This window comes from Callorhinus ursinus, unplaced genomic scaffold (assembly GCF_003265705.2).
Source record: "Callorhinus ursinus isolate GAN/ISIS: 27379988/994484 unplaced genomic scaffold, GSC_fseal_2.0 scaffold9, whole genome shotgun sequence".
In the NCBI taxonomy this organism is placed as follows: Eukaryota; Metazoa; Chordata; class Mammalia; order Carnivora; family Otariidae; genus Callorhinus; species Callorhinus ursinus.
This window is the reverse complement of record NW_027397071.1, coordinates 9,126,729-9,196,079: the sequence shown is the minus strand read 5'-3', so window position 1 is coordinate 9,196,079 and position 69,351 is coordinate 9,126,729. Positions and strand designations below refer to the sequence as shown.

Below are 69,351 nucleotides of genomic sequence, written 5' to 3'. Positions count from 1 at the left end.
CCTGGGGAAAGACGGATAATTTCACTGCCCCTTTGGGCTGCCGCTCACTCTCCTTGTGCAAGCCCAGCCCTTGCGGTGTGCCCATTGTGTGCAAATAACCTCGGGAACCTTCCCCCAAGATGCCCAGCCCGTGGTGGGGAGGGCACACAGGCAGTGCTGTGGACGCTGGAGGCTCCCGAGAGGAAGGGCCGGGCTGGGCGCCCCCAGCACCCCCACCCACCCTGACCTGAGGCCTTCCCCGGAAGAGGGCTGCCCTCAGAGTGCAGGCTGGGAGGATCAGAGCCCGGCTGGAGAATCATGTCTGCAGAGCGATGGATGGATTGGTGCACGGATGGATGAATGGGTGCGCAGCCATGGATGGAGGGCCGGCAGGCAGGCAGGCAGGCTGGGCCAGCAGAACTCCATCTGTGAGACCTGTGGTGGGCAGAGCATCAGGCCACAGTGCTAGGTCTGGGCACCTTCGCGGAAGGTCATGAGTTCCTCTTGTGTTCTCAGCACGGGCAGGGACAGATGAGGTCCGGGGTTCTCTCCTTCGTCCCTTAGCCCCTTGGCCCCCCTCCCCCGCCACCTTGCCTGGGGGCCCATCCCCCCACCGTGCCATTTCCTTGACTCATCTCTCCCCCATATCCGCTCCCGTTTCCAGCCCTCCGGCCACACCTGTCCTTTCTGAGTGTGAGGGGAGAAGGAGACCCACATCTCCCCAAAGACATGAGCCTTTGGGGCACAACATCCCGCCTCAGGCACCCTCACCTAACACCTCCTACCTGGCCCCCTGCCTAATCCCAGCGGATTTAGCAACAGGAAAAGCAATGGCCCAGGAGAGACACTCTACTATATATACTCTTCTATATATTCTATTTCTATTGTACATTCAATCTGTACATGTGGGTGTAAATGCTGTTAACTGACAAACCCAATATTATACTGTGGCTGGTGGACTATTTTCATCCTCAGTGCTGTACAGATCTATTTTCATTGTATATTTGATATATTTTTAATTTTGTAGCGTGTGGCTGGGCCAGGCCCCAGCCTGCCAGCCTGCACCAGGGCGGCTGAGCTGGGCCGTCGGTTTGGTTCGTAGAGGCTGGGTAATGCTTGCAGCCTTTTGCCGTAGGCCAGGCCCTGTCCTTGCTGTGTCTCTGCTGTGTTAGACATAGGGCCTGGAGCTTGGTGTGTGCGCGTGCGCGTGTGTATGTGTGTGACGTGTGCAGGGTGATTTGTGATCCTCAGTGTTCACTGTGTTCCTGAAGACCACACTGCCCCCCCGCCCGCCCCCTCCCCCTCCCCGCCATCTCCTCCTCTCAGCTCTGTCAGGCAAGGCCTCGGGGCAGGGTGCTGTGGGGAAAGGCAGGTGTTTGTTGCTGGTGACTCATTGCCTTCACACCACTGGGCTTGCCAGAAACAGGGAAGGAGGAGCTTTGGCGGGGGGAAGCCCCTACATTTATTTTCTAGCCAACCTCTTGCTGTTCCCACTGGACTCATGAGCTCTTCATCCTAAGGAAAAGCACAGGGTTTCTTAAGATGGTGAGACCCCAGGAGAGCAGCTCACAGCGCCTCTGTCCCGCGTTTGTCCTTGAGACAGTTCTGAGGGTGTTCTGAAAGGAACAGCTGCTCTTGCCCTGTGCTTCTGACTCACACTCCTCTCCTCACTCCTCAGGGGAGTCGGGAGTGGGGCGAGGCCTGGGGGGAGTCAAGAACAGGTGGGGCATCTGATGAGGTACGATCCAGCCCCAGATTCCCCAGAGGAGCAGGAGGGGGCCGGAGAGGGGCAGGCCCCCACATCCCTGTACAGGGTCCCCATCCCTTACTGGCTTTGGTGCTGTCCATGCAGTGCCCACAGGGGACAGCGGACTCAGGGCAAGGCAGGGTGGGGCGTGCCCGAAAGAGTCCCCTGGTCCCCGTCCCTGCCTGTCCTCCAGCCCCAATCACCAGCTTCTTGCTCAGGGAGCCCTCTCCCCTGAGGCAGCATGAAGTCCGATATCCAGATGGGGATGGGCAGGGAGGGCACTTTAGTTGATACCAGCGAGGTTGGCTTTGGCCCTCCAGCAATAAATCTGAGGGAACTTGCACTTTCCTAGTGCCAGGAGAAGAATTCCTGAGTCACCTGCCATGGGCTGAGGCTGGGGGGCTGGAAGCCACGTGGCGCCAGGCCCTGAGCAGGCCTGCAGTATAATGGGCAGGGGGCTCCCCTTCTGCCCCTCCTCACAGCTGCATCCCCCTCCCATCCCCCCCAGAGTACTCCCATGGTGGAAAAGAGAAGAGGCAACAGGTTGGAACACACCTGACTCCCTGAGCGTCCACTAGGCCCTGAAATGGGGGGCCTGCTGCCCTCTCACTGGAGCCTAATGACTAGGGTTAGGGAAGAAGGGCACAGCGTCCCTCCTCGCCCTGAGCGCTGCTTTGTACAGACCCAGGCACACACAGCAGGTATCACCTTTGGTTCTGGTGCAGGTTTAGAACAGTTCAAATCCATGTGCCCCATGACTGGCCAGAGCCCTGGGTCAAGACCACTCAGCCCAGGGGAGGGGACGAGGCATTGTCACCCCCAGAACCCCTCCTTCCTCTCTTCACTCCCCGCCCACGGTGTACAATAAAGTGTCTGTTCTTACCTAACCCCTCTCGCCTTTCTGACTTGTCCCAGGCTCAGGGAGAGGGGATGGGGAAGCCAGAGATCCCAGGAGAAACTCCGGGGTCCACGCATGCATGGGATGGGCCAGAGAGGACCGTGGTGAGGTTGTGGGTGCTGGCTGGCTGGGGGGTTCGGGAACAATGAGGAGGGATGCATGTTCATGTTCCTAAGAATCATCCTGGGTGTTGAACATCATGCACGCTTGTAGCAGGCCTCCTTGGGGTCCAAGGCCTCCGCACACAAAATCTCATGTGAACAGCTTTGGAGGAAGGCGTTTTACGCTCCGGGTTTTCCCAAGTGTGGAGAATGAGGCTCTGTCTGACATGAGGATGGTGTTTGGTGTCCGCTTATGGGGAAACCCTACCTTAGTGCCCGGAAGAGCCATACCTGTCCTTCTGCAAGGTGGGGGCAGGTGGAAACTCACCTCAGGCGAGAGCTGGGGGCTGGGAGATAGGAGAGGGATGGCAGGGGCCTTGAGGGGTCACAGGGAGCAAGCCACACTCTAAGTTCTGATCTTTTGCAAACTTCAGTGGAAGGTAAGGCCCCCCCCTACCGCACCCCACTCCAGTCTGTAATTTTGCTTCCTCACCTCCTGCACACACAGCCAAGGTCCCCCAAGCAGCCCTCCATGTCCTTCTCCTGCCTTAGAAGAAAAGTGTCATTCCAGAAATAGCCACCAGATGGCAGGAGAACCTTTCCCTCCAGATCTTAGATCCCCCTACCCTCCTCCTCAACACCAGCACTTCCGCCTTTGTGGGTTAGTTTGTTCGTTGAAGGAACATTTATTAAGCATCCACGGTGACAGATCCTGTGCCAGCGATGGATGCACAAAGATAAGTAAATCAACCTCTGTTGTCCTGAGTTTTCTGAAGGGAACACCTCTCCCCACCATCCCCAGACTCCAAATCCCCCCATGTACCTCTCAATCGATAAAGTCCCCATGCTGAAAATGTCCCTCCTTGTAAATTCATTCGATCCTTTCGTTGAAGGGAGTGTTTTTGGTTGAAATGTCGGCCCCCCCCCCTCCAGGAGGCGCATATAGAGCCACTAAGAAGCAGTGGGTTTGAAGGAGCTATGGAGTCCGACTTTCCAAGTTCAAGTTCAAACACCAGATGGGCCTCCCGCCTTCCAGGAGACCTAGGGCACGTTATTTAATCCCTCTGAGCTTAAATGTCCTAGTCTGTAAAATAGGTATAATGAATGAATTGGATGAGCTTATGCATGTTGCCCCCATGGGGTATCAAGTTACCCCAAATCTTAGTGGCTTAAAGCAACCATTTTATTATATCTCATGGTTTTTGAGGTGAGGCGTTCAGGCAGGGCTTGTCTGAGTGACTCTTCTGGTGGCAACTGAGGTCACTCAGCGATGTTAAACTGCAGAGAAGCTGGTCTGGAGGGCCCAAGGCAGCCTCACTCACGTCCATCCCAATGGCTGACACCTCAGTAAGAACGGCGGGCAGGCTGGGCTCTGCTGGGACTGTCACCAGAAGGGTTTCTATACCCGGCTTCTCCAGCATAGTGCATCTCTGGGTGGCCAGACTTCTTAAGTGATGGCTCAGGGTGCCCAGAGAGGCCATTTTAAGAGACAGAGTAGGAACTGCCAATTTCTTAAGGTGAGGGCCTGGAAAATGACACAGTGTCACTTCTGTTGTGTGCTATGATCACAGCATCTGCCCAGAGTTAATGGGAGGGCATACAGACCCCACTTGCCGATGGGAAGGGGGCCAAAGAATTTGTGGCTCCCCATGTCACGGGCCCATCGCAGGGTGCTAGGGATCTGCAGCCATTGGCATCTGGGTGGGAGCGTCCTCCTTGGGGGAATGTCAAATTACAGACACAAAACGGGTAACAGAACAGTTCGTTCTGATGGGGAGGCGAGTGGCTGAGCTGTGGCTGTGGGTAGAGAGAGCAGACAGGGAGGAAGACATGTGGGAAGACATGAGAAGAGCCCCTTCTGCCTCGGGTTTGCCCGAGGCAGGTGGCATTCTTCGGTTTGAATCATGGCTTGGTCACCAACTGTATGACCTTGGGCAAGTCACGAGCCTCTGGACCGCCATTTCTAGTTTGTAAATGGAGGATGATAATGAAATTGCTGTGAGGGAAAAAAGCTCCTTCCGGAATACCTCCTAGAATACAGTGTGGAATGCTTTCCATACCGAAATTCAACAGGTACTCATTAAATAGTTGCTTCCTTCCTTTTTGCAACTGGAGTAAGTCCGTGGGGCCCGTCTCATTCTGGGGGTCCCATCACCCATGCCATGAGCCATTCTCACAGAGCCATTCAGAAAGGATGGTTTCAGCCCCAAACCCAAAGAAACCAAGAAAGGCGGGGAGAGAAGGCATTGTTTCCAAAGGAGGGAGTATCACCGATCCTGCACACTGTCCTGCTCCCCCCAGCAAACAGCCGCAACCAGCCACACAGCCTCAGTCCACCCATAAGGGCTTGGGCCAGGGTTGAAAGATTCTACACACTACAGGATGTGGTGGTTAAAAAAAAAAAAAAAAAAAAAAGGCCTCAGGGGGCGCCTGGGTGGCTCAGTTGGTTAAGCGTCTGCCTTTGGCTCAGGTCATGATCCCGGGGTCCTGGGATGGAGCCCCGCATCAAGCCCCACATCAGGCTCCCTGCTCAGTGGGGAACCTGCTTCTCCCTCTGCCTCTGCCTCTGCCTCCTCCCCACTGCTTGTGTGCTCTCTTGTGGACTCTTTCTCTCTGTCAAATAAATAAAATCTTTTTTGAAAAAATGGCCCCAATCCTTTAAGACTTCAAGTGGAGTCTATGCTCCTCCCCTTGAATCTGGATGAGTCAATGTCTCCTTTGACCCACAGAGTACAGCGGAAGTGATGCTGTATGGCTTCTGAGGCTCGCTTAAGAAGGCCATGCCACTTCTACCTGGCATTCTAGGGATAGTGGTTCTGGGGGAACCCAGCCGCCGCGTAGGAAATCCAACTGCCCCGAGACTGCAGGTGCTAGAGAAGCCGTGTGTTTGTAGGTGCCTCTGTTGACAGGTGCAGCTGAACTCCCAGCTGACAGCCACCATCACCTGCAGGCCACGGAACGCGGCACAGTGAACATGAGCTTGAGAGGTCTGCAGCCCCTGTGGACTGCAGCTGCATGAGGGACCCCAAGCGAGAACTGTCCAACTGAGCCCTTCTGACCTGCTGACCCTTAGTATCCTAAGCAAAATAAAATGCTCGTCATATTGACCCCACTAAATTTGGGGAGTAATTTGCTTCAAAGTGATAGTAACCAGAACAGGAAGCATACTGACGATCTGGCCCAACTTCCTTCTAGAACAATTGGAGAAACTGAGGCCCAGGGAGGGGAAGAGATCTACCCAGAATTCCGACAAGCAAACAGGGGGAAAACCAGGGCTGATGCCTGGGTTTCTTGACTCCCAGTCTAGGCAATGCAAGTTCTGACAGGGAGGGCTTCTACCCTCCCCCCACCTAATCCCACCTCACTAGTTCCACGCGTCGAGCATGAACTGAGTGTTCTGAGTCCTAAGGATTGTGCTAAGCATTGGGAATATACAAGTAAGGATCAGGCAGGGGCCTCTGCCTCGTACAGGTAGTCATAATCTGACTTGGAGCATCCCGCCATTGTCATTACCCACTGGTGCCAGGCACACAGGTGCGTTCTTCACTGACATTGTCCTATATGGGAGGAAACCCGGGAAATGGGGAGAAGACTATGTCTGTCACTCAACCACAAACCATTATTAAGATTACCCCATGCCAGCCACAAGTGCCAGATGCAGAGTGGAAAGACTCAGTGGAGATCCACCCTGCGGCTCCCTGGGTCAAAGCTGGCTGGCTTCTGGGTCTCTCTGTTCTTCCCAGGGCTGGCCCAAGCAGGGAAAGGATCCCTGGGCTTCCTGAGCATCCAAGAGGAGCCAGGGTTGGGTCTGCCTCTCCAGACAACGGCTTCCCCTTTCCCCAGCACACTGCTGGAGGGGGCTGGGACCGTCAGAACTAATTAAGCCCTCTAATGGAATGAACCAGTTTTGCTGGAATTTAGCCAGGTGGGAGGAATCTGTACTTTTCTAGATGGAGAAATGCCGAGTGCCAAGAAGTCTTGCCAGCTGGACCCTGAGCTAGTGCGTGCGTGTGTGTGCGCGTGTGCGCGTGCACACGCTCATGTTATCTCTAGATGCAGACTGGGTCTCTATCCCAGTAGCCTTGAGTAAAGAGGGCTCGGGGGGGGGGGTCCATTTAGCTGGTCCTGGTCCCGTGACTCTCATGAATACAGTTCTACGGGCAGAGGCCACGTGGGACCCCATGTCATTTTCTACCCTTGGTCCAACCATAGGCCCAGCTCAGTCTCCCAGAGCTCACTGCTGCTCCTTAGGCCTGAAGTCTCTCAAGGAGAATGTACCTGGGAGATGGCACTCCACTCCCTGCCAGCCCTCTGACTCCAAGTCCATGATTTATGAGGCTCTAAGTCTTGGCCAGGCCTGAGCTTGTGGCCTGCATCCTTCGGGTCCCTTCCCTTTAAGAGCTGGGACATCAGAGTCTGACTCCTGAGTTCCCCAGAGCCCCACATACCCTTCCCTAGGATTTTTTCAGAGCCACCCAACCCTGCCTTCTGCCCCCGTGCAGAACCATTAGAGTGGACCTCCACAAGGCCCCGAGGGCTGTCCTCCATGCTGGGCTCTCCCCAGGCCCCTCCTGGGAAGGCTCTTGGCATTTGATTTGGAGCCTGTTAGTCTCTGAAGGCTGCCTGCAGGTGGGGGTAGGAGGCAGGGTTCAATGGACTGATAAGCAAAACAGGAGCCTTCCAGCCTCCTCTGGCTCTCTTCTTTAGTGCCTCCATGAGAGGGAGGGAAAGGCTCTATCACCTTCCCCCCAGTGATGATGGTTGATAAAGCAATTCAGTTAATTGGGCTGGGGAGCAGGGCAGGCTGGGAAAGGATGCTGGCTCCTTGACCTGGGCCTCAGGGAGGAGGGGTCAATCCCTGGCCAGAGCTCCGAATGCCAAAAGGGCTCCGGAGATGTGAATATCAATGGGGAGGTCCTCGCTTGATAGCTGTGGGACCCGCTGCTAGGCCCGGAACCCCTCAAAACAAGTAGAGTCCAGAGCAGGAAGATGGAGAGGATACTGGATGGCTCCTGTCACTCCAAAGTGGCTGAGCCCCACTCCAAGCCCCAGTAGGGAAAGGGCAAGGGCAAATGGCTTTGATGTCAGGCTCTCCAGCTGTGGGCGGGCAGGGCCGGCCTCAGCTCTCAGGGACCAAGGAAGGGACTTATTTGAGGGGCTTGCCAGCCCATCCGTGTCACTCTGGGAGCAAACGTTGCCCTCTTTTCCTACGCTGGTGCCCCACCTTTATTCCTGGTGAGGGGAACCACTGTGGCTGCCACTTTAGTGTGGACTAGTGCCCAGACAGATGTTCTTTTCTGACTACAAGACAAAGCCCCGGGGGCCCCGGGAAGGAACGTGGAGAAAAGGTGACAATGGAGGGAAAGAAGCTTGTGGAATTAGGAGTTTCCAAATGTGGCTATTTCACAGCCTTGCTTAAGCCTGCCGGTTATCGGGGTTGGAGGAGTGGGAAAGGGCAAGAACAGACAGTAGGCTGGGAACTGACAGGAAGCCCAGAATCTGCTGTCATCCCAAGCCTATAACCCCCTTTTCTCCTTATCCCCACAGCCCAGAGTGGTGAAATCTGGAGCAGGGATTCCTAGCACCACCAGGGGGCAACACCCACCCACCCAGAGTAGGCTGTCCACAGGGCAGGCTGGGCAGGAGGCTCTCTACTTCCTCCTGGGCTCTGTACTTTGGGGAAATAGCGTGACCTCATACACGCAGAACTAATGGAGATGAGCCTTCTGATGCCAGCTGCAACTGAAGGCCCCAGAAAATTCCAGAAAGGCCAGGTGACAGGTTAGCTCAGAGCTCTAGGATAAAACCTTCAGCAAGTGGTGAGGACTTCTCTGGGGCTTCTGTCCTGAGGCTGAGCTCCCATCTTCAGGAGCCGGTCAGTGCACTGAATCACGGACCGTCCCATCTCCTGCACTTTGACTCACTGCCTCTCCCAGGCTGGGCCTTCTGTTTTCCCTGGTTCTTCCTGGGTTCCCCTACCCAAACCCAGCTTTTTGATCCCCCCACCCCTGCCCAAGCCTTCTATTTGCCTTGTAGCTTTCTCCCTCCACCCATCTCCCCACATGCTTATCACCATCCACAAACACTGCAGAAGGGAAGCACCAAGAGGGCAGAGATTTGCTGGGATCTGGGGGAGGCGGGGGGGAGGTGGAGAGGGGAGGGCTGTTTTATTCATTGATTTCCAGTGCCTGAACAGCTTATGGCACACAGTAGGTACTCAAGAAATATTTACTGGAGGAACAAATGACTTAGCTATGGGATGCTAGGATTTTTTTTTCCATTCCTCCCACCCCACTCCCATCAATTTCTCCCTCTTCTTAGAATGACTGAGTTCAGCCAGCCTGAAAAATGCAAAGTGGGGGAGACCCCAAGGGAGTCTGCCAGGACACACCCAGATAGCATGTTAAAGCCATTCATCACAGTCAAAATCCTTGCTATGGCTCTTCCTCTCTCACTCTAGCTTCTGAATCTTCTCTTCCCAGTCACACTTGGGATATTTCTTCTTTGCTGCAGCAAACTCAAAGCCAGCCAAACTCTGAAATGCAGACATTAGGGACTGGACACAAAAGAGGTGTCAACAAATGTGTGTTTCTGGCTGCAGTCCAAGATGGTACCCACCTTCTCTGCATATTAGTACGGATCATCAAAGACCACGGTCCCTTTGGTTTTCTGACCTCATTAATGAGACTTTTGCTGATAATCCTTCACATTTGCATTGAGCTTTTAACTTTTCCTCGGAGCACAACCGGGCCCTTGTCTTGTTTTCCCAGATTAGCCAGGTACTGCCTGATCTGGAAGTTGGATGGTGCACAGGTGTCCAGACCAGGTGTCCATCGCCTTGCATTTCTGCCTTAAAATCCTCCTTATGTCATCCGGATGGACATGGAGGCTGCCTCAAGCTGTAGACACAAAAAGAAAAAAAAAAAAAAGAGAGAGAGAGAGAGAGAGAGAGAGAGAGGTTTAACTTAAAGATGTAGAAGAGGCTCTGGACTCAAAAGCAAATAAAAAAAATGAATCTGGAAATTGCTCTTGGGATGAGGCCAGTTAAGATCGGGCTGGAGCCTAATGTTTTGGGTATGGCAGCTTCTCACTCACTTAGCAAACAGGTTCTCAGAGGCAGGCACTGTGGGAGCTATCAAGATGAAAGAGCAATGCGGTCTGGAAGCCCTCAGGGTCAGAGAGGGGAGAGGAGACAAACTGCAATGAGTAAAACAACACAGAACCAGAAGGGGGTCGCAAGGCAGGACGCAGGCACGTCCTACGTGCTTCCAGGGCAACGAGGAGCCACGGCTTTAACCTAATGATCTTTCAGGACCACGCACTCCATCCCCATAGATGCCAGAGCTCAGGTTTTCCTCCACCCAGACCAGGGACCAATTCCCTGCGCAAGGCCCCCAGGTCCCCCCATTCCACCGCGGGGGCTTCGGTGACGGTGACAAGAGACGGTACGGAGACCACAGGCATCTTGGGCCTAGTTGGGCCTCGGAGGCGCAAGATGGGGGCGGGGTGGTTAGGAAGTCCCAACACGGTGTCTGGGACAGGAGGGGGCAGCCTCCTCCTCGCGACACCGTCTCTCCACTCCCTTTCTTCCCCGTCCTCCAGTCCGCCGCAATGCAACCGCAACAACAGTGGGGAGGGGGCGACCAGAGCAGCCAGAAGGAGCGGGCGGGGGTTAGAGGTCAGGGGTCGCGAGCGCTTCGGTGTCACCGGGGCTGCAGTGGGAGGAGCTGCGGGCTCGGGGAAGGCGGGGAGCCGGGCCGAAGGGGGCGGCGGGGGGTGGGGGGGACGGTGGCGGAGGCGCGCAGCCGCGGCGCGCCAGGCTGGGCGCTGGCGGCGAGGGGGTTACGCGCCTCGGTTCGGCTCGGCTCGGCTCGGCTCAGCGGAGGAAGGCTGAGCTCTGCCGCCGGGGCCCTGCAGCGAGCCCGATCGGCCCCGCGCCGCGCCCCGCCCACCCCACCCCGCGGAGGGCGCGCCCGGGCGAGGCGGGGCCGAGAGGAAAAGGCGCCACCAGAGAGTGGCATCCGCTACCATCGCCGGAGGGAGATCGAGAGCCCCCTGAGGCCCAGCCCACCGGCGCCAAGGCTCCCCTTTTCTTAGGCCACCTTTCGCCCGCCTCCTGCCGCGAGCCAAGGCCGGCTCCCCGCCCGGAGATGGGCAGAAGCGCGGATGGCGTGGCTCCCAGCGCCGCCAGATCACAGGAGCCCGGCGCCGGGGCGCTGCGCTGAAGCTCCCGATCGGCGCAGCCTGGGAAGCCTGCAGGTGTCCTTGGCCGCGCGGCCGCCGGAGCCTAGAACCCCGCGCCCCGGAGCGGCTCCGCCCCCCAGGCTCGGCGCTGCGCAGGACGCCCCGTCTGAGCCCCCCCCCACCCCGCCCCAGCACGGCCCCCGCTGCGCAGCGCCAGCCCAGCGCCGCTCCCAGCCGCTGCCGAGCGGCGGACGCAGGACCGGAGGCTCGCTCCTGCGGGCGCGCTTGTTTTCCTGCGGCCGCCTCGCCCTGCGCAGCCCCCGCCCGCCTGAACGCCGCGCTCCGCTCAGCCCCGCCCGCCTTCCGTGCCCTGCGCTGGATTTATGAATGGGGGGAAGAGGCCACATGCCGCCGCCGCCGCCGCGTGCTGACCGCAAGCACCCCGGGCCCGCGGAGCTCCGGCTGCCGTGAGAGCGTCGGCCCGGCCCCCGCAGCCGCTCCGAGGACTTGTTGCTGCTGCGCTGCCGCCGCCGCCGCCGCGGGGAAGCCGGCCGCTCCCGGGACTCGGCTCGGTCTGGGAGAGCCGGAGGGTGGCCCGCGTGAGTGTGAGCGCGCGTGCGCGCCCCGGACCCTCGCAGTGCGCCTGGACTGTGCGCTAACTCGCCTTTTGGGGGTGACGGGGGGGCGTGTCCAGAACCCGAGCGTCTGAGTGTCCAGTCCTAGCCGGGGAGGTGTGTGTTTGCCCCTGCCTCCCCGGGTCCCTCGCCTGGGTCCTCGGCTCGCCTTTTCCCTCCTTGCCTCCCTCGCCGGAGCTGCCTGCCCAAACCCCAACCACCTGTGCACCCGAGAAACCCAACTCCTCCTGCTCCGCGCCCCGGGGGGGGGAGAGGCAGGGGCAGGGCCAAGCCGCAGAGGGGGCCGCCGCCGCCTCCTGCCTCCTCCTCGCCTCCTCCTCCTCCCCCCCGGTCTGACGCTGCCTCCTCGGGAAGGGTGTTTGGAGGGCAGCGGCCGCCCCAAGCCGAAGCCCCGCAGCGCTTCTTATGATCAGCTCGGTGTGTGTCTCCTCCTACCGTGGGCGCAAGTCGGGGAACAAGCCTCCGTCCAAAACATGTCTGAAGGAGGAGATGGCCAAGGGCGAGGCGTCGGAGAAGATTATCATCAACGTGGGCGGCACGCGACATGAGACTTACCGCAGCACCCTGCGCACCCTACCGGGTACCCGCCTCGCCTGGCTGGCCGATCCCGACGGCGGGGGCCGGCCCGAGTCCGATGGCGGCGGTGCGGGCAGCAGCGGCAGCAGCGGCGGCGGGAGCTGCGAGTTCTTCTTCGACCGGCACCCGGGCGTCTTTGCTTACGTGCTCAACTACTACCGCACGGGCAAGCTGCACTGCCCCGCCGACGTGTGCGGGCCGCTCTTCGAGGAGGAGCTCACCTTCTGGGGCATCGATGAGACCGATGTGGAGCCCTGCTGCTGGATGACCTACCGCCAGCACCGCGACGCCGAAGAGGCGCTCGATATCTTCGAGAGCCCGGACGGAGGCGGCGGTGGCGCGGGGACGGGCGACGAGGCCGGCGACGATGAACGGGAGCTGGCCCTGCAGCGCCTGGGTCCCCATGAGGGAGGTGCGGGCCCCGGCGCCGGGTCCGGGGGCTGCCGTGGCTGGCAGCCCCGCATGTGGGCGCTCTTCGAGGATCCCTACTCCTCCCGGGCGGCCAGGGTGAGTGGCAGGAGCCTGGGTCTCCTCTCGGGTGTGCAAGGGGACCCGTGGCGGTGGGAATAGGGGCCGGCAGGAGCGGGCAGACACTGATTTACCTTGCCTCTGCCTCCCTCCCAATTCCCTCCCAATTCCCTCCGGCTTCCCTGGCCCCCAGGGGACTCACAACCCGCCCCCCCCTCACACACACACCCTCTCTCCTGCACGCCTCATCAGGAGATTGCACACACTTGACTTACTACTTGGACCTCATCCCAGCTGCCTGCTTTGCCGCATCCCCTCCGAGGGAGGGAGTGGGGTACCCTTAGCTGAGCTCTTCCACCCCCTTCTTTATGCGCAGGCCTTCTCTCTTCATTGACACCCCCCCCCTCCTCTGCAGGGCCAGCGTCCTGGAGAGCTGGAATTAGGCCTCCTGCTGGAGGCAGGCAGGGTTTGGGGGAAGAAAACTGGGTGTGTTAAGCGCCTACTCTGTGGCAGGCGCTGTATCAGCTCCTTCCATGCATGCCACCTCCTCTGAATGCTCGGGGCAGCTCCCTGTGCTGTGAAGTGTGAGTTTTGTAGAGGAGACACCAGCTTCAGCCCATGGCAGACAGCTGGGACCAGAACCCAGGCCTCTCATCCAGGTTTCCGGAGAACCCTTCTTTCAGGGAGATAAGTCAAGATGTCTGCCCCATGCCATGCCCCTAAGGCTTCCTGGTCACCTGGGATAGCCTGGCTTCAGTTCGACAGGAAGGGCCTAATGTTCTGGGCGCTGCAGGCTCCCGTGGTCAGTGGCCAGCCTGTGATGATCCCAGATTTGTTGCCACTTCTTTTCTTCGTGCTGCGGCACCGATTGGCTTCCCAGAAAGCCCCGGTTCAGGTTACTGCTTGAAGCGGGTATATGGGGGGGAGAGGGGGGTGGCATAGGTTGATCTAGGCAAGGTCTGGGTCCCTTCCCGCCATTCCCTCCCCAAGTCGATCCAGTTTCTCCCAACCCCTTTAGGTGAAAGGGGGTAGAGGAGCGGAGACATGCTTGGACAGCTTTAAAAATTCTTTAAAAAAAAAAAAAAAAAAGAGAACCCTGGGGGCTGGTGTCTGGCTTCCCCGTTGGTAGCCTGAAGCCTGGCTGGGGTCTGTCGGAGACAGGAAAGAGCAATATGTATTGGGTCTGGAGACTGCCTCTTGCTGTGGAAGCTGGTCCTCACCTCTGGCCTCCCAAGTTGTGTTAATGAGTCTCAGAGCTCTGTCACCCTCCCCAGCATCTCCTGGGCTGGGCCTCCACCTAGTCATGGAAGGAAAAGTTCTACTTCCCCGCCCAGGGGAGGAGGGGAGACCGAAATGGGGCTGTAGGTCAACACCAGACCAGGGCAGATGCAGCTCCTGCCTGAGGAACAGAAGTCTCCGGGGCCGAGGCCTACCAGGCTGGGGCTGCAGGCATCCCCAGGGCAGCCCGTGGAGGGCAGAGACCTTTTTCAGGACTGAGAGTTGAAGCCAGGGGCCGGCTGCCTTTGTTTCTTCTCCTACAGTCCTGAGATCAGCTCAGAAGGTGAGGGCCAGGTCACGCCCTGGCATGGGTCTGCTGTGGGTTCTGGGGACTTCTCATGCGCTTCACTGACCCTGCTCTTGTCAGCTCAAGGCTATGTGCACTAGGGGAGAGTGATAAGTGTGGATAGTTCATGTTCTTTCCAAGTTGGGGGTGAGAGGAGGAGCCGGTAGGGAGGCAGGAATGAGATGAGGTGGTCAGGAGAGCTAGGTCCTATTTCTGAGCATTCTGGGGTCTCTGGGGGACTTTTCACCTTCTCCGGTTCTTCTCTTGGATTCCAAGGGACTGTGCCATCAATGAGTTTATGTTCTGCTCGACAAACCACAGGGTGGATCAGCCCGGGGGGGGGGGGGCTCTCTGAGTAAGCTCAGAGCCTAGCTGGCCCTTTCAGTTCCTCCAGGAGCCCAAGATATTTGCCCTTTTGATATCAGCCATTCCAGTTGAGGACCAGGCAGGATTAATTCTTCGTATTGAAGCAACGAAGAAACCAGGATTCAGAGGTATTAAATGTTGTCAAACACAGTTAAGTAACAACAGAGCAGGACACCTTCCCTAGTTTTCAACTTTCTGGTTGTGAATACTGATGTGAACAGCTGTATGGAGCTTAATGGCACTTGTCCCAAAAGAGGACTTGCCTCCTGCTAAGGAGTACAAGGCAGAGGCCAGCCCTTCGGTTCAGCGGTTCCTGGGACAGGCGGGTGGGAATACATCATCTAAAACAAATTAATAACTGCTATTAACTGTACTTTGCATTAAGCTCTAGTCCTCCCAGTAAACTTAGAGTGGAGCTATCCTCCCCGTTTAATGGACTGGGGCCGTGAGAGGGTAAAGGTCTTGACTGGTATGACCCAGCCAGATAGTGGCATGCTGGTGAGTCCAAGCCCTGCTCCTCCGATTGCAACATGTTCTTTCCACCGAATGCGGCTGTTCTTGAGATGGAGAGGTGCCTTGTTTCTTATTCTGGCCTGGAAGGTGTTCTGAGGTTCTGTACCTCCTGTGGGTGACATCAGAAAACCCAGGGGCAGATGGGGACATCCGCAGGGATATTGGCTCTGTTACCCCTCCTGGCCTGAGGTGTAGGCATTCTGGGGCTGTGGCCTCCCTACTTACCCTGTTTTCCCCAGGCCAGTACCACGGCCCCTCCAGCACCAGCCCCTGGGTCAGTGTGCGTACCTCCCCTACTCGGGGGCCTGCAGCCTCGGCCATGGCCTTGGGGCTTTCACTGAAGGCCAGAAGGGCAGAGGAGTTCCGCTCCGCCCCCGGCGTCTCTCTGCACACAGCAGCTGGTCATCTGAGGAGTGCGTTATGACAGGAGCAAAGCAGATACAAACGGGAAGTGAACTGAGCTGATGGTGGAGCCTGTTGCCTAGCCACTGGCCTGGTCTGCAGAGCCACTCCCAATGGGGCAGGCTCTAGGCGGGCCCGGGTGCTCACCCCTGCTCCCCTCACCGTGGCCGGGCCCATGGCGGCCACTGCTGTGGTTCCGTTTCTGTGGCCTGAGCTGGGAGTAGGCACGACGGGCAGGCTGGTCCTGTCCGCACCTGCCCAGTGCCCATCGTCCCGGGCTCAGCCGCAGCCAGGCGGCTTCCCAGACTGAGGGGGGACCAGCGGGGGTTTGGGCAGTATTGAGAGCGGTAAAATAAGCCCTCCTCTTTTCCTGAGGGCAGACAGGAGGCCTGATGAACGGGATCCCGGGACACTCCTCTCTCTCACCCCCAACCCCTTGACGACCCAGGGGTGAGACTGGCTTCAGCTCAGTTATCAGCGCTATTGAGAAGGATAGTCGTTCTCCTTTGGCTAAATCCATACCTGGGTTAGTTTTCCCATAATGTTTCCCTTCTGAGGAGAGGATGTGACCCAAGGATCCCTGGTGCCCCAAGGAGGCAGCTGGAGCTGGGTTTTCACCTGGGTTAAGCACCCACTGGCTGTCAGGTGCTCTCACCAGTGCTTTGCTCTAGGATCTCATCTGGCCCGTGTGAGGCAGGGATCATTCACTTCAGTCTACAGTGAAGGAAACTGAGGCCCGGAGGGGCTTGCCCAAGGTCACACAGCTGGCGGTGGAACTAGGCTCCAAACCCAGATCTTGTGAACCCACGTCTGTGTTTGTACCATACCTGCAGAAGGCTTCTGACTTCCGGGGGCCCCACAGGGGGCCTTCTGCTCTCCTCCCATCCGTCCCCTGACTTATCCCTCCAGACTAAAGCTCCCATCCCCTCACTCCTTAGAATTGCTCGCCTCTGAGCTTGCTCTCTATTTTTTCCTCACTGTGGGACTTTAACAAAAAGAAAGCGGACTTAATACGAGAGGAGACTAGGTGTCCCCTGGCCCAGGCAGCGGAATGAAACGGAGGCCTTCTCTGAAAGAAATGCAGAGCTCTATTCCTGCTCATCGCCCCTGGAGGGCCCCAGCTTCTCTGGCCTGGGCCTTGCCTGGGACTAGCCCAGCGGTGGGCAGGACCCTTGGGTCCCAAGCCCGTGGGGCTAGGGAGAGCCAGGAAGCCAAGCCTGGGAGGCAGGGTGCCCTGTCTTCCCCAGCCCCCCAGGAAGGGAGTGCCAGCATGCGCCTTCCCAGGAGCTGGAGGGGTGTCAGGCCAAGTCTGCCCGTCTCTCCCTGAATTGCCCTGAGGCAGCCTCCCAATCTCCTCCTGGGTTTGTTTTGTGATTTTCTTTTTTGTTCTGAACAGACCAACATTTGCCTCTGAACATCTTGCCTCCGGATGATGAGGTGTTTCTGTTTGTCACCATTTGGGGTGGGGTATAAAGTGGGGGAGGGGCTAAAATAAACTTGGGCTATTTTGGGGAGATGGGGGAAGAACAGGCAGGAACACAGCCAGGCAGTTGGGCCTTGGGAACAGGGAGTCCCCAGGCCCCTGGCGTCCACCCATGGACAGTGCTGGCTTGGCATGCTGGGCACCAGGGCGCTCATAGCATCCTTGTTCCTGGGCAGCCAGCCTTACCACCACCTCTGGCCCAGCTCTCTGCTAGGGTATTTTTTCAGGCTGGGTGATGGTGACGCAGACCCTGGCAGGGGGCTCCATCGGGCAGTGGCCTTGGCCCACCCTGGAAAGCCACAGGAGTCTGAGAGCCCATGTGCCTGGAGGTATTGCTGGGCATACCTGTCCCCTCTGGCCCCAGTTAGTTGGGCTGGCCATGTCTCCTTGTGACGGGCTCCCCAGGACCAGGAGAAGAAGCAGGCCATCACCTTGGCTCCAGTCATTCAGAAAACATTTATTGAGTACTTACTACATGCGAGACACCAAGCTGAGCCCTATAAATATAAAGATGAGTCAGACATGGTCCCTGTTCCTGAAGAGAGCTAGGTCAGGTGGAGTAGGTAGCAGCTGAGGGAAATTATGTGACAAGGAATGGTAATAATAATACAGGAGAGATCATGAGAGGTGCCACAGGAGTCTTAAAAAATAAAGTCCAATAGGAGGTGTGAGGAAAAAGCGACAAATTCCAGCCCTACGTGAGGCGAGGCAAGGTGGGGGAGAAGGTTGGCAGGCAGGGAAGCTTCCACGAGGAAACAGAAGTTTAGCTGGATAGGCCCTGCAGGATAATGACTTAGCTCCCTTAAATAATTTTTAGAAGGAGGCAGGCTATAAATAAATATATAAATAAATAAGTTTTCAATGTGGGCAGTGCTTAACCATGCCGAGTTAGGGAAGGGGTGAATTTCCTGGCCAGGGGACCAGGCTGGGCAGAGATAGGACAGCGTAGAACATGGATAGGCACTAGCCAGGAATTGCATTTGGCTGGATAAGTTCTTGGCCAGTGATCTGGGCTGGACCAAGTTTCTTCTGGGGCCAGACTCCTTAGCTCTCGGCCCCCCAGAGGCCCCTAGAAGCCCCACGTGCTGCCTTTGGCAGGAGGTGGGCATAGGGAAAGGCAGGAGGTGGGCATGGGTAAAGGCCGGCTCTGGCCTCTGGAATGGGATGAGAGGTCCCAGGGCCAGGGTCTGCTCCTAGGGGAGCCCACGAAAGAAGAGGAGCAGGGGTCTCTAGGCTGGTCCTGGGCCTCATAGTGCAGGCCCTCATTCAGGAGCCCAGGCACAGCCGAGAGATGCCTTGCCTGGCAGGCTCTCTCCCCTTTCCTGCCTCTGAGCCCCCAGGGCTGCCTACTCCCTTTACAGCACTGCCCGGGTACTAGGATCTCACTTCCCCAAAAACCTCAGCTCCTCATCTCATCCCCACAGATCTTCCTCTGCAAGTGTCTTTGGCTGTGTTCTCAAATTTCTCTTCTCCTACACTTCATCCTTAATATAGGTTTTGGGCATGAGTCTTCTTATGTTTATCTGTCCATCTGTCTCCTTGGCCCTTTCTCCTTGGGCTCCCCTCCCCTGCCCCCGCTGATTATATTCAGTTCCCAATGACTGGTGTCTGTCACCTCCCCCCTACCCCCCCGACCCAGCCTGTGCCAGATTCCTGAGACACTCTAGGCTCTGTGCTGAGTCTTACAAATATATCGTTTCTTTTAATCCTCAAAACAACCCCATCCGGTGGGCACCGTTCTCATCCCTTCAACACATCAAGCACGCTGTAGCCTCAGGGCCTTTGCACTGCCTGCTCCCTCTGCCTCTTGAGCTTTCCTGGATCTTCACATAACGCACTCCCTCACTCCTTCAGGTCTCTGCTTAGATGTCACCTTGGCTGAGGCCTTGCCTCATCACCCGATTAGAAATACTTCCCTCGCCCTCATACCCCTTACTCCCTTTACTCCTTGTTTTTCTAACACTTACAGCATCTGACATACAATATACTTTACTTACCTGTTGACAGTTTCCTTCTACGAGAATGTAAGGCCTAAGGGGCAGGGGTGTTTGTTTTGTTTCCTGCTGTTCCCCAGCACCCAGAACAGTGTCTGGCACGTAGTAGGCACTCAATTTCCATTTTATGGGCAAAGATGCGAAGGCTCAGAGAGGTTAAGAACTTTGCCTAAGGTCTCTCAGGCTGTCAGTAGCAGAGCCCACCTTGGACCCAGAAGTGTGGACTTTAGATTTCCACCACCGACTATCTCAGGATGAGCTCGGTGAAGGAGGCCCATGACAGGGCTGGCCCCACCAGCTTAAACACCTGGGTCTCCGGACCGGTGGGCCCCCCAAGAGGATACGTGCAGCAGGAAGCTTGAAGGAGCAGTGCTTTCCTGCACAGAGGCTAGGAACCTCCTGTCCAGGGTAGTGGGACCCTCCTGCAGCCTTCCAGCAGGGAGAGAGTACCTGCTGGCCAGACCAGTTCATACAAGCAGTTTTCTGCTTGGGCAGTTTTGCCTTCCGGCCAAACCTATGCCCTGTGTCCTCAGGCCGTGGAAAGAACTGACCACTTCCGCCATGGGAAGGAACCAGAGCAAGTCACTCCTCCCCCAGCCTCAGTTTCTTGGGTTGTAAAGCAGCAGAAAAGGATGAGCTTCCAGGACGCTTTGCTTCTAAAAAGCAAGGACTTTGTGATTTTTCTGGCTCCAGATTGTAGCGAGGGACAGGTACGAAGCACGCCATTTACCTAGTGAGGGCCCGGGCCAGGGTGAGGGACCTAGGCCGTCGGACCCCAGGGCTCCTTAGCTCTTTGCGCTCGCTCTCTGCTCGGCAGGGGCCGATGGGAAGGAGGCGCAGGCACCCCGCCGGCTATAGCGGATAGCCTTGCAAGGGCTGCTCCGGAGGCTCCAGCTCCAGGCCTTGATGCCTAAATGGGGTGATTTTGCAGTCACCACCTCCTTCCTTGGCCCTTTATTGTCCTCAGAAGCCCTCAATCAAAAGAGTGGGAGGAAAGAAGCAGTGTCCCTACCACCAGAGGGGAAGACCTGGTGAAGTGCCTTGATCCCGCTTGCCTAGGACCACCACTTACGATATAACTCAGTTTGGGAATAACTTCGGGGAGAAAAGGAATAACTGGGGCCCCGAAGGGGGACCTGTAACCTCGGGACCCACGTGTGGCAGCGTGCCAGAGCCCAGATGCCTGCATCTGTCACAGCTCAGCCTCAGGTCTGTCTGTCTCCGCGGGGCGGAAGGGCTTTCTGGGGCCTGCCTGCCACCAGCTGCCAACCCTGGAGAGGTCACACGAAGGGGTCACCAAGGAGGAGTGGACTGTCCCCATTTGTTTGGTTAGAGGGCCAAGTGGAAAGAACTCTGAGTGGAGAGGCAGGAGACCTGGCCTCAGTTTGATCCTGAGCCAGTCATTTGCCCTCTTGTGCATCTGCCGCCCCTGAGAAATGGGCACCCGTGGGTGGCTACCCTTTCCCTGCCCCATTTTCTGGGAGGGCGGAGGTGAGCGGTATGAGTAAATAGACACAACAGTTCCGTGTTTTAAAAAGCACAGCGAAAGTGAGTGAAGACGTCGGGAATTCAGGGGTTGTCCCCTAACGTGGGAGGAGGAAGGAGCTTGGAAGGAGCTGGGCACACGGCGCTCCCCCCAACCCCCCGCCCTCTGCTCAGCCCCTTGGCAGCTCTTCCTGAACTTGTTTTTCCAAATCACTAATTAACTTCACGCTCGGCTCCCAGGCGGGCCAACTCTCCTGGCTAACTTTTCCTCGGAGAGAGTGAGCTCCTGCTTCCCATGCTTCCTGGCAGAGCCAGGATGTGCTGTCCCCACCCCTGACCACAACCCCCTCTGCTTCTGGGGATCGGGGTGGCCGTGCCAAGACTCTGGGTTCCCAGCATCTCCGCAGCCAGGGGACAGGTCCCTCCACCAGTTCATCTCTGGATGACCACGGAGAGCCCACAGGCTGGAGCCATTTGCCTAAGTTCCACATCAGCCTGTATTGCCTTGCTAGCCCATTTCTCAGGGAAGTAAAATGAGGTCAGAAAAGGAACTTGAAATTTACCTTCGCAGGAAAGCCCCAGACAGGAGGAGAAGCTCCAGGCAAAGCTGTTCAAGGAGGGAAGGTGTGATCCGTGGCCTGCCACCTCCCTTCTCCTTCCTCACTCTATCTGATCGACCCATCCATGGGTCGGACCCATGAGGCCCGGCAGGACTGCAGGGGCACGGAGCTGGGCTAAGACAAATAAGATGTCTTAGTGTATGATGGGTGCCTGTCTTAAGCCAAAGGTACACATCCCTCAGGGTGAAATAGCAGTCATCAGAGAGCTGGTGGGGGCAGTGCTGACGGTTCAGAGAAGACTTTCCTGGGTCTGTGAATTGATCCTGCCTGGGGGCTGGTGAAGACTTGTGTGGTGTAAAGAGAAGGTGCAGCCTCTGAAGTTAAACCATGCTGAGTTCAAGTCTGCTTTCCACCCCTTCCAGGCTGTGTGACCTCAGGCAAGCACAGAACCTCTCTGACTCTCAGTTCCCTGTCCGTAAAGCGAGATGATGGGGCTTACCTCACAGGGTCACAGGGAGGACTGAAGGCGGTAACATGTACTAAGTGCCCAGCTGTGCCAGGACAGAACAGACAGCTAATGGATGTCCGTTCCCAAGTTCTCTCCTCAGACCCGGTCCTGCTTCAGAAGCCCCGGAGATGCTGCTTCTTCATTTTCCCAGCTCCCCTTGTATTCTCCATTGGTGTTCGGCAGTAGTAATAGCAAGGCGTGCCTTCTCTCCCTCCCAGCGCAGACCCTCAGGGAGCAGGGCATCTCCCAGAGGCACCATTGGACAGGAGGCAACGCCATGGTCAGGTGGAAATCAGGGTGGGTCAGGCGTGGGGGTTGCCAAGTGGTCATGGGCCCACAGTCCTTCCTCATGCACCTGTTTGAAGCGCAGCCCTCTGCTCGGGAGGAAGCCGATCCCCACGCTTTGCAGGACGGGCAGCAGCAGGGGGCGTAGACCTCAGCAACAGGTACCCTGACAGTGGTGAATAACAGATGAAGGCTCCATAATTGGTGTTATCACACATGCATTTCCTCTCCATTCATAATGATTGGACACTTAAACCTCTGCCGCGCACTGCTGTCATCATTCTAGCTGAGATCCCAGCAGCTGTCTGGACCAGCCGCTGCCACACTCCGATCCCAATGGGTGCAGTTTATTTTTTGTTGGAGCTCAGGTCCCAGGAAATGTCAGTTGTCGGGAAGGGAAGGGGTGGTTATTCTGAGCAGACTCCCCCTGTCTCCTGCCATGGAGCATGCTGTCTTCTTTCAGATGCTTCTCATCGTCTGGGCAGTTGGCTGGGACATTCTAAACTGAGAGGTGGGGGAGAGGGGCTGGGATGTGGGGCTTGAGGAGGGGGAGTGGGTCATGGCTGGAGCTTAAAGACTCAGCTGGCAGAAAGAGGCCCAGGGTCATTCCCTCCAGCCCCCTGTCTCTGGGCATACCCCTAAAATGCAGCAGACCTCAAAACTTAGCGTGCCTCGGAATTACCTGGAAGGTTTGTTAAAACAGATTATGGGCCCCTCCGCCAGTATTTCTCATTCAGTAGGTTTACTCAGGGCCTGAGAATCTGCGTTTCTAACTAGTTCCCAAGCGATGCTGCTACTGGGCCAGGGCCTCACTTTGAGGACCACTGTCTTAAAGCCTAGTTACTCCAAGTGTAGTCTGTGGACCAGCAGCCTCACGGGAGAGTTTGTTAGAAATGCAGAATCACGGGCCCTGCCTTCGACCTCCTGAATCAGAATCATATTTTACAAGATTCCCAGATGATTTATATACAGTTTGGGAAGCTTTGAGGCCCGGCAGGACTGCAGGGGCACGGAGCTAGGCGGGGGGGGGGGGGGGGCAGCTGTCGTTCTATCTTCTCTGCACGGGGACGAAGACTGGGGAATACTGCCTTAAAACACCCAAGCAGATGGATAAAGGCCCTCTGAGGAGGGAGCTCCAGCCCCTGACTGCGTACCTTAATCCTGCCTCTCGCCACCTAACAACTGCCCGGTGGCCCCTGCCCCACCCCCCACCCACAGGAGGGCACCCAGCCTGCCCTGATAGCTGCCCCACTCTCCTCCCCGCCCGCAGGTGGTGGCCTTCGCCTCTCTCTTCTTCATCCTGGTCTCCATCACCACCTTCTGCCTGGAGACCCATGAGGCCTTCAACATTGACCGCAACGTGACAGAGATCCACCGGGTGGGGAACACCACCAGCGTGCACTTCCGGCGGGAGGTGGAGACAGAGCCCATCCTGACCTACATTGAGGGTGTGTGCGTGCTGTGGTTTACGCTGGAGTTCCTGGTGCGCATCGTGTGCTGCCCCGACACGCTGGACTTCGTCAAGAACCTGCTCAACATCATCGACTTCGTGGCCATCCTGCCCTTCTACCTGGAGGTGGGCCTGAGCGGCCTGTCCTCCAAGGCGGCCCGAGACGTGCTGGGCTTCCTGCGCGTGGTGCGCTTCGTGCGCATCCTGCGCATCTTCAAGCTCACGCGCCACTTCGTGGGGCTGCGCGTGCTGGGCCACACCCTTCGCGCCAGCACCAACGAGTTCCTGCTGCTCATCATCTTCCTGGCCCTGGGGGTGCTCATCTTCGCCACCATGATCTACTATGCTGAGCGCATTGGCGCCAGGCCCTCCGACCCGCGGGGCAATGACCACACCGACTTCAAGAACATCCCCATCGGCTTCTGGTGGGCGGTGGTCACCATGACGACGCTGGGCTACGGGGACATGTACCCCAAGACCTGGTCCGGCATGCTGGTGGGGGCGCTGTGTGCGCTGGCTGGCGTGCTCACCATCGCCATGCCCGTGCCGGTCATCGTCAACAACTTTGGCATGTACTACTCCCTGGCCATGGCCAAGCAGAAGCTGCCTAAGAAAAGAAAGAAGCACGTGCCCCGGCCGCCCCAGCTTGAGTCACCCCTTTACTGCAAGTCTGAAGAGACCTCGCCCCGGGACAGCACCTACAGTGATACCAGCCCCCCTGCCCGAGAAGAGGGTATGGTTGAAAGGAAACGGGCAGGTGAGACTGGGGGTTGGGAAGGAAAGCCACCTCTCCTCCAGTGGCCCAGGGAGTCCCCAGATGAGCCTCAGCCCTTGGAATTTGGGGTTGTGCTTTACTACGGGCTTCCCTGAGTATAAGATGTGCCTTTAAGGGTGCAAAGTGTTGAGGCCCAATCTCTGTCTTCTGGTGTTCCAGTCGTTTTCTGAACATCAGGGTTTGTGGAGTGAGTGTCCCACCCAATTTAGTCAGTGATGGGCAGTGCACGGGTCCGTAAATTCCAGTACCACCTTGGCCACTGTGCTGTGTCACCTGAGACGAGTCACTTACCCTCTCTGATCCTCACCTGGTAAATGGGAATGATCTCCTTTTCCCAAGACGTTGATGAGACCCAAACAAATGACAGATATGGGAGGACTCTGAGAAGTAAAAACCACTTTACAAGCATCAGGCACTGTCGTTATTAGCTAGAGAGCCCAGCAGCTGTTCTTCCAAGGTGCATCAATGCATGAATCATTTCTTTCCAAACACTGGAGTCTGATGTCTCTTGGCCTAATAAATGTGATAACGTAACAGCAGTGGGAGGCTGCCTTCTGTTCAGCACAAGTCTAGATTGAGTCCTGGGCTCAGGGTTTAACATGGGAGGGGAGGGAACCAAGAGCGAATAGCCCAGACAGAATCGGGCAGGGGCAAAGGAAGTGTGGAAGAAATGGCACCTGCATCCTGGAAGGGGGAGGGGCTGAGGGCCTGGATCCTGTTCTGCAAGGTTGGGAAAGGCCACCCCTGGAAAGTTTGCTTCCACCTGAGTCAAGAGATGGGAAAGGAAATCAGCTTAACCCACAGCAACTTGGAGTTAGGTTGGAGAGCAGGAACCTAAGGGTTAGGTATGGGGTGGGCTCCCGAGGGAGGTCTGGGATTCCTAGTCTGGGGAGCCCTTGGATGCCAGGCCATCTGGGAGCTGGGGTGGGCCAGGAGACAAGGGTAGCAGCTTCTGGCCAAGCTCTGGGGGCAAAGTGGGACTTCGTCCTCCAGGGGGGGTGCCTGACTCGAGACACTCACCTGGCCTGTTGGTGGGTGCCCATTGTATATGCTGGGGCTACTCACTCCCTGGGGTCACTTGGGGGCCGGGGTCTTCGAGAGACCTTGATGGAACAGCACCCTTCAGTCTCCCCCCTTCTCCCCCATCATAGTGGTACCCCCTTCCCTGATCCCTGAATGTAAATCTCCCAGCCAGTGCCCCAGGAAATTTGAGCTGTACCCTGAGACCCATTCAGAGTTCAGAGGGAAACCTAGTATCAGAATGGACAAGCTCCTGCTTGTCCAGCTCCTCGTTGCACACTTACCAGGGCCCCATCAGCTATGCCTCAGCCTGACTCTTAACTGCTTGGCCATGGTCAGGGCATCCTGAGGCCCTGCCTTCAGACCGAGCGGGCCCCTCCAGAGCCGAGGGCCCCCCTGCACTGCCACCTGACGGAGGCCGGGGGTTGGGGCTCAGAGCCCACAGCAGTGGGAGCTGTGTTGGAGCCTCTTCGGTATAGGGTCTTCCCCAGACAGCTGAGCCCCGAGCAGAGGACTCGGAATCCTTCAGGCACTTGACAATGCCTTAGATGCCCAGTGAACAAGAGTGACTCAGGGGGCCCAGGGAGATGGCTGTGGAAGCCACTTTCTTGGTTTAACCCTGATGGTGCCAGCCCTCATCCCACCAAACCAGGCGTTCTCTGAGGGAATGCAAACTCATCCAAGTGTCAGCCTGAGCCAGACCCAAGGAGGAAGCAGAGTGTGCCACCAGCCTCGGGCTAATCCCCTGGGGCAGCCTGCAGCAGGCAGATTTCAGGAACCCCTGCTTAGGGTATCTGCGGCTCCGTGTCCCAGGAAAGATGCTAGGCCAAGGCTGAGAGGGAAGCAGGTGCCCCCTGTCCCCTGGCTCTCCCAGGGAGAGGCCAGGCCCCCTTGGGTTGGGGAAGTGACACTCTAGGTCCGGGATCTGACACCCCAGGAGGAAGGCCTGGGCAGCCCCTCACACAGCCTCCTTTCTGTCTGCCCCCTTTAGACTCCAAGCAGAACGGTGATGCCAATGCGGTGCTGTCAGACGAGGAGGGAGCTGGCCTCACCCAGCCCCTGGCCTCTGCCCCCACCCCTGAGGAGCGCCGGGCCCTGCGACGCTCTGGCCCCCGGGACAAAACCAAGAAGGCAGCTGCCTGCTTCCTGCTCAGCGCCGGGGACTATGCCTGTGCTGATGGTAGTGTCCGGAAAGGTATGGCTCCCCAGGCCGGGCAGGTGGAGAGCCCCCAGGGAGCTGAGTCTCCCCAGTGTCCCCCACAAAAGTTGAGGTCCCCTCCTTCCCTGAGGCCTTGGCCACCATCTCCTCTGTCTTGGACGTGTCCCCGCTTTTAAGATAGGTACCCTGACCTCCCGGTCCCTGGATTAGAAAGGCCTCAGGCATCCCCCAGCGGTACACAGAGCCCAGCGCCCCCCACCCCAGATACCCACAGGGAAGACAAGCCCTAGAAGGTAAGGGGATACCAGATCAGGGGCCCCTGCCTTTGCCCTTCACTTGATTACCACTTCTCCCCCTGGTTCCTGCTGCGACCTTGAGGCCTGGCTCCCCAGGGTCAGTGCCACACTTTCCCTAGACCTCCCTGAAACACAGCTAAGGTTTCCCAAGTGAGTAATCCCGAGAGATGCCAACAACATTCAGGAGTCAGGGCAAGAATGAGCTGCTGCCGTGAGGTCCTTGGAGAGCCTAGCACAGGCCCTATCTCCTCCGTCCTGCACGCGGGGGTGGGGTGGGGTGGGGTGCGGGGGTGGGGTGGGTCCAGGGGCCCAGGAGGGGCCGACCCAGCTCTGCAGGCCTCTTGAGGCAGAGCCAGAGGGTGACCAGGAGGTGGGGATGGGGGTAGGGGTAGGTAGGGAATATGTGTCCCTCTGAAGTATGCTCTGAAGGATTTGGAGGGTTCAAGGAAGTAGCCTCTTCTCTCCGGTAGGGGAAGGCTGAAATTCTGTCAGCAGGCCCCAAGCTGTGGCAGAAGCTGGGCAGCAGAGCTGGGGATTCCTTGCCTGCAAAAAGGGAGTCAGAAATGACCGAGGATGGTTGAGGGCCAGTAGTGGCTGAGAACAGGAGTCTCATGAGCAGGTGCTCCTGCCCAGCTCCTCATCCCTTTTTTGTCTTTTGTGCCCTGTCCCTGTGACATAACCTGCCTAAACTCTTAGTTCCAGGATAAACCTTGCCTCCCTGCCTCCGTCCCCCTGCAAAAAAGCTTATCCCTGGGTTCTCAGGTTACTTCTTAACCTGCCCTCTTTTACCCAAATTTGCCTCCCCCCAACCCCTGCCAAACTTCTCACTATCCCCAAACTCCAGACCAAGTCTGGGTTGAGTGAGGTGGGGCAGTGGCTGCTACAGGATTAGCCTGTGATGCCTCTGTCCCCCCAAGGATGTCCCCTGGCCTGCCCATCCCATGCAGCCTGCAGGGCACCTTCCCAGCCCCTGTCCCCATGGGATCCCCAGGGCACCCTGACCCTAACCAGGCCCTGAGAGGTATGTCCCGCTCTGCTGGACATATGTCCTGCTGGGTGGCGGCAGCGGGGGCAGCCATCTGGCAGCTGGAAGGAGATGGGCCCAGAGGCCCCAGCTACAGGGCTGCAGATGGAAGGTCCTCAGAACACTCACACCATCTCCTGCGTCCCTCTGGTCACCCCATCCTCTGCGTGCCCCAATCCTTGGGCTCTGGATGTGCCGGTCCCTCCTGCCCCCCCATCACAAACACACGGAGGCTTCTACTGTGTCCTGGTTTAGACCCAGAGACTTGCTTTGGCTGGAGTACGCTAAGTGACGGCCCAGGATGTGGGGCAGGGGGGACCCCACCTCCCATGTAGGACTTGAGTGGAGTGCCGAGCACCCCAGTTTTCACGCTGGTATTGGCAGGGGCTCAGTGGTGTGAAGGTGCAAGTCAGGAGGGACCGTGAGGTCACACACTGGGTCACACCCAAGGGCAGGGGTCGCACGTGTGCGTGCATGGGCTGGAGAGTCTGGATCGCACACAGCGCCAGATCCCTCTGGGTGCTTGTGTGGCCCGGCTGTTTTATTTTCAAGATGCCTCCACACTGCTTCTTGGCAACAAGCATGTAGCTCAGCCAATTAGAGTGACCTTCGAGAAGGAACAGGTGGGTTGCCGGGAAACAGGCCCTGCTAAGCAAGCGTGGCAATTAGCATCGCCAAACTCCCAGTAAGCACTCGGCAACTTTCCCCGTGCCAGACCATGCCTCCCTTCTCTGCACTCGGGCTCCGTGTAGGACCTGGAGCGGGGAGCCCGGGGCTCCTTCAGCCATGGGCACAGACCCCATGGTTAGCCTCCGGCTGCCCAAGTGTCAGAGTGTGAACTTCCTGGGAGGACGGGGACCAGTGCTAATCAGGGCTGCTTAGGATTGAGAAGTCTGCTGGAGGCTATGGGGTCTTTGTGTGGCTGGCGGAAACTTACCTGGGGACAGTGACAGGGCAGAGATCAACTGTGGGTCCCTGAGGTCTGTCCCCTGAGCCTAGGTGACCTGGAAGCCAGGGAGAGTCAGGGAGCCTTCTCCAGGCGGGCCAGACCCCTTCAACCAGCAAGGGGCTGCCTGCCCTGCAGGGTCCCCCCGGAGCATGGATCCCACGGAGCTGCTCAGATGAGGAGCCATGCCCCTCTGACCCAGGTGCCTTTTCTTCACCAAGGCTGTGCAAAATCCCGGAGTCTAGACAACATAGCTGGAGCAGCAGGAACCAGTCTGGGGCTGTCTCCACTGGCATCGAGATACAGCTCACCCTACCCTCCAAGAAAGCTCCTGCTCTCCCACCCCTTCTGTCCTCTCACCAGCCCTCCCCCTGGGCCCCTGGCCCCTTAGCCGCGCCCTCAGCTCTCCCCACCTCTGGGCGCACACCTCTGGGCGCTTACATGCCCTCCAGCCCTCATTCCTCCGGAGGCCCCGTGGGAGCCGAGCAGGAGGCGGGACAGCCCAGGCCCCCGAGCCTCTCCTCCACAGCACCCGGCTCCCCAGAATGTTCAGCTCTGGAGCCTGAGAGCAAGGGGGGAGATCACTCCCAGGGCTCCTCTCGCACCGGTCTCCCGCCTCCCTGTCCTGAGCCGGAGCTGCCGGCACCCCCCGGGACCTCTGCCTCTGGGCCTTTCCTCCCCTCAGGGTCCCACCTTCATCATGGCAAATGCATTTCCATTCCTCGTGGCCTTTAGTCAGTAACCAGCCTGCGACTGACTATCTCTGTCTGTCTGTCTGTCCATCCCACACCCAGGCCAGCAAAGAATAAGGCTATCCTGTGGGGCACGCCCATCTCTGCTGGTGTGCAGGGAGCTAACTGGTCAGGGGAGCGGTGCCCCCCTGGGAGAGGAGGCCTGATGCTCTCCAGCTCTGGTCTGGTGTGCAGGTGGGGTCCCTGGGGCCCCACGATTGGCTGCCTAGGCACGGGAACGCCCTCGTCTCGGGGGTGACATCCAGCGACGGCAGAGCCCGGCATCCCATCTGCGCCCCAGCAGCCGTATCTCTCCCGAGCTGCTTTCTCTGCTTCCACGAGTTTTTCTTCCCTCCTTCTCCTGCTGCCTCAGACTCCCAGCCCTGCCTGAGTCACCTGCCGCTCCCACCCAGCCTCTGCGCTCTGGATTGCTGCCAGAACCGGAGACTCATCTAATTTCTATAATTAAGTGTATTCATTTACCTAACGAGCCTGGGAGCACAACAGGTTTGTGAGTCACTGAGGGAGCAGGGGTGCACCCTGGGCAGGGGCAGCCGAGGGGAAGTGTGGGGACAGCCATCCCGCCCCCTCCCGCTCCTGCGCAGGCCCCCTGCCTCTCCCAGGCAGGGCAGGGCCGGGCTGGGCCAGGCTGCAGGTGGCCCCTCTCCAGCAGCGAACCAGGGGAGGCTCTCCGGGCCCCCTCGGCCCCAGGAACGCAGAAGGCCTCGGCCAAGACACTTCCTGTTTCACCTGATGGGAATTAGACCTGACAGTGGAGCCGTGCGCCTGGCAATTTTTAGAGTCAGATTATGCAACTTTGAAGAGGGAATGACTAAGGTCCATATCTGCTCCTTCCAGGGTGGGCAAAGATAGGAATGGCAAGACAGCATTCAGGGACTTAGCAGGAGGCCGGGGAGTCTGGAGGCCACCCCGAAAGGTGAACTGGGCAGAAAGGTCAGATCATTTCATGAGAGTTGGGTGTTGTGAAAAGCCTGTGCCAGGAGCACCCCCTTTCAGTGCCCTCTGTCTTCAGCCTGGGGCAGACACAGGAATGTGCCTTCCAGAGAAGTCTGTCCGCAGTGGGTCCTGGGATACCCCAGCCCTGCTGTGGTCCATGGAGCCTGTCTCCTGCTTGCTCTCAGAATGAAATGTCCCCCTAAGAGGTGAGAAAATACAGGGGCATCCATGTGACCACCCTTCAAGAGGGGACGGGCCCCTTCAAGTGACAGGGACAGGGAAGCCCTGTGGGGCAGGATGGGGACTCTAGGTGCCCTCTCACAGCCGGCCCTGGGGGCCCAGCTGCTGCTTCTTGGTGAGGACACATTCGGTCCTGTCCCCATAGGGCTCCCTGGCCCCGGGGTCCTGGCCCCGGCGGGGACGTGATGAGCTAGGTGTCCCGTTTGGCGTGGACACCACAGCTCTTCTGTGCTCGGGCTTGCCTCCCTGGCTCAGGGAGCTGAGGCGGCTATTTCTGTGGCGGCCCTCAAGTTGTCAGGAGTCCAAGTTTCCACGGCACCCACCTCCTCCTTCCCTCTCTTCCCTCCCACAGGGATGGGCATGCTCATGGCACCCCTCTGGTGGGTGCAGCTGTCCCTGGGCGACATGATGCGGGAGTGCCAGGCTGGAGCCCCTAGTGCCTTGGGAGATGGGCTCCCGCCTGTCCCCCCACTGGCTCTCTGGCTTCTGTAGGGGAAACACAGCACCTAGCTAACAGGACAGCTGAGGAGGCTGTCCGCCCCAGCTACCTCTCAGGACTTCTGGGCCTCCCAGGGCCCTGCCTAGGGAGGTGGCTGCCTGCATGGGCCTCAGCTTATCCAGACCTGGGGCCTCCTGCCTCAGGGGAAGACTCTCTCTTCCCCCTATAATCTGAGAGCACAGTTTGCTTTATGTTGCACGTGGACTTGGACCTGTACCCGTTACTTTGTCTCAGAGAAACCTTTCCCCCACAGCTGGGGCCCAGTCCCTCCTGGCAGAGCAGGGAAGCTGCCCAATTAGGAGCTGTTAACCTTACTTACTGTTAACAGCCATAGAGGCCATTTCTCAACCCCCAGGGCTTCTGGGTGGAGCTATGAGCTGGAACCAGGGGGGGAAGACGTCTGTTCAGCTTAGGCCCAGGAAGTCAGAAGGGAGACAGAGTACCAGCCCGAGAGCTGGGGCTCCAGGAGTCACCCCTTGGGCCCCAGGCTGCCCTTTCCCAGAGCCCCCTGGGAGAGGAGGGCCTCCTCTGCCCTGGCCAGTGTATCACCCCCAAAATGCCTGCCCCTCACAGCAGCCTCCTTCCCTGCCCTTCCTGTGCCCCCACTGGGAAGGTGGGAGAAGGGAAGGCCCACGCCACTGACATTCCAGGCTGAGGATGGGATGCCGAGAAGGGCTCACTGAGCAGTTGGGTTTCTCAGTAAGATGCTCTTTTCTGGCTTTGTCTCCTGAGATGGACACATGGGTCCTCCCTGACCTTACCCTTCAGTATCTACCCTCCAGCTGTTCCAACTGTTCCCGCCAGATTGAGGAAGGGGGGCTGGGCACATAAGGCAGCACACTCAGGAGCCTTCTTCACTAGCCGGCCGGGGCCAGTGGGATGGCCCCAGCTAGTGATGGCGGGTGGAACTATGTTGGGGAGGGGAGCCCAGGAACCTCCCCCACTGCACCCGTGCCAGGCTGCGGGGTTGTGGTCCCTCCGCCCACTGCACTGGAGTTGCGAAGACCCGAGGGCTAGGGATTCCTGGAGCTCCTTACCTGAGCAGGTATAGAGATAAAGCTGTAACATGACCTAGGAGTCACTTGGCCTAGCTCTGGGTAGGCAGCTAGGGGCTGCAGGAGGGGCTCCCGCCATTCCCTGACCCATCCCTGCACTTCCTGGCCTCTTTGCCCCGGGTGCCCATGCCTTCCAGCTCTGCTCCTGGCCTTGTCCTTAGCCCACAGGCTGTGGGTCCGCAGCTGGCTTCCTTCTAACATCTCATTCTTTGTTTCTCCCTTTCTTTTGCTGAACTCCTTGCCCCCCCAGAAGGCAATGTTGAGCCGAAAGAGTGCGTCCCAGTGTCTCACACCTGTGCTCTTTAAACACAGAGACCTGCCAAGACGCCCTCTCGCCCAGCTATGCCCAGGCTGAAGTCCTCACCCTCTCTTAAGCGGCACCAACGTGAGAGAGGCAGGCAGACAGACAGAAAGCCAAAGGCTTAGGGAAACTCTGGAACCCTGGCAAGAATCTTTCGCTGGGAAAGACTCAGAGATCCTTGTTTGCACAGGACTGACGGAAAACCTCCCGTGTGACCCTCTGGGCCCAGAGCCATCTGGGTCCGATGTTCTGTTCTGTTGTACATTGAAGAGATATATATGCACATATAGTATCTATATTCATACATACTATACTCTTGTGTGTAGTGCACGTGCTACTGGTGGTCTGTCTTCTTTGTTAGGCTGTGTCTCCCCGAGCCCGGGCCCCACCCCCAGGCCTCCCCCAGCCCTGTCCCCTTTCCCCTTCACTGACTCCTTGTTTCTGCTGAACACGTATGTGGAATGTCCCAGGAAAAGAGCATCTGGGAATGGCCAGTCCCACTGGGGGATCCCAGGCTAGACTTGCCCTCTTGGGGTTGTTGCCCCTGTGGCCAGTGGTCTGTGGAAGGCCCGCTTGCCCCCCGGGGTCACTGCTCCACAAGCCCCAACCCACCCCAGATTGGGGTTCTACCTCCCACCCTCGCCCCAGTTTGGGGGGACTTCCAAGGGGCTCCTCTGCAGCTTCTCCCACTCCTTTCTCCACCTTACCTCTGTCCTGGACTGAGGGGGGAGCGTTTTGTCTTTTTTTATTTGGGGGGTTTTGTTCTGTCTCCTTCGTCCGTTTGTTTTCAAAGATGCTGCTGGGCAGACGGGCAGGGAAGAGGTCTGTCCGCCCATCCGGCTCAGGGGTCTGAGAAGGGGAAGCCTCGGGCGAGCGGAGACCAGTTGCAATACTGTACTTCCTGGCCGGTGGCCAGAGGACCGTGCAATAGCAGAGGCCAGGTGACCCCTTCGACCTTGGCCTCTGCCCCTCCTGCGGCCCTCCCTCCCCACTCCCCCGCCCTGCCCCTCCCTAGTGTTGGTCAGTCCTTTTCTAAAGCTGTCCCCTCGTGTGTGTGTGTGTCTGAGGCATGCCTAGGCCGGGCCTTGCTGCCCTGTCTGCATGCCTTCCACTGTCATGCTGTGCTCGAGCCCCAATAAAGACATCTGGAGCATCCTGCTGCTCCTGCCACGAGTGACCGCCTCCGCCTCTCCTTTCTGGCTCTGTGTCTGTGGGGACGTCCCCGGGCTTCCACCCCAGCACCTGAGAAATGCAGCACACTTCTAGCATAGCCCTGCCCCCCCCCCCCGGAAACATCGATACCTAGCCACCCCTGCATTCAGAGCTAGACATGAATGCTCGGAGAGGAGAAAGGATTGCCTGGGGTCCGGAAAGGAAAACCCAGGATTGGCCCCCCCCCCCCCCCCGCTCCCAGGCAGCATTCTGGTCTCTGCTGCGGCCCCCTTAAGCCCCATCGTGGCACGGAAGGACAGAGGCATTTGGAAGGAGTTCTCCTGTATTCCTGCTTGTTTCTGCGGGGGGGTCTCCTCCCTGCAATTGCGCCAGTTCTATGTGGGCCAAGGCCCTGGGGATGCCTCAGTCACTGCGACGACTGGGTGGCTAATGAACTGCCGACAAGGGAGCGGTGGCACATCCGGGACCACTGAGGGATGGGAAAGAGCCAAATCCTGGGCCCAGAGAGGATGGGGGTCGTGGTACGTGATGGTGACACACGGTCCCTCACTGGGCTTTCCCCGCTCACTCACGTGGGGGCACGTGCAGGGCTGGCTCCCAGGCGTGCGGCCTCATGCTCAGCTGTCACCATCTGGAAATCATGGAAGAAGGGGCCCTGCGTGTTCATTTTGCACTGGGCTTTGGAAACCATGCAGCCACGTCTGCCCAGGCATAAGCGAGGGTTCTAGGGCCTCAGTTCAAAGTCTGGATTCAAGGCTCGCCACATGCTAGCTGGGTGACTTGGGGGCAGCTCACCGAGCCTCTCTTTCCCTGCCTGGAGAACGGGGATCACAACAGCCCTGATTTCGGACACAGTGAGTGTACAGACCTGGCCCAGGGCCCTAGGTGCGTATATGACACACGGTGGATGCCCAGCAAGTGTTAGTCTCTCCTCACCCCTGCTGTAGCTCCCAGGCCTTTGTCCACAGACTTCTAAGCTCTCCTCTGTGTCCGGTCCCACCAAGAAAGGACAAGAGCACACTGGGGGGCGGGGGGGTGAGGGAGGGCAGAGCCGAGACGGACAGAAGAAGTGAGGGGAAGCCTGCTCCCGAAGCGCGAGAGAAAATCGGGCTTGGAGCTGGAGACAGCCCAGGCAAAGCAATGGCAGGCAGCCAGTTGTCAATTAAAGATAAGATCTCCTCCGGCAGTGGAGGGCAAGTAGAGAAGTAGAGGCTGCCCCCCCCCCCGCCCCCCGCCAGCCCAGAGAAAGCCATTTGCAGCCAGGCTCGCCTCAGAGAAGCCTGGCCTGGCGATAATGGGACGGGATGCTCTGCTGGCTCGGTAATGATATTACGCAGCAGGGCCCACGTCCAAAATGGCTGTTTTCTCGTTTTGTTTTTTTGTAGATGAGTGTGGAACCATTTCCCGGTCAGGGGCCAAGAACCAGCGAACAGCCCAGGGGTACCAGATGCCAGGATGGCCCTGAGGGGGCCCAAGGAGATGCCGCTGGGGTCCCTGGTGACAGTCTGATGACAGCCTTCTGGAGGGGAGAGGGGCAGCGCACAGGGGCAGAGAGCTCAGTGAGCGAACAGACCACCCCTCCGCCTTGCCTCACAGAAACAGTGGACAGTGCGGTCAGGGAAGAAAGGCTGTGGCTTCCTCAAAAAGCAGGAGCCCAAACTAGGGGGCTGGTTAAGAGAACAGGACACCCGTGTCCAAAACCGACTTTGGGAGTCAGACAGACTCAGCTAGAGTCGCGGCTCCATGACTTCCTAGTTGTGTGACCTGAGGCAAGTTACTTAACCCCTGTGAACCTTTGTTTCCTCATCTGTCGAATGGGAGTGAGGATAGCACCCACCTCACAGAGCTGTTGGCAGAGTTCAGTGAACGCGCCTCTAAAGCCCTGGGCACAGTGCCCAGCACAGAATCCTTGCCTCCAGATATTGGGGGGCAGGGGGAGTGTTGTGGAGTGACTCACCCCAATAGCCCACCCCAATTTGGTCTATGGCCTCGCCTTCTGAGTAAGTGCTACGAATTAGCCTCATTCTGGTAAAGCCCTTCTCTTCTTGGGGAGAAGGCAGAGTGGACTGCTAACACTTACGAGTGCTGGGCCATGCATCCTACGCCCTTAAAAACACATTCGGGGATTGGTGTTCTCATTCTCTTTGTTTCACGGAGAAAACTACAGTACAGCCATGTGGGGCTCATCTCTCCGAGGTCACACAGCCAATGAGTGGCAGAGCTGGGATTCGAACCCAAGCTGTCTGCCTCCATGAGTCCAGGGCTTTGCTGCTTTTTAAACAGAATGGGGCTTCTAAGTCGGAACCGCAAGGGTAGGGATTTGTGCTTTTATTTATTTATTTATTTTTAAGGATTTTATTTATTTATTTGACAGAGAGAGAGAGAGAGAGACAGCGAGAGAGGGAACACAAGCAGGGGGAGTGGGAGAGGGCGGAGCAGGGAGCCCGATGCGGGCCGATCCCAGGACCCTGGGATCATGACCTGAGCCGAAGGCAGACGCTTAACGACTGAGCCACCCAGGCGCCCCAGGGATTTGTGCTTTTAATGTTTCTCATTTCTTTCATCTCAATTGATTCTGATAGCAAAGGTATTGTTTTCCCTTTTTACAGATAACCGAGGATTGAGGCAGTGAGTGATCTGGTGGTGCCTGCCTGCCCCCCCCCAGACACACATAAAAGAGGACATCATTAATTAATTAGCATAACACCCAACTCAGAATTATTGGTTCCTTCCTCTGGGTTGCAGAGTTTTATTGTCTGAGGCTCAGAAGGGGCTGACAGGGATGGGGTCCGGTCTGGAGACCCAAGTTACAGCAGGAGTGGCTCAGCCTAAAGAAGAAACGGGATCCCCATCTAAAGTGTTTGATGGGCATCCGAGGGGAAGTGGTTTTAGCTTATTTTCTGATCCCAGAGAGCAGACCTGGGACCGATAGGTGGAAATGTTAGGAGGACAGTTCGGGGTCAAATAAAGAAGGACCTGACTTTTTGTTTTCCTTGCTATTACAAATTTCACACACGGTTTTGAAAGCATCCCATACCAAAGCGACAGGGAAGGAAGGCCCCATCACCCTCGCGTAGTCCTACGCTCCTCCTTGGGAGGTGACACTGTTAACATCTGGTCTTGGTCTTTCCAGGCCTTGGGAAAAAGAGAAGCTTTCTAAGAACTGCCGAATAGGAATGGCCGCCCTGTGGGCATGAAATTCCCGTCCCTGGAAATGTCTGGAGAGCCACTGGGTGGTCATGCGCCAGGGTTCGTGGGAAGAATTTCTGCTGGGCGTGGAAAGTGGATTTAGAAGACCTCTCCCGGTTCTCACACATTCTGCCTGGGGGCTTGGGGGTGGCACCACGCAGCCCTTAGGAGTGCAGGCAGGTCCAGAGCCCGGGTCTTCCTAACAGGACCGGGATAAACTCCTCTCCCAGCATGATTTTCCTCCAAGTCCTTTACTCTGGCGGGGAACTCCCTGCTAGTCTGCCTCTTTCCAGCCAGTCATGGGTTGTATGCCAGGGCAGAGACTGACATTTGCGGTGCATCTGGGCCGATGACTCGGTTGATACCCTGGGCTTGGGCTGACAATGTGTAGCCGGCACCCGCCCCTACAGCCTCCCGGGGCCCTGACAGCCTTCTCACCTTGAGCACCTGCCTTTCTTGCCAGGCTCTGGGCCTTTGTGGGATCAACACAACAGGTGGCCCAAGAGCTGGCCCAGTCACCCGGGGCTGTGGTCACCACACCTAAGCCCCAGACAGCGTGTGTCGCTCTAAGGGCCACAAGGGCTGCCAGGGAGGCTGGGACCCTGCTCTCTCCCGGGGAGCCTCAGCTGGGCCTGGCCACAGCATCACGGGCTGAGGAGAGGGAACCAGAAGGAGAGCTGTCGTGGCTCCAGGTCAGAGGGGTCAGAGGCCTTCTGCTGTTGGTGCTGGAAGCTTCTCCTTTTCTCACAGGGCTGAGGGACCAGCATGCACCCCTCCTCCCTCCCTCACTCCCGGTCACCAACATTACCTGCCTTTAGGGCTGTTCCCTAAGGGTCTCCCTGAACTGCAGGGCTCTGCTTTTTGCTGAATTAGGGTCCCTACTTCCCTCCATCAACAATTCCTGGTGTGGGGAGAGGGGGTGGCCAGAGGAGGTCCCTTCCTTTCTCTCTCTACACACTCTCCCCTAGGTGATCTCGTCCATGCCTACAGTCTGAAACACCTTCCAGGACCTGGTAACAGCCAAGTTCGTAGGTCCAGCCCAGAACTCTCCTCTCAACGCCATTCGTTCATTCGACAAACACATAGTGAGCTTCTTCTCTCTTTCCGGCCCTGCTTTCCATGTTGGGTGTACATCAGTGGCCACAGTGCACAGCCCCCTCTCCTTCCCGCTCTCCACACCCACTCAGCTTGCCCGCTCAGGCCCTCCCAGGCACCTGCTCGTGACCCAGCCCCCGCCCTGACGCTGGACTCTGAGTTCACGGCTCTCCCCTCTGTGTGCTACCACCATCCACCCCGAGGCTGAGCCAGAAACTGGGGTGTCGTCATTAACCCCTCCCTCTCATACCTTAATTCACTCAGTCACTCACTCACTCACCACACATTAAATCTTTACCAAAGGCCCTTACTGCATCCTGGGGCACTGACAGTGAACCAGGCTAGCAGGATCCCTGCCCTCAGGGAGCTTACATTCCAATGTCATGGGGGAGACAGGCCAAAAGACAGTAGATTACAAAGCTATGTAATGATCTCTCCCGTGCTCACTCCAACCCATTACAGTCCTGTCATTCCTGGCTCTGAAATACACCTCGCAAGCCCTCTTCCTCCCTGGCTCCCATCTGCCTTTCTACAAGCCCGTGTCCTCCCAGCAGCCAGATAGGGCTTCTTAAAATGAACACTAGGATCCTGTCACCTGGGCTTAAACCCTCCGTGTAGCCCGCACCCACCCCTACAGCCTCCCGGGGCCCTGACAGCCCAGATGCAGGGATTCCCACTGCATCTGAATAAAATCCGAACTCTGTCAGCGTTAAGGGGGGCCCTCCCTGCCTCTGCCCTGTCACGCAGGCCTCTCTCCTCTCAGCTGCTGAGCCTTTCTTACACACACCGTCTCTTCCAGCTTTAGGGGAACACTGTGCCCATCTCACCGGACTCCTTTGCCCAGCTGAGGTCTCATCCCTCTGCTCTGGCTTTAAGTGTCACTTCTTGGTGCCCCTCTCCAGTGCTCCGGGCTGTCTCCTACCACTGCAGCTGGCTCATTTTCTCCCAGGGGCTTAGCACGCTTTGGAACAACCGATTTGTCTCTTGCCCGCCTCCCTGGAAGTACCTGGGGCCCAGCACAGTGCTTAGGGTCTCCGTAAATACTGTGTGAATGAATGAGCAGGCAGACCTGGCCACGCCATGAGCAGCCACCGAACTACATCCTCTCCTTTTCCTCCAAGCTGTCTCCAGCTGGCTTCTGCACCTCACTTCTAGGGCATTCCTGGGAGTCCTTGGGGAGGAATGTGAAAGCTCTTCTCTTTACATTATGCATTTCCTGCCTGAGAAGCTGTCAGAATAATGAGAAGGGCTGTGAGAGAGGGAGGCGGAGAGGAGAGCTCTGGGAGCTCTTCCTGCTCTTCCTTCTGGAACTTGGCTTCCACCTGCTGTTTGGGGAACTTGTGCCGGCCCCCTCCCCCACCACCAGCTACCTGAGGGAGCTGATTCACCTTGGCTCCCCTCGGGGCCCTGTCCTGCATGGTAGGTGCTCCCCCTGGGACGCGGGAGTGAAGGCAGGCGGTGATGGAGGCGGGAGGGATGAAGGCGTGATGAAGAGGGAAAGACACGGCTGGCAGGGACAGAGGTTAGGGGAGGCAAAGAACACGAGTGGCCTGGCCCAGCGTGGCCCTCAAGCCGGTCCCCCTCCCCCGAACGCACTCTTTCTGGAACTCTGAGCCTCCTGGTCCGGCTCAGACCTCCGGGTGGGGCGGCGGGGGTCCTCCAGGGGCATCCTGAGCCTTCAGCTCCAGAGCCTGGGGCCACTGGGGTGTGACTACCCCTGAGGGGACCTCTGTAGGGACCAGAGCCTGGGATTCCTTAACTCGGGGGCAACTCCATTCCTTATACCCCTAGACACCCCCTCACACCTCTCCCCCCAGTTTCTCTCCTTTAGGCCCCAGTTCCAAGGACAATTACTTCAAATTCAGTATCAGTGATCACATGTTCAAATCCTACAAACAAGGGAAACACACAAAAACAAACTTTTCTCCATGCCCTCAGCCCTCACCCAAGAGGGGCTCAGAGAGGAGGTGTCCTGCCTGGCCCAGGTCCGGCCAGCTGCCCGTTGGGAAGACCAGGGGTGAGCCCAGGAGGCCCAGGAGGCCCCGAGGAGTTGTTCCCGGACTAACTGTTGCCATGGTGGCCCTCCCTGGGGTGGCGGCTGCCTAGTTGCTACGGAGAGAGAGAGCGTTGCCGCCGCCACCGCTCTCAGCATGGAGAAGCTGCCCCAGGATGCTTACCCTTCCGAGGCCACTAGACGGCCAACCTGGGCGCCTGCCTGTGCCACCCTCTCAGTGCACTAGGGGCCACAGCACCAAGGAACAGGAGTCAGCCGCCTTCCTGATACCCCAGCTGCACCCAGCCTCATGCCTCAGGACCACCTCCTCCCCTGAGGGACAACACTGTACTCCTGGCAGATCGATTAGGCACCTCATTTCTCTCAGGACACCCCTAGAGGTGGCAACCAGCTCCCAGGGAGCCTGGGGGTGGGATGATGTGGGTAGGGGGTGTGTAAGAAGGCCCCAGTGGTACCACTCTCCCTCAGGGCCTCAGTGTGCTGGACTGTGACTAGCTGATTTCCCTGGACAGAACCGGAAAATTGGTTTCTAGAATTCTCCATCTCTCTTCCTGGGTTTTTCTCTACCCTAACTAAATGCCACCCCCTTACTGCATCTCAAACACCCACACATTTCCAGGGTCCTTCTGTTCTCTTCACCCTCTCTTCACGGTCTAATCTACGCATCTATGAAAAGTATTTTGTGCCAGTTATCCACACTCTAGTATAAATGAGGGTCCACGCATCTTTGATTTCCCAGGACACAGGATTACTAGACCTCCTCTCAACTTATGGAGTAAGAAAGAGCCTCCTTCTCTGTTGTAGGAGGTCCTGACACCAGAGAGCCCCCAGCAGGGTAGTTTTTTGTTTGTTTGTTTGATCAGAGGAGAAAGCAGGAGCTCCTTGTGTGAATCAAATTAGAGGCCAAAGTTCTACAAGGAATTCTGGCTTCGCTTTGACTAATAAAAGAGAAAATGGAGTGCAAAAGGGAAATCATAAGTGATGTGCAGTAGGAGCTGCCTCTGTCTGGAAGACTCTCTCTCTCCTTTTTGTATCCCTTCCATATTCCAGTGTTGAGTCCTCTGCCTGGCAAATACTTATTCATCCCTCAAGGCCCACTCAGCTGTCACCTCCTCCGAGAGCCCTTCCTGGACTCTCCCTTTACACTCTCACAGTACCTTGTACACCTTCCCCCCGCCCCCACTGTAGTACTTAGCACAGGGATAGCTTGTCGCTTGTTGACTCATTTATGGGTGCTTCTCTTATGAGCGCTCTTATCTCCAGCCCCTGCTCTGTGCTCAGGAGCTCAGTGATGAATGAATGAGCAGGCAGGGAATGAGCTAGCTGCTCGCTGCTGACTTCTGTCATGCGCACCTGTTATTCTAGCCCATGTCTGGTCTCAGAATTTGTCCAGAACCAGTCCCTGGGATGCTGGGCCTCTCCCTCTACCACCCCACGACAGTGTGCCAGCCAAGTCTCCCCTTCTGCCGTCGGAGCCCCCAACCACAGACCCCGACTCCCCTCTGCTTCCCAGGCTCTGACCACCTGGGCCTTTCTCTCCTGGCTTTGGACTGGTTATCACTGGAGTCTACCTGAGACACCTATGAGCTTATGTCCTGGGTTCCTCTCTTCTCCATCTTCCACCGTCTCAGTCTTCACGAGAGTGTTCTTTTAGGAGCCTCCTGCCGTCTGCGACTCTCTGAGTGCCAGTGTGGGTAAAATCCCTGCTGCACGAGGGGGCCACAGAGAGAGAGACGGGAGACTGTTGTTCCCACAAGAGCCCGGGCCAGCCCCATGCCATTGCTTGGTTTCAGTTTCCACATCTGTGAAATGGGAATTAAACCTTCCCCGCCCTCATCCAAGGGAGGTATGAAGGTTAAATGAAGAAGTGGGTAGATGGGTCTTCTGGAACCCCGAAAGCACTACCTGAGGTGAAAGGTTATCATTCCTCTGACCTTCTCTCAGGGGTTGGGGTGTTCCTCCAGAAGAGGAGAGCTGATGCCTCTGGAAAAAGTAAGAGTTCACACTGAGTGCATAACAGGCCAGGCATTGGTCTAAGCCTTCTGTGTGGATGAATCCTCAGAAGAAACCCAGGAGGTGAGGGCCCTAAAAGGCCAAATCACTTCCATTTTACAGATAAGGAACCAAGGCACAGAGATTAGCCTGACAGAGATGTCACAGATAGATTTCCCATGTTGATTTTGACCCGATCCCATTCCACCTGGCTCTGGACCCCACGCCCCTGGCCACACGCAGCCACAGGGTGGAGCTGGCCCCCTTGGCCCTGGCGCCACCACTCTCATGGATTAACTGCCCACACCCAGAATTCTGGCACTCCCAGGCTTTGCTGCTCAGGACCTATGTGACACCGGGTAAATGACTTAACCTCTCTGAGCGCTGGCCCCCTGCCCGCGAAGTGAAGATAATCATACGTCTCCTGCAGGTTGTGCCGGGAGGAGTACGCAGAGGTGGAATGCACGAAACAGCCCGCCAGACTCAGCCAGGCGGATGGTGCTCTGGGCATGTCCCCCATTTATACTTAGAGAAACAATCGGGGGAGTAGGGCTTGGCAGGCCTGACTAGAAACCCTTTTCTAGAAATCCCTGCTAGGGCCACTCACTGTAGGGGTGACAGGATGAAGACAGTGTCCAGCATGACGCAGGGCCCTGTGACGTGAATGCTCACGAGATAACCCTCTGGCGTGGCCATTTCCCTCTTGGTGACCCAGAAGAAGTGATACCGGCGTAGGCCTTCCCAGGGCAGTGAGATGTCAGAGAGAAGCCCTTGAGCGGTGTGCCCCCTTGCCCTCTCCCCCAAGTCCTGTCCACACACACCTGGAAGCTGCGGGGAATAGGAGCCAAAGAGCAGGGAGGTAGGAGAAAGCACTAGAGGAGAGGCAGAGAGCAAGGATCCTGGAGGAGGAAGGGGGGTTGAGGGGGAGGAAGAGGGGGGAGGGGCGGAGAGGAAGCGAGGAGGGGAGGAGGGAGAAGGAGAAGAGACCAATCCGGACTGTGGGACCTAAAATGAACTCAACAGGCTGGAAATAGAACAGCTGGGCAAACCCAAAACACTGTTTGGGTGTCTGCTGAGCAAGCACGTGAATGAACAGAACTGGGGGAGCAATTCAAGGAAGAAATAGATCGTTTCATCTCAGAGGTAGGTCAGAACAGGAGGCGTTCATTCCAGCCCGCCCAGATTACTCAGGATTCTTTTTCTGAGGGTGTTTTCTTTACGTAAGCATTATTTTTAACAGGCTGCCTTGCTGGTTGGGTTAGCCTGACGCCACCCCATCCTTGGCAAGTGGAAGGTTTCAGTTACTCGGAGACCAAGACCACTCCGGATTTTTATTGTAACTGTGGCCATGTCTGGCTTCAGAGGAAGAAATCTTAATCCATTCTCCAAATGGAGGCTTAGGACTCTGAGCTGTGTCATGGGAGACCACCTTCCCTTATTAGAACAAAACCCAGTTCCAGGATGGGCCAGGACTGGCCTGGGGGACCCTGCCTCCCTCAGCACCCCCAGGGCTCCATGATGCCTTTTGGTGGCCTCACTTGATGCCAGCACACTTCACCCTGGGAGGTGCGTTGCCCACCTGAGGCTCTGCCGCCGGGCTCTTGCCCTGGCCATCAGTGGCACCGCCTCTGCGCTCCCCACACCTGCCCCGCCCCGCCCCCATAGCGCTCTTTCCATCTTCCCCCACCCTTCCACACCCTGGCTCTCTTTCCCACCTAGGCTCCTAGGGAGACTCCTGGGTCTCAAAGACCATTTGCTGACTCTCAGGGCCCATGAGCCCCCTGAAGCTGCAGCCAAAGCCATTTGTATGTCATAATTCCGCAGGAGGGATTCAGAGCTTTCCTCAGATGGAAAGTTAGAAGTTGGGCCAGCACAGACTATGAAAATAGCTGGAGCCAGGTGGCCCCTGGTGGCTCCTTTTAGCCTGCCTGAGGAGCCCTCCTCACTTTGGGGCTTTTGCTCCATCAGGGATTTCTCTAGGGTTCGACTCAGCTCTCCTTGGGACAGACTGTGGACAGGAACCCCGGGGGCTGGAGCTCCAGCCTTGAGTTTACCACTGGCTATGCTATCTTTGGCAATCTGCTTGCTGAGCTGCAGCATTTGTCAAGTTGGGGATAATACTGCCCACCTTAGCAGGTTCTCCCAAGCCTCGAATAAGATCCTGTGTCCCGACTGCTTAGCCCAGTACCTGACATTTCATAAAGCTTAACTTCCTTCCTTCCTCTCTGTCTCTTCTTTCCTGGATGAACACTAAGGAACCTTTCCAAACTGAGCAGGTAGACTCTACTAGAGCATCTTTGGGGAAGACCTAAGCTGGAGAGAAAGAACACAGGCCATCCCACAGCCTTTCCAGGAGGCGCTGGGGCCAGAGGGTTAGCTCTGGTGGAGGATGGAAGAGAAGAAGTCTTAGAAGGCTGGGAGCTGGCAGGTGTGGGTCCATTCCCCCAAGTTCTGACTCTGTTTCCTCTGTTGCTCTGGGCTCCAGTTTTCATCAGAAGGCATTCCCACGGAGCTCCTGTTGGTGATCAAGTCCTGGCGACAAGCAAGGGGAAAGTCTTAAAGCGGCTTGTTCTGTGCACTTCAGGTAGAACTAGAAGCAAAACAAGTTAGCTTCCTCTTCTCTGACATTGACGAGCTGGGGGACCAAGGAGGGTGTTTCAGAAAATTCAGGAGTTTCCTTGCCCTTGTGTGACCCGCCTCTCGCCAAGGCGAGAGACCAGCATCTTCGAGAATGCCCATAAAGTACTTGGAGCTTCTCAGATGTAAAGAGCAAGAGAAATCAAAGCCAGCTCTTATCTCCATCCAGATGATGGAGATTGGGGCGCCTGGGTGGCTCAGTCAGTTGAGTGTCCGACTCTTGATTTCCGCCCGGGTCATGCATGATCTTAGGGTCTTGAGATTGACCCATGTGTCAGGCTCTGTGCTCAGAAGGAAGTCTGCTTGAGATTCTTTCCCTCTGCCCCTCCTCCTGCTCTGTCTCTCTCTCAAATAAATAAATACAGCTTAAAACAAAACAAAACAAAACAAAACATAGCCCAAGCCTGTGCCCTTACTCGCCTCACTTGGCCAGGGGCTGGGTTAACGCCAAGCTGAGATTCCTCTTCCTTTATACTCACCGGGCCCCAAAGGCTGCCAGGTTAGCAGCTACCAAGCCAGTAATCCCTAAAAGCCATCTGCACCCCTCCTTAGATCCCAGACGGAATCTCAACTCTGTCCCGACCTTCAAATCCACCTTGAACCCTTTGTCAGTGCTTTTTTCGCTCTGGGTCTGGGCACCCCATCTGTAACTTGATGCCTAGGAAATATTTTTAGCTACCAACCTTGACGCAGACTTCATCCCCATTCAACATGGGGGTAATGAGAGGGGAAAGAATTGGAAGATTCCAACACCCGCTTGAAGGGTCTTCCTAAAAGACAAGTCTGACCGTGTCCCTCTGTTTCTGAAAACCCTTCTATGGTTCCCTGTCGGATAAAGGTGAGATGCCCAAGACCATCTGGCCCATCAGGCCTCAGTCCCCGCCCCTCCCTCCCCACACACCCAAGTAGGGGTGTTCTTTGAACTTGTGCACTGTCCTGCCTTTGGTCACACTCTTCCCTTACCTTACAGGGACCCCCACTTGCTCCACCTTGTGAAAACTACTCATCTTTTGCGAAGCCTTTCCTGATCCGCCCATCCCACCAGCAGGACTCAGTGCCCTCACAGCCCCTGATGCACCTTTATGAGAGCATTTGTTTGCACTTGGTATTTACCTGACCGCCTTGCACAAACCTTTTTAAGAGCCCTTAGCTTGGTCTCACCTTTTCTGTACTTCTGCTAACTGGGCCGAGGGACCTATGTAGATACTAGGATATTAAATATATTAAGAAAAATTATCCAAAATTTAGGTAAGGCCAGAAGGATGACTGTATATTCCTGCAATGTCATAGCGAAGCTTTGTTTAACAGACCTATGCAAGGAGTATTTAATTCTCTAGAACTGCTGCTATCAACATAGGACCTTTGAGCACTTGACATGTCAAGTGCGAATGCCCCAGGTTAAAATGACAATGTTTTGGACATGTTGGGTCAAATAAAATATATTATTAACATTAATTTCTCCAGTTCATTTTTACTTTTTAATGTGGTTACTAGAAAAACTTAAATCACACACACATGGCTCGTGTTCTATATCTCTTGGACAGCACTGTCATTGCGTGACTTTGTCATTTGCCTTTATTAATAAAGAACACAGACTGTCAAGTTGCATGTTAACTTGTAGGTTTTTTTTTTAAAGATTTTATTTATTTATTTGACACACAGAGAGAACGCACAAGCAGGGGTCTCAGCAGAGGAAGGGGGAGAAGCAGAGGATTTAAATGATTTCTGTCTGGTAGGCAAGAGAATCCCAGTTTTATTGCCCTGCAGGACATTTACCAGATTTGTCTCTAACTTACAAAGAAATTAATCTTGGTGTGTCTTCCCTTTTAAATGCAGTTCCTTGAAGGCTCTTTGAACCACCTTTAGCACCTTATTGATTCCCTCATTAATTGATGAGTTCAATAAAATCTTTTTTTTTAAAGATTTTATTTATTTATTTGACAGAGAGACAGTTTTTTTTTTTTTTTTTTTGGCATGAGCCAGACGCCCTGGCTAGGTGCCGTGTGACCCCAAAGTGGCTCCCCATGCCCTCAAACGGTGGAATGAGGAGCCTGGGGCTGGGCTGAGTGGAGCCACCAAGATAACCCAGGGAGGAGGGGTGGGGCCAAGTTGTTCCCAAAGCAAGGACGCCTGCCATAACCTAGTAGATGCCGGCAATTCAGGCAGGGGGAGTGGGAGAGGGAGAAGCAGGCTTCCCGCGGACCAGGGAGCCCGATGCGGGGCCCGATCCCGGGCCCGATCCCAGGACCCTGGGATCATGACCTGAGCCAAAGGCAGACGCTTAACGACTGAGCCACCCAGGCGCCCCTCAATAGAATCTTTGACACATGTTCATTCTATATCTGTAGGAGACTCGTGCTATTAACTTTCTAGAAATTATACTTAGATCTCTATCTCCTGTCCAGCTTAAGCGCATGGACTGAATTATTAGCATAACTGGTAGTAAGTAGGGGCTCAAGAAATGTTTGTTGAATGAGTAAAAAGCACTTGCTTGGACTTGGGACCTCATGTTTGAACTGCCAACCCACACTTTGCAGTGGGATCCTTATCTGCCATATGTCTCGGGGTGGTGGGGGCGATGTAGGAAAGATGAGAGCCCTAAGCTATTTGGGTGGTCCCCATGAAGATTCCCTGACTTTGGGGGCATGTGATCCCAAGAGGATGGTAGCCAAAGCAAATCCCTTTGGTCGGCTCATGGGAAGGTCCTCCTGGCCCTCCTACCCCTCTCAGGGTGCAGGAAGCTGGGTACCTGGATAGGTTTCCCTTCCCTTGCTGCCCATGGCCTGGGCTCTTCCCAACCTCAGCCCTGTGAAGATCCCACCAGACAATGCTGACTGTTCCTCAAGCTCTGGACACAAAGGCATTTTTGTGTTGGAGGTCAGTAAGCTGTGCTAGCCTCAGGAGCCTGTGTTCTGGGGGCCCTGGAAAAGTCCCTGGGTCCTGAGTCCCGACAGATAATTGTAAATTATGTCTTCTACCCTTTACCTTCTTTGCCATCTCCGCAGCGGGGGATGGCCAGCTGGCAGGAAGGGTAGACTTTGATTGTGAATTCCTTGAGGGCAGAAGCTTGTCATTTGTATGCCTGGCATCTGCTGAGCACGTTTCCCGGCCCACAGTGGACACTCGGTGAATGCTCATCCACCTTCCGTCCCTTTGCCTGACTCCAGCCTACAGCCAGCTTCCTTCCAATGAGACTGATATATAGACTCTCTGGCCTCAACAGAACATTGATCAATCAATCCCCCTCCGGGAGTCTGGGCAGGATCCACTGACAATTAGGCATCAAGCTCAGGGTTGGTGACCTTTTAGAAGTGTCACACCAAGCTTGCTCTTGTCCACTTCCCTTATGGAGAAAAGAGAAGTTTGTAGAGGTTCTGCTGCTGGAGAAAGAGAATAAAAGCAACAGTTTTTTTTTTTTTTTTTTACTGTGTTAGGATATACATAACAAAATTAACTATATTTAAGTGTATGGTTCAAGGGCATTAAGTACATTCACATTGTTGTACCATCCATCACCACCATCCATCTCCAGAACTTTCCCATCATCCCAAACTGAAACTCTGTGCCCATTAAACAACAACCCCCCTTCCCCTTCTCCTCCCAGCCCCTGACAACCACCATTCTGCTATCTGTCTCTATGAACTTGACTACTCTATGTACCTCATATACGTGGAATCATGCAGTATTTGTCCTTTTGTAATTGGCTTAGCATAATGTCCAGTGTTTGTATCACATTTTATTTATCCATTCATCCATTAATGAACACTTGGGTTGTTTCCGTCTTTTGGCTATTGTGAATAATGGGTGTACAGATATTTCCTTGAGATTCACTTTCAGTTCTTCTGGGTATCCAGAAGTGGACTTGCTGGATCATAGGGTAATGCTTGTTTAATTTTTTGAGGTAAAAACAACATTTCTGAGCACCTGTGTGGTTCCAGCTCTGAGCTAGTCCCTTTCCATATGACATCTCATTTAATCTACACAACAACCCTATGGGGTGAAGATTATTATCCCCAATTTACAAAAAGTGAAGATGCCAGAAAGTAAATAACTTGCTCAAGGTGATAGATAATGACTGTCAGTCAAGTTTTGAGCCCAGGTCAGCTTGATTCCAAGGTCACACTCTTCCCAGGCAGCAGGCAATGAAAACAAATACAGTCTTTGAAAGACGGGGCCGTACTTTAAAGCTGTTGGCAGCTAACACTTTCTTTAATTAACAACTAACATCTTAGGAGCCTGGGTGGCTCAGTCGGTTAAGCGTCTGCCTTCGGCTCAGGACATGATCCCAGGGCCCTGGGATCCAATTTTAGGTGCATCTCTTAGCAGCTGTTTGCCTTGGATAAGCTTAATTAGCCTGTGTGAGTCTCAGGTTGTCCACCTAGGAAAACTCGGTAACTATACTTAGATGAAATGGCCAGTGTGAGGATTATATTAGATCCAGGCCTGAATTTACAACTCATCAGGTGCCTGGCCCAAACAAGTTAACTTCTCTGAGTCTCAGATTTCTTATCTTTAGAGCGGGGAACTCACCTCCTCCCCAGGGTGGTGGTAGGGATGAAGGAGCTAGTGGATGCAAACCGTTTGGCACCACATAAATGCCCAGGGAATGGGAGAACGTGCCAGATCCACTCGAGGAAGGTAGGGCATTGGGAAGTTATTTGAGCGGAGAGGAAGGGTTTGAGCTGAGCCATCTGCCCTCTCCCCGGTGACCGAGGGAGAGCCCAGTGGGGGAGCAAAGCCTCTCCCCATGCCTCTCCAGCGGGCTTGAGCCAGTGAGTTAACCAGGCCAGCCACAGCCCCGTGGGGCAGGCTTTCAGCCCCTGAACCCAGATGACCAACTTAACAGCTTTATAGCCAAAGCAGGGAAGGAATTCAGAGAGGGCTCTCCTCTGGCAGCCAGGGATGAACTGTGAACCTCCTTTCTTTGTGGGAAGGACAAAGAAATCATTTTAGTAGATTTCTTTTCTTGCAGGCACACTGTCACAGAACCTGGTCATCCTCCCCCACATCCCACCTCCCCGGACAAAGGCACTCAAGCTGCCAGGGCCACTGGAGTCTGGGGCACCTAGGTGGAGAGTGGGGGTGGGGTACAGCAGGCTGCAACAGCCCCAGGTGACTCAGAGCTGCCCCATCCCTTCCTGCGGGGTGCTCCCTAGGTGCTCCTTCCTGTGGCCAGTCCTTAGATCACTACCTGCCAGACAGCTCACAATCATGGGCTTGGTCTCTAAGGCCCCCTAATGTGGGACCCCACCCCCCTTGGACCCATGCAGTCAGGAGAGGCAGCCTGGAGTGAGCAAGAATCCTGGACCGAGGACAGAAACACTAGCGTTAAATCCCCTTGTTTGCTTTGCACGCACAACAGGATAGTGTCCTGCCCCGGCTCGTCTCACAGGTTTGATGTGCGGACCGTTTGGGTTAATGTTGTCATCCTAACACCTTACAAATAATCATGAATGACCAAGTCGTTTAAACGCTTCCTTCTCTCTTGAGCAGATAATCCCAAACCCTTATCTTCCCGCCGAATTCAAATCCTGTCCCTCTTTCTGCTACACATTTTCACGTTCATGGCCTGTGGTGCTTAAAGCCCTCTAAACAGACAGCTCTCCAAGCCAAGCTGGTCTAGTGTGCAGTGCCTGATACGGAGGCCCTGCAGGGACTCTGGCCAATGAGCCCCCCTACCTTGCTGGTGCTCCCCGCTACCTTCTGGGTATGAGCAGCTACCACCCCGGACACCTGTTTCTCTGTCACCTGTTACCCTGGCCGGCCGCTCCCCACCTCCTGCACCGCGCTCACCCACCAGTCCTGACGTCAAAGCCTGGAGAGTTAGCCGAGCCTCCAGGTGAGGCCAGTGCTTCCTAGCAACGCACAGATTTGGTTTCAGAGCCACCTGCTTCCTGCCTGCGGGCTTGGCTGAGCCCCGCAGGGAAGCCCTGGGCCCTTCCTGGGTGGCAGGGCCTCTCCTGGCCCCACGGCTGTGTCTGAGCTCACAGCACCTCGGGAGCAGATCTTACCTTCCTCTTTCCCTTGGGTGCTGAGCTGGGTGCCTGGCTCAGAGCAAGTATGGGTCTGATCATTGGGCTGGGCTGTGTGAATGAAGGAAGGAAGGAAGGAATAATTGTGCTAACGGTGTCACCAACGGTTCATGCCCCGGGGATGTGGTTTTCCTCAGGACATGAAATCTCTACCAACATTGAAAACTCCTCCCTCCTCCCCTTCCTTGGGCCAGCCACGTGGGCATATTTCTCCAAGAGGATAATTCCATCTCTTTTCCTGGGAGTTTCCAACCCCAAAATGGCTCAGGCTTGCGCAGAGGTGCCAAATATGGCACACAAATTATTCTGAGCAACTCGCAGCCTGGTCTTACACAAATAGTGAAGTAGAAGAGGATAATTCTGGTTTTCTCTCCCTTCGTGCCTGTCTTCCTTACTGTCATTGATTGAGTGAGTCACTCATTGATTCACTGATTCAAACTGTTGCCGAGCGCCGGGCACTGGCAGGTTCAGGTCATGTAAAGGGACAATGTGAACGGCGCCCCGGAGAGAGTGTGGCCAGGAGGGGGTTAGCACATAAACCCGTAACACAGAGGGCAGGGAGCCTAGTCGACAGAAGGGAGTCCAGGGAAGCTAGTGGGAGGGACCCCTTCTGGGGTTGTAGCTGCGAAGATTTCTGGGTGGAGATGAGGCTGGAGCTGAGGCGTGTGGGCTTTAGCCAGTAAACAAGGGAGGCCTGGTGATGTGGGAGAAGGAGGGGTAGGAAGCCAGGGAAAGAGGAGCTTTGTCTGGGAACCGTCTGGAAGACAGTGTTTCATTTGACCTGAGGAAAGGGAGAGTGATGACCCATTCTTCTGTGATTCCTGCTAAGATGTTAATTGTTTTTTTTTTTTTTTAAAGATTTTATTTATTTATTTGAGAGAGAGCGAGCACAAGCAGGAGGAGGGGCAGAGGGAGAAGCAGACTCTCGGCGGAGCAGAGAGCCCAAGGAGCCCAACCCATGTTTACAATCTTATCTTCCCACTGGGTGAGTTGTCTTCCCTCATGCCACCCATAGCTGGGCCTCCAGACCTTGGCTCGCGAGGTGCCCCCCACCCTCAGCACCCTTCTCTGCCATGTCCACTCAGCCGGCTCTCTGAAGCCAGCTCTGAGTATCTTCCCGGTCCGGCTCAAAATACGCTTCCTCCACTGGGCCTCTCGGACCCTTGGGGCCCTGCCCTTCTCCCTCTTTCTCTCCTTCCCAACCCCCAGTTGCATTTACGACACAGGAGAGCACCCATTATGCTCTTGGCCTGTTTCACATGTCTCTTTGCCTTTCCTAAAGACCAACCACCAACCGTCTGGGATGCCACATTGTTCCCGGCCCTGAGATGTCAACTCCAGATTCTACAAACTTCTTCAGGGTGGAGGCCACCATTTCTGGATCTGCCATCTCAACTAGCACAAAGTAGGTGTTGAATAAATTTGCACATCTGTATGTTATTGTTCAACGCTTCTGAGTATCCATTATTTGAATGAATCTTCCTGAAGCCCTTGTGAGGTGGGTATGCAGATTCGGAGGGGCTTGCCACAGCTCAGGTGGCTGACTAGCTGGTTGCTAGAAGACCAGGGACTGGGACCCAGATTTTCTGATCCTGTGGGCAGGGCTCTTTTCCTCCACCCAGGCCAAAGACGTAGGCTCAGCTGTTTCATGGAATGGTGTCCCTGATCAGCTGACTGTCTCCACTGTTGTCTCCTCCACAGAGCCGGGAAAAGGGCCCTGCTGGGGCCCCGTTTGTTGAAAGTGTCTTTAGAGGGGTTCTGAGGGCAGCTTGAGGCAGAGGGTAAGAAGCATCTCAGGTGAAGCCCTGAATGGGACCAGCACTCAGCAAGGAGGTCCTGGTCCAAGAGAGGACGTCCCAGTGCCCCCCAGCGGGTTCGTGCAGGGTCTTAGGTCTGTGGAGTGCCCACTCCACCCCAAGGCCCTGCAGGGAGCTGCCAGTAGGGATAGGTGGTCAGTTACAGACCAATCCCCAGGTCGCCACAGGATTCTTTCTCCAGGACAAAGGGAAAGGAAAGCGATCGGATAGCAGCCAGGGCTCAGGCAAAGGAGGAAATAATCCAGGCAGAAGGAGTCAAGGTTCTGTTTTGCCCGCAGACTTACAGGAGGAAACCAGATGCAGAGAAGCTTCCCTCAGACAGTGGATGCCCCCATCAGGCTGATCTGGAGCTGCTTTGCCAAAAAGGAGAACCGGGTTGCGAGGAGCCATCCTCATTCTCACTCAGCCAGATGGCCTGAAGGAGGTGGGGTGCCTCCAGGAGCCCAGCCCCTTTACCCTGCTCCAAGCCAACCAGCCGGCCACTGGATCTGAGCCCCTGCAGCCCAGGAAGGCAGTCAGGGTCATGGTGGCAGCTTCTTGTGACCTGGTGCATCCTTTGTGGGATCTTCACGGACCTGCAAAGCCCCTGCAGCGTCTCCCCGTCTCTCGGTCTTGTGGCCCATTTGCCTTAGGGAGGAGGCCAGGGTTGGAGCCCGGACCGGGGCTGTGTGGCACCCGCTTTTTGAGAGCAGCCCTGGCACGCAAAGCTTGCTCTAAACTCTGCACAGCTTCCTGCTCTGGGAAATGCAGGATTAATTGAATGACATGTGTAGCGGTTACGGGAAGGAGGAGGTGGGGTGGGGGGAGGGCTGTCTGCAGAGCCTGCCAAAGAGACTAGGAAGTAATTCACCTGTCACTTGATGCTGAGCTGCCTTAACAGGTGTCAGTGGGGTGAACACTTTGTCTATCCCAAATACAGCACCCTCGCGGCCCGAGCACGCACTTTTCAGGGCGGGCCAGAGCCTCTGGGATGCCCACAGAGAGGGAGGCTGCAGCAGCAACGCCACTCAGGTCCTTCCCATCACCGTCAATCCCATGGTAGCTCACCACCTCTTTTGTGCTGCAAACACTGCCAAGGTTCTGAGTAAAATAATCTTTGAGCCGGGAAGCTCACTGCACAGCAGAGAAGACATCCAGAAATACACGTAGTTTGTTTGCCCTTTCAGGGATAATCCCAGTTTCAAACATCTTGTTAACTCTGGTGAGAGCAGGGAACGTGTGCACCCTCTTATTCACACCTGTAATCCCAGTGCCTGGCACAGAGTCTGGAACGGAGTAGAGGCTTAATACATGTTTGTTGAATGAGCAAATGGACAAAGGCCCGGATCATGAGTTCGACGGCCAAGTTCACTGGAGCTCTGCAGGCAATCAGTGGTCTCAGCTGGCTGTGCCCCAGAACCCCTCGGTTTCCTCTCAGGAGACCCTCCTCACTTCTCTGCCTTCTCTCCAGCAGACCCCTCCAGACCTGTGCTCTGCAATTTTGCATTCAGTGCCCCGTTCCCTGGCCCCTGAGCCCCAGTTGCTTAAGATAACTAATATTAGCAGGTCAGGGGCAGCCCAGATGCACTTTAAGATGCTTAGCCTGGTTGGAGAGCCCTAGACAGAACCAGATGTATTTTTAGCTCCTTGGGTATCTGGAAAGGTATTGAGATGCTGTCGTGGTTACAGACACTGGGCAAATCAGTATTCTGCTACTGGCCTCCCCACACCAGCAGTTTCCATTCAGTGTCTCAAAAGCAAGGGTTGCCATGGAGATGGAGTGCCAGGGCAACTGAACTTCCTGTCGGGAAACAGCGGCACAGGTAGAGCTCTGGGCCAATGGGAACCAAGGAGCTCCTTGGATGGCCACAGCTTCTTCTCCTGAAGGCAAATGATGGCAGGAGTCCCTGGCATCCTCAGGAGGGGGTCAGCCGGGAGACGGGAGATGCTGTTTCTGGAACTTCATTCAGGGAGGGACTGATTCTATTTCTTCCTCACAGGTGGCATAGGACTCATTTGGTTCTCTCTCTGTTCCTTTGCCCAGGGACTGGGGCGACCTAAGAAGCAGTCTGGAAGCTGCTTGGGGAGGAAGGTGGCAGGACCATTCTGAGTAGAGGTCAGTCCTGGCAGATACCTAGAACCCAAGCTCTGTGAGGGGCAGGTGGAGGCCAGTCCTGGAGGCATTTGAGTTACTCTTGGGATGGCATTGTGCAGGGTTATCTCGTTTTATCCTTGTTCTCGTCTGGGGAGGCAGTCCAGACAGGCGGCATGGTCCCCACCTCCCTCATTCATTCACTAAACTTTGCCTGTGTGCCTGATAAGCGAGGCAGCTGAGATTTAAAAAAAAAAAAAAAAAAAAAAAAATCCGGGACTCCAAGAGGCTAAATGATCCACGTACTACTACAAAATTACCAAGATGTAAAACCAAAAGAACACCCAGGTCTGTCCGGTCCACAGATTCAGAGGGATAAGAGCCCAAAGACACTCTTGAAGAGCATTTAGCTTGACCCTCACACTTCACAGAAAATAAACTGAGGCCCAGAGAGAGCACAAACTTGGTCACTCAGGGAGTTGGTGACAAAACAAGACCAGGATTCTTTTGCCCACTCTTCTCATCACCCAAAGCTCTTTGCAGAGAAATGTGCTGCCCCAAAATTTACTGGGCACTTGCTTCGTGTCAGGTACTGGATCAGCTATGAATTACTTTTAGTTGCTGTTAGCAGAGACCTGACCAGAGTGATTTAAGCAAACGAGGATTTTACTCTCTCATAAAAGACGTCTAGGGGCAGGTATTACAGGGCTGTTTGACAGTTGGACAAAGTCGTCAGGGATGCAGTTTCCTTCTGGTTTTCTGTGTCACCGCCTTCAACACAGAGGGTTGATTCTAAACACCCAAGATGGCTGCTGGAGTTCTAGCCATCACATCCACGTACCAGGCAAGAAAAGGAGGAAGAGAACAGAACAAAAGGGCCCGTGTGCCTGCCCTGCCTGCCCCCCGCCTCCTTTGGGAGTCTTTCTGAAAGCCCATCCGAGTTCCACTTACAGCCCATTAGCCCTTGCTAATTGCCAGAAAGGTTGAGAAATGTCATCTTTTACCTGGGCACATGGCTACCCTAAATAAAATTGGGGTTGTGGTAGGAACAAAGTGGGAGAATGATACTTCCAAATTATCTGCGGTGTGTGTATATGTTTATTTGAAAATGAGGAAAAAACACAAAAAACTACCCCTCCAACCTCCTATTCATCCACACAGGTGGTGACTGGGCCTGCTCAGAGTCCCTTAGGTTATGCTACTTCTTCCATGAGGACAGCACCACACTTCTGAAAGCAGGGTTTAAACAAACTTGATATTGATGCAGTTCAGTGTGAACAAAATCTACAGACCTTGTGGATATCACCCAGGGAAGAGGCTTGGAGCAGAAGTGGCAAATTCACCGAGGAAGCTGTAGAAAATCTCGGCTTCATGCAAAGCCAGCTCCCCGGCCCTGAGCCTCCCCCGCCGCCAGCCCCCTGCTCATCTTGTCGGGAACGCCTCCCACACACAGTCTCCGGGCCCGCCGAAATCCCACGGCCGCCGGGGCTGCTGGGCTGCCGGGCTGCGTGCCCACCCGGAGTCATGCTGAGCGGCAGGGGTGGGCGCTGCGGGTTCGCCAGGAAGCCTCGGCCTGGGTGTGCCTGCTCACAGATGGCTCCAGTTATTTATGAATTGGAGCTGTTCTCCTCAAGTCCCCGTAAGGTAGGTCAAGGACAAGGAGGAGACCCATAGTAAACGAAAGCCCCGGGCCCAGGCGTCCCGACTCCCGACCACCCCCATGGAAAGACTTCAAGAGTGGATCGCAGGCCGGGTGCAGGGGCATGACTAGGCGCACAGGGATCCCGCTGCAAGGCTTTCTCTCAGTGTGGAATAGTTCCAAGGAATCCATTGCCCAGGGCATGATGAAAGGTTTTTGAGAAGGGGACAGTGAGAAAGCAGGGATCGGTCTAGTCAATATGAAATTGGGTGGTTCACTCATGACAGAGCCCAGACACTCCTAGTGTATTCAGAATCCATTTTTCCCTTCGTCTTTACCAACTGAACACCACTTTTATTTGGGAGCAGTAATGTGCTCAGTTGCAGTATCTTGGCCTCTCAGACAATCAAGTAGAGGGAAACATCTCTGGGAAGCCTGTTCATCCCTGAATAGAAGGCAAAGGCCCCAGAGGAGAAGACTGCATTTTTGGCCTCCCCCTTCCCCCTTCTTCCTGACTGGAGTGAGAAGGAGATGCTTGGACACCCAAGCAACCCTGAAAAGAAAAGGCCCCATGCTAGGATAGCGGAGCAGGAAGCGAGAAGGATCTGAGGGCCTTCGCGACTCTCCCAACAACATCCCTGTGCTACCTACTTCCTGACTTCTGGTTATATGGCAAAAATCAAAGCCCCATTTGGTGAGCCAGGGTGGGTTTCTGTTAAGGGAAGCCAAATGCAAGCCTAACTGATGCCCAAAGATTGCCAAAGGGCAATGCCTTTTTGTGTGATGGCGGATTTGCCAACCCATATGCAGTTCCTGTGCTGGTTTTGTCCCCAGGCTCACTTCCCTTCCTCACCAGACCAGCTTGAAGCAGACCCCCCTATGTGTCAGGGAAAGAAACTGGCTGGATTCTCCTGGAAGAATTTCCAGCAGGCCTGGGCTTGCATCTTGACTGTTCATCTTAATATATCACTCTGGGGGAAAGTGAAAAATTAAGTCCCATGGACTGCTTTTACTCCTCCCTAGAGAGAACATGGCATCCAGGAAAATGCTTCTTGGCCGAGAAGTCCCTGGGAATTAAAAATTTGATCCTCCTAGACTCAGGAACAGAATCTTCTCCTTTCCCATTTCAAACCATTGAAGCCACAGGACTGCCCCCCACTGACGTCTCCATAGATCGTGGGTCTCAATCCTTTGAGATCCATAAGACCTTAAGGCTTCGTGGGAGGAAATGATGACTGTATCATCTGTCAGATTTTTTTCAATTCAACCACAATCTTTTTGAGTGCTTACCATGTATCTATATAATCTTCACAAAGTGAGCAAATGGCTTTAAAAGATTCTTGCAAAGAAACCTGGATTAGAGATACTATCAATAATGCAAATGTAAGAAACAATAAAAATATCTGGAATGACCTTTCTCCTCCTGAATAAGCTCTTTATTAGCCAGCAAAAGTGATGACAGCCTAATTGGACCTAAAAAGAAGTTGACCAAAAAAGCCAACATTTTCAAGATAATTCCCTAAAATATGGTTGACATTTATTATTGTTAATGAAGGTTATTTCCCTAAGAGTTTTTGCCTTGAGATATTAGCTATTGATAATAGAAAGCTTCCCAGTTAGTAAGATATTTAAAAATTAAGCATCCAGACAATGAGTATAAACTTCCTCAATTATTTCATTGATGCTTAAACTTATTAACCATGCTTATCTCAGTATTTAACAAAATGTCATTAAATGTAGTAAGTGTATACAAGAGTCTTTTGGTGTTTCTTAGTAATTGCAAAACACAAAAAGCTGCGAGCCCTTAGGGAAACACTTGCTTTTCTACCATGAAAAAGTGGCTGTAATACACGAAAAACAATATGGCAACAAAATATGTAATCTTTAGTCAGCAGGTGTTATTGAAAGATGCATAGGAAACATTGCTAAAAATTTTAAGAAGTGAATATTAAAGCAGAGTAGGCTTGGGACATCTGGCAGGCTTAGTCGGTAGAGCACGTGACTCTTGTTCTCAGGGTTGTAAGTTTGAGCCCCACACTGGGTGTAGAGATTACTTAAAAATAAAATCTTAAAACAAACAAACAAAAAAACCCAAAAAACAGGGGCGCCTGGGTGGCTTAATTGGTGAAGTGTCCGCCTTCAGCTAAGGTCATGATCCCAGGGTCCTGGGATTGAGCCCCGAGTGGGGCTCCCGGCTCAGTGCGGAGTCTGCGTCTGTCTCCTCTCCCTCTGCCCCTCGCCCCACTCTCTCTCTCTCAAATGAATATATAAAGTCTTTAAAAATATCTAAGTAAGTAAATAAATAAATAAAACAAAATAAAACAGAGTATGCCTTACAGGAAGTTTGCTTTATATTTGATTGAAAATATGGAGCTTTCTAACATCTCAGTTAATGGGATTGCTAGATTTTGTTTAAATACTAGAAAGAATTATTTTTGAATCGCCAAAGGAAAGACGTGGGGAAGAAGAGTAAATGAGTAATTTCTCAGAAAAAAACAAAAACAAAAACAAAACAAAACTCCTTTATGGGAAAACTCTGGACTGAAATGAAAAGGGGAGCCTGGGATGAGGTTATAAAGGTAGAACCACACTTGCTATTCATTCACTCGACAGCCAAGAAGTGACCAGATGTGCAGGAGCGCTGAGGGTTGTCATTCATGTTGTTAGTTTTATAAAAACAAGGTCTTTAAAGTATTACGGAGTCTTTACAGTACTTTGTAATGGGATAGAGAGTGACCAGGAAGATCTTCCATTTCACACAGAGGTTCCCCGGCATTCTCTCAGCAAGCAGTTAAAAGAGTTCCCAAACTTAGAGAGAAATTACATGTTTTGCTTATGAAGACAAATATTCCATTTTTATTGCCCTTCTCCGTGATGACAAATGGCTGTCAGATTTTTTAAATAAGCTCTCTTGATCTGCCCCTTCAGGATAAAGGCGATGCTTCATCATCTCTTAAAAAATAAACTCATGCCAGGGAAAAAGCGTTTGGAAACAGATATTTGGATGTTTCCACTGTTACACGATTTTGTCCCAAGCCCTGCTTGCGATACCTTTCAATCTCTCCTGAGTCTGTCCACTGCAGAAGAATCGGCAACGGAATTTTCTAACTTGTCTTAGAACCTTTTAAACGAGAAGTCTTCATGGGTTTTGACTCCCTTTTATTAAAATTACAAAAATATAGTAATTATGTCATATATAATAAATAATTATAAAAATGTTTCTGTTTGCTTAGAGGAACAGACTTTGGGTGTTAGAGCAATCATGCGGTGCTTACTGTATACTGCCTCACACTGAGGATTGTCTTGTCTTATCCCATGGGGGTGCACCTTGTCTTCTGACCCAGCTGGAAGCTTGGTGACTGCTTCTCTTTTCCCTGCCTCCCCTCTCTCTTGACCTCACCAGCCCACTTTGCCCCAAGGCCCAGCACTGCTCTGCGGGTGCTGCCTTGGTTAAAGGAAATGTAAATCTCAGGCCAGTAGGGATTTCCCAAATCTTGTAGCCTACATTTTGACACGTGTTGCCTTAACCTACTCCGGCTTCCTTATGGCCACAGGATAAACTCTTAACTTCTACAGAAATACTGTGTTTCAGGGCACCTGGGTGGCTCAGTCAGTTAAGCGACCGGCTCTTGATCACTTCAGGGTTGTGAGATCAAGCCCCGTGTAGGGCTTTGAGCTGGGAGGTGGATCCTGCCTAAGATTCTCTCTCTCCCTCTGCCCCTCCCCACCCTCTAATTAAAAAAAAAAAAAAAAAGTGTTTAAAGAAATACTGTGCTTCTGCCTCACCCGGTCTCCACCAACCTCATCAAACCTACTCTTCTCAACTCTTCTCTAGGAGGCTTCCTCCTGCCTACTTATTTGAGGTCTAGGTTTGCACCAAGACCTTGCTCAGAGCCCACTTCCTGCTATCACCTCTTCCGTCCCGGCCTCAGTTGTCCTCTCAGGGCCGTCCCTCCCCTGGGAGCTTTTCTAGAGCGCTTATGTACACGGTTGGGCACTCTCAGCATGTATCATGATGAGAAGGGACTGTCAAGCCTGTGACCACCAGCCTGTGAGCCTCCGCGTAGGCCCAGCACCTGCAGCAGAGCCTTGCCAACAACGGGACATGCTGCACGTAGGCCTCATGCCTTACTGTTCGACACCACAGCTCTATACAGCAGATGCTCATTGGTGACAGCGTGACATCTGGGGTCTTGGAAGTGAACTGTCTGCATCTGTCCCATGCACATTTTTCTAGAGTGGGAGGAGTGGCTGTGAGCTGGGACCCTACAATCACTGCCTGGCTGGCAGCAGAGGGGACCTGTGGGGTGAGAAGCCATACGGGGTGCTCATTTTGTTCTGTTCTGGGGACAGCCGGCTACCTAGAGCCCAGGGAACTGAGGGCTGGATGCTGGCTCATCCCTCAGGTAAAAGCAATGGTCGTAACTGCAGTTCTGGGCCAAAATGCATTTTGTGACGTCCTGAGGCATTTGGGTGCATGAGGCACACTTTAAAAATACATGGAGAATTTAAGGGCTTCTTCCCCCCCCTACACCTGCTGGAAGAACATGTCCGCATGTCTGGGCTAATATTAGGGCTGTTTATTTTCTACGGCTGACGTTTCCTGGGCCATCTACAATTGCTCCTGGGGACAGAGTGACAGATACTCACTTTGGCACTCTTGGTCTAGAAAGGATTAGCAAGGCTCAGTAGGAGCACGTCTGAGCAGTCCAGGCATGCAGACAGACGCCCAAAAATATTTGGGTCATCATCTGACCCAGTCATTCTGGGGTTCAAAGCGGCCCTGACCTAAAGGAGTCCAGTTAGAGGGGGTCATCTCAGATGGGGGCTGATGGTCCAAACGTCCAGTATTACACATAGAGTAAGAAACAGCTTTTCCAGGGGGGAGACTACTTTGGGAAACAAATGAAGGTCTGTAAGGCAACAGTCTCTCTCCCCTCCCCCCCCCCCGCCTTTTTCTTAGATGGTGAGGAGGGAGAGGGAGAGAGGGAATCTTAAGCAGACTTCACGGCCAAAGCGGGGCTCGACGCGGGGCTCGATCTCACAACCCTGAGATCATGACCTGAGCTGAAATCAAGAGTCAGACGCTTAACCGACTGAGCCACCCAGGTGCCCCAGCAGTCTCCCTTCCTAAAACAAAACGTAATTCTTCCAAGCTTTGAGTGAGAAGGGGATGGGGGAGGGGGTCTTCATTTGAGGAGGGCCACTTTGCAAGCATCTCTTTGCCTCTGGGCTTTGCCTCCCCTTTGAGTACCAGGCTCCCCTACTCTCCCTGGTCAGATGAGTTGGGGAAAATGTCTCTTTCCCATGTTGCCTTTAGTACAACTGAGGCAGATTGGAATTCTAATGGGGACTTGACATTTAAAAAAAAAAAGAGGGAAGAAAATAAAGCACAAAACAGTTGCGATATCAAAGCTATTTATTAATGACTAGAACTTCTTTTAGAAGTCCCTAGAAAAATCTCTCCTTTATAGTGTTTAGGCTCTTCCTAGGCTGGAAGCCTTGCAAAACAGATTCCCAAGTGGCTGATGAGTAAACAGCCAGAATGGTAATATGCTCAGGCTTCCTGGGTCTAGTGCAGCAGAAGCAAATAAACAGACAAACACACACACACACACACACACACACACACAAAAGCCACCTCCTTCCCCCCAGAGGACAGCTCCTGGCCGACAGAACCTAAGGCCACTGGAAAAGGACTGTAGCCAGAGCCCAGAGGGGCTGTTGGAGAGGGCTGCCCAAGAGAATCCCCTGGGCCCCCTCTCCCCAAGCAGCACTGGGCGTGATCACCCCACACTGTTCTCCTGGCTGCTTGAGGTCCTTGGATTACAACAATATTTAATGTCAAAATGTTACCCCTCACCGGCTGGGCGAGAGAGCTCAAGTAGACGTCATTTTCTGTTTAGCACCAGGGAAGCCTGTTCTGGGCCCCAGAGAACTTAGAGCCAGGACAGGGCCCCAGGGGGTGGGTAGGATGGCTGAGGTGCTACCCAGAACAAGACCCTCTCCTTTTGAAAACGTAGAGGTACTAGGCTGGTGGTGTGGGGGTAGTAGCTAGGATGTTGTGGGGACAGGTTCCCGAGCTCCACATGAGGACAAAAGGAGCACCATTGAGTACCTACTAGATGTGGGCACTCTAACGCTTAAGTACAGTCACTCCACTCCCCAGCAGCCCTGTGGAACAGGGTCAGAAGTAAGGAGCAACACAACAAGCCAGGGGGCTAGTCAGGACCGCAAAGCCAGGCTTGGTGCCCTCCGGATTCACGGCTGCAGGGGCGGGAGGAAGCTCTCGGCTGGCTGGGCTGAGTTGAAACGGACCTTGAAAAGTTGTTAGGCACAGGGCTGGCCACCAGAAGGCTGAGTGAGGAGGGTAGAGGCCAAAGTTCCCGAGAACCAGGTCCCACAAATCAGTCCAGCCTGAGAACGTGTTTGGATTCCTTGGAGATCCTCACCAACACCATCAGCTGTTGCTGCTCACCCTTCCTGAGACCTCGCTATCAGCCAGGCTTGCCGAGACAGCATTGCCCGTGGGACACCTCATTTGTCTCCCCAGCAACCCTGGGAGGGAGGTAATATTGTCCCCGTTTTGCGGATGAGGAAGTGAGAATTGAAAAGGTGTTTACAACTTGCCTGGGGGCAGGAACCCCTAAGTGGCAGGGCTGGGCTTTGAACCCCTGGAGTCCAACCCCTTCCACTGTCTGCTCTTAGCTCTGTGCCTGCCACAGCTGTTCTGTCCATGCCTGGCCCTGCGGGGCCCCATTTCTTTCCCTGATGTCTTTTGGCATTTGTACCCCAAAGGACCTCAATACCAGGAGATCCCTGAAATCATGGGTTCCCTAGGTTCCCGTGGACCCCATGCCTCGAGGCACCGTTGTCATGGGGATGTTTGTTCCTTTTGAGGCCCGCCTCACCCTCTCCCGGTTAGTTCCCCTGGGGCACCCGACTTTCTCTCCTCGGCCTGCTGGGCCTGCTGAGCCAGCAGCATCTGCCAAGGGGCCTGCAGGAAAATACATGCAGCAGCCTCACAGGTCTCAGGAGCTCCCTCTTGGCAAGCAGCCTGCAAACCTCTGCAGGCGGTGCCCTTGGGGAGGGCTGCTAGTCCTCGCTTGTTTGGTGGCAGTTGGCTCAGGTGCTTGGGCACAATGGACTTTGCTGGGGAGAGGGGCACCAGCTTTCTGGGAGCCGAGGGGTTGGGAACCAGCGGGGCTGCCTCTCCACCCCACATCAGGCCTTCTGGCTGCTTCCAGGCCAACATCTTTGCTCCATTCTGCTGCAGAACAGTTTGCTTGTTTGCTATTTCTACTGCAGTTGCTGTCTGGGGGTTTTCTCTGAAGCGAACTGGTAAGCTCCCAGGCATGTAAATACATTTCTGGCTCAGTGCTGCGCTCACACACATGGGTTCAGCTAGGACAAGGCCCATCCTTATTCCCCCACGGCCTCCAGGTCCTTCTAGAATCTGTACCTTCCAACGGGGCGCCTGGGTGGCTCAGATGGTTAAGCGTCTGCCTTCGGCTCAGGTCATGATCCCAGGGTCCAGGGATGGAGCCCCGTATCGGGCTCCTGGCTCAGAAGGGAGCCTGCTTCTCCCTCTCCCTCTGCCTCTCCCCCTGCTCATGCTCTCTCTCTCTCTCTCTCTCTCTGTATCTCTGTGTCTCAAATGAATAAGTAAAAAAATCTTTTAAAAAAAGTATATGTTTCACTTTATAGAATCTGTACCTTCCAGATACCTCCACCCCCCCCATGCCCCCACATAAGCACAGTCCTAAATAGATTTAGAATCTGGCTCCTGCTTCCTTCCCTGGCCAGTAAAACATCCTTTCGGACTCTCTTAGGGTTAGGCTCTACCCAGAGCCTAACTGTCTTATTCTCTCCCCGTAGCAGGATGCGTGCAGCCCTCCACGTTCAGTCCTCCGCGTTCAGTTGCCATGTTGAACCCCTTTGTTGCACTTCCCCCAAGGCAGGGCCGCCTTCTGAGGATGCAAATGCCCCCTTGGCCTTCCTAGAGCATAGTTGTAGCTAAACCACATGGTATTTCTTTTTCCAGTCAGTTTTATTGAGGTGTAATTTACACCAAGCAAGACATACCTTCTAGTGCACAGTTCCGTGAGTTTGGACAAATACATATGGTCGCATTAGCCCCACCACGATGAGGCTACAGAACACTTCCATCACCCCAAAAGATCCTTTCACACACCTCTGTAGTCAGCCATGCCTCCCACCCCCAGCCTCTTGCCACCACCAGTCTGGATGGGTTTCATTTCTCCCCCATAGTTTTACTTTTTCCAGAATGTCACACGCATGGAATCTGGAGCCTGGCCTCCCTCCCTCAGCACAATCCTATTAAGCTTCACCCATGGTGTTGCACGTATCACTAGTCTATTCTTGTTTAATGCTACGTAGTATTCCAAAGTCAGGATGGACCATAGTGCATTTATCCATTCACCAGTTGAAGGACATTTGGGTTCTTTCCAGTGTTAGGCAATTACAAATAGTGTTGCTGTAAACCTTCGTGTAGAGGTTTTGTGTGGACGTATGTTTTCATCTCTCGGGTAAATACCTAGGGCTGGGATTTCTGAATGGTCAAGTAACCATATATTTAACTTTCAAGAAACTGCCAAACTGTTCTCCAAAGTGGCTGTATTATTTTGCGTTTCTACCAGCAACAGAGGAGAGATCCAGGGACTCGGCATCCCCACCGGTATTAGGCATCGCCCGTTTTCCCCAGCCCTCCCCCTCCCTTTCTACAGGATGCGCTGCATGGCACTCTGATGGTCCATTTGGGGGCTTCGTTCCCTCCAGTGGCAGTCCTGGAGGACAAGAGATCTGTTGATTTCTATATTGCCTACACAGAGTACATCAGGGCAGGAGCTCACTAAGCCTTTGTCACTCACATCAGGTAATGAATGAATGAATGGAGTGCTTTCCAGGGGGCTAGGCAGTTTCTAGAGGACAGAGCTACTGATGCCCCATCCGCCTCATCTGGAACAGCCCTGTGATCCAAAAACCAAAACCAAAATGTGATTCAACCAAGTACCCTGCAGACAGGTGGCAGCGCCTTCCCCACTTGCCACCCCTTCTGGGTGCTGCCCTCGTGGCCTCTCTCTGCTCCCTTTCTCTCGGGTAGCTTCATCCCCTTCCCCACAGTGCAGGTCGAGGCCCATGGCTCCCCCAGGGGACAAGCTCCTGGGGAGGTGTAAAGGCTGCAGGATTAAGAGGGAACTGCTACAAAGGACAGTTGTTACTGTCTGGAACATTCAAACTGAAGCCAAGGAGGTGCGTGAGGGGCTGCTGATACTGAGGGTGGACTGAGAGAGAGGCAGTCCAACAGCCTGGTGGCCCCAGGTCCCCACACTCACGGTGGGTCCTGGGAGTCGTCCCCACAGTGTGCCCAGCTGCTCACTGGAGGGTGTGAGCCCAAATGAGAGGGCGAGCAAAGGAGCTCTGAGAGAAAGAGCTCCAGAGGAAGGCCAGCAGAGGCAGGGTGTGATGGGGAACACACCGTCGCAAGGTGGCAGGGTTGCCTGCCAGAGCAGGCCCGGGGCCTCTGATGCAAGCACATAGCAGTGAAGGGCTGGAGGGCGGCAGCCAACCCGTCCCTGAGGACCTGACCACAGGATGCCCAACCCAGTCTGGCGGCCACACTGCCTCCTGCGTGCCCAGCCGACCGGCTCTGCAGGAGCCTCAGCTGGGACAATGAAGGAGTCTATTGATGTGGAAGGTCAGCCCTTCAGTAGACCTACATGCTGGGGTGCTGAATGGGATGAAGGATCTTTTCAGGAGGGCTTGGGGGCAAGTGGAGGGATGCTGAGGGCTACCGTCCTGGAGGACAGTAGAAACAGACAGGAAAACAAATCAATGACTGGCTCTCCAGAGTCAAAGGTATTCTGTTCCCCTCATGCAGGCTGGCGAGGGCCAGCCACCAGAGAGCTGGAGACATTTTGCAAGCAGAGGAGAGGAATGAAACCTGCAGAGGTGGGGCAGCTGTGAGTTCAGGCTGTGTTCCTGCTGAGGGGAGGCTGGCTGAGTGCTGGCGTGTGACCCTGAGAAAGGCTGGCTAAGGGATGGTCAAGAAAAAAAGAACCTTAGAGATAGGTCATCTACTTCAAACTCCCCTTTCCTACAGGTGAGCTCTCTGAGGCTCAGGGTGGGGAAGGGACTTGCTGGTGGTCACACGGCTAAAGTAGTAGAGGCAAGACCAGAACCCAGTCTCTGGACTCTCTCTCTCTCTTTTTTTTTTTTTTTTTTAAGATTTTGTTTATTTATTTGAGAGAGAGAGAGAGAGGGAGCACAGGCAGGGGGAGCAACGGAGGGAGAGGGAGAAGCAGACTCCCCGCTGAGCCAGGAGCCCAAAGTGGGGCTCGATCCCAGAACCCTGGGATCATGACCTGAGCTGAAGGCAGATGCTTGACTGACTGAGTCTCTCAGGCGCCCCCTGGACTCTTTTAAGAGCGGTTTTGAATCCAGAATCCTAGCAACTCATCAAGAAAATCTAGTCTAGAAAGCTCTTGAAAAGCAAAAGGCTAAAAATGAGCCCAGATCTATTTGGACTGGTTCATTCTTAGCCAAAATGCCTACACTGGTGTTGCCTCTGGCTACACGGGTTTAAGCCTGAGAGTGTGGTACAAATGGACATCTGTCTCCTTTAGAAAACCATTCCAACAAAAAGTGGGCTAGCTGCTCCTGGAAACATCCAGGCCCAGTTTTGCCAGGAAGCACACAACCATGTGGGGCTGTTTCTAGTTTAGGGTATGGCAGAAGGGGGTGGGCTCTGGAGTGGGAGAGGAGGCTGTCCCAACACATGCTTCAGGAATCTTCCCTCCTGCTGAGAGCTGTACAGTGGCTCAGGGAGGCAGCTAGTGGTGGAGGAGGCTCTGCTTACACATAAAAGGCTAACAGTGACCTGAAGCTTACACCACAAAATCACTCATAATTACCCTACATTCCTCCAACTTGTCAACACCATGACCAGGACAGATCCCCATTTCCCGACACAATTTTCCCTATAGTTATAGACCTGTGATGACCTCCAAACTGACTTAACATAGTAATTTTGTTCTGGGGTACCTGGATATCTCTCTCTCTCTCTCTCTCTCATCTGTCTTAGTCTATAAAGTCTACTGGAGGGATATGCCCAAGCTGCCATATTTGTTCCATGAGATCCCAGCTATAGCTGATTGGACCAGAATCAGAGCCTGTCTCAGTGTTGAACAATCTATTGGCTGGTCAGTAACCAATCAGATTCACCCATCTGAGAGTTTTAAATGCGTGCTACAGAACCAGAACTCCATCAGAACTCAAAGGTGATGTAGAGTTGAGGACTTCACCCACAAACCAAAGTTATGAAGAGCCAAGGCTATCAGGAGGCAGAGAAGCTTCTTGAGTAAGCTGGAGAGAAGAAGATGGCACACAGGTGTAAATAGATGAGACACCATGGAGACCCCAGAGAAGGAGAATCAGAGAGAATTTCTGCCTGGAGCCCTAGAGTTCCAATTTCCCAGATCCAATTTCCAAGCGACTGGGCTCTACTTTATTTCCATGAGCTGCACTGTAACCTTACAATAATTACCTCCTTTATTTTGGCTTGTATGAGTGCTTTTCATCCTTTGCATTCAGCAAATCCATTCTAAAGTGCCTTTTTCTTCATGTAATCTGATTTCAAGTATTATAAAAATACTCGCTCACAAATCTCCAGGGGCTGGCCCTGGAGTTGGTGATGGTGTCTGTCTACGTCTCCCTGTGGAGATTTAGGATGAAAGACCATAAGGAAGCTAAACGAGGAGAAGAAGGGGAAACACTCCACTTCGGTGACTGCACAGAAAGTCTTCTGGAGAAAAGGTGCCCAGAAACGGAAAGAGGGCATCTAGTTAGAGAAAGAGTCTTTCATGGCCTTGGCTTGGTCCCTAGAGAGGAAGCGCTCCATGTTTCCTCAAATGGTTCCTTTGTTCCTTCCATAAGCATTGATTGCACACAAATGTGAGCCTGACCCTCAGCTTGGGGCTCAGGAAACAGAGAAATAAGACACAGTTTCTTCTCACAGTTTAGTGAGGGAGACAAACATGTTAGTACTTTGTTAGTTGGTACTGCAACTAAGCCTTTGTTATGGTTTGTCTTCCAGGTGAGTTATTTATCTCTGTGTCAGATTCTTCTGTGAGGTGAAGGGTCCAGAAAAAACAGAAACCCTGGAACATCATCTCTTGTCCCCCACTGAGACTCATGATGAGCCTGGTACTCCGAAGTACTGGAGAATTAATTGACGAGAGGGCCGGGGCTGTGGGCTTGAACTGTTTTGCTCCTCTTTGTCCACGGATGGCTGACTTGGCCCTGGCCAGTAAATCTGGGGGCTCCTGGAGCTCCTGTATCTCCTGGGTCACAAAAGGAGACACAGGAGGGTTGAGGAATGGGGTGAAACCACTCAAATCCATGCTGGGAAAAGAACTCAGAGCACGTGCACTCTAGGTATGTGTGAGTGATGTCTATAGAGAGGTGTCCTAGGACTTATCAATAAAGCCACCCATCTGGGAGTAGGGTCAGTAACAAGACCAGTTCTCCCCAAGTTCACTGGATGCCCTAAGTTTTCTGAGGAGTCACCCAGTTTTGAGAGTCTAAGTAGTTGTACAGAGGACCTGGATATTCCCAACACTAAAATATCATTAAAAACTCAATGTATGCTTTGTGACCTGCGTACGTGAAGAACGGGCTCAAAGAAATGGGGTGGTTTTGTTGCTGTCCAGGCAATTAAGGCCAAAGAGCATCAGCTCTATCAGCAGGCTGGGGAGCTCTAAGCAGCCCCCATGGGTACCTAGACTCCTTGGCAGGAATTCTTCTAAAGCAGAGATGTAGGTTCGTGGCTCCTGTGGCACAGTATCTTGACCATTAAAAGTATAAACCAATCTCCCGCCCCCACATTCTGCTTCAGTGCCATCCAGGCAACTCCTGATCCCAGGCTGCTTGGGAGTGACATTTGTCAAGACAGTTCTGATTTACCATCAGTGTCTTAGGAGGTTAGTTGGCATGAGTTAGTCCTTTAGTGCATCTAAATGCAAGAGCATCATCTTTAAGCAGAGAGAGCGGGACACTTGGTATTCAACGCAGCGTAGAAGCAAGTGTCCCAACGGCCCCAACAGCTTAATATCTCATGCAGAAACAGTGCATTGTGTCACCAAGCCAAAAGCAGACTAAAGATTGATAAACATGGAACTGGAGGCGGGGGAGGGGTGCAAAAGTGACTCTAATATGGGCTGTTCCCAGTAAGCTCTCAAGAGCGCTGAGACATGGGTCATGTGTATTTACCAATATAGCTCACACATGTTTAATTACGTACTCAAATCTAACTAAACTGCAAAGGACCTATAAACACTCCTTTTCCTCTGAAACCTCTGCTTTCAGCATTACCTACCCCCTCCCCACAACACCCTGGCAAAAACTAAATTTAGCCATCTCTTTTTGCTTGTCATAGTTTTCATAGGGGCTTAGACTTACTTGATAGGGCTG

At 54.7% G+C, this 69,351-nt stretch overlaps 2 protein-coding genes across 8 annotated transcripts in view; both read left to right on the top strand.

Moving 5' to 3' along the window:
* Nucleotides 1-2,604, top strand: part of SLC6A17 (solute carrier family 6 member 17) — a 48,567-nt gene extending 45,963 nt beyond the window's left edge. For both annotated transcript variants that reach the window (XM_025872624.2, XM_073896183.1), the window contains one exon: nt 1-2,604. This exon is cut by the window's left edge and continues 1,362 nt beyond it. The gene's annotated coding sequence lies outside the window, so the exon portion shown is untranslated.
* Nucleotides 2,605-11,133: 8,529 nt separating this feature from the next.
* Nucleotides 11,134-52,868, top strand: KCNC4 (potassium voltage-gated channel subfamily C member 4). 6 transcript variants are annotated; one of them, XM_073896180.1, is made up of 6 exons: nt 11,134-12,627; nt 23,019-23,955; nt 25,985-26,188; nt 51,192-51,318; nt 51,616-51,738; nt 52,429-52,868. In XM_073896180.1, the coding sequence occupies exons 1-6, from the start codon at nt 11,950-11,952 to the stop codon at nt 52,640-52,642; spliced, it is 2,283 nt and encodes a 760-aa protein (XP_073752281.1). In that variant the 5' UTR covers nt 11,134-11,949; the 3' UTR covers nt 52,643-52,868. The 6 variants fall into 6 exon arrangements, with proteins under 6 accessions (XP_073752281.1, XP_073752282.1, XP_073752283.1 ...); XM_073896181.1 differs by lacking the exon at nt 51,192-51,318 and having other exon boundaries at nt 11,141-12,627; nt 52,429-52,605; XM_073896182.1 differs by lacking the exons at nt 51,192-51,318; nt 51,616-51,738; nt 52,429-52,868 and adding an exon at nt 32,995-33,368 and having other exon boundaries at nt 11,148-12,627.
* The last annotated feature ends 16,483 nt before the right edge of the window (nt 52,869-69,351 follow it).

Coding starts and splice junctions, on each gene's coding strand:
- KCNC4 (XM_073896180.1), top strand. CDS start 11,950: ATGATCAGCTCGGTGTGTGTCTCCTCCTACCGTGGGCGCAAGTCGGGG. Junction 26,189..51,191: donor TGATGGTAGTGTCCGGAAAG/GTATGGCTCCCC, acceptor TTTTTTTTAAAG/ATTTTATTTATTTATTTGAG. Junction 51,319..51,615: donor CAATCTTATCTTCCCACTGG/GTGAGTTGTCTT, acceptor CCTTTCCTAAAG/ACCAACCACCAACCGTCTGG.